At 42.8% G+C, this 68,570-nt stretch overlaps 3 protein-coding genes across 3 annotated transcripts in view; all 3 read right to left on the minus strand.

Annotated features, from left to right (window-relative positions):
• Nucleotides 1-2,081, minus strand: part of LOC133141699 (glutamine synthetase-like) — an 8,534-nt gene extending 6,453 nt beyond the window's left edge. The window contains exons 1-3 of the mRNA XM_061262331.1: nt 1,913-2,081; nt 1,568-1,726; nt 10-156 (exon numbers count right to left, since the gene is read on the minus strand). Of these exons, the coding sequence (XP_061118315.1) occupies nt 10-156; nt 1,568-1,726; nt 1,913-2,081 (475 nt within the window). The remainder of the gene's footprint in view (nt 1-9; nt 157-1,567; nt 1,727-1,912) is intronic.
• A 12,023-nt stretch (nt 2,082-14,104) lies between these two features.
• LOC133141959 (glutamine synthetase-like) lies at nt 14,105-36,726 on the minus strand. The gene is made up of 4 exons (XM_061262808.1): nt 36,648-36,726; nt 17,085-17,212; nt 16,296-16,495; nt 14,105-14,433 (listed from the first exon to the last, which is right to left on the minus strand). Exons 1-4 carry the CDS (start codon nt 36,697-36,699, stop codon nt 14,133-14,135), a joined length of 681 nt encoding a protein of 226 aa, XP_061118792.1. The 5' UTR covers nt 36,700-36,726; the 3' UTR covers nt 14,105-14,132.
• A 5,094-nt stretch (nt 36,727-41,820) lies between these two features.
• Nucleotides 41,821-54,118, minus strand: LOC133141797 (glutamine synthetase-like). The gene is made up of 7 exons (XM_061262545.1): nt 53,992-54,118; nt 48,855-49,025; nt 48,494-48,652; nt 47,117-47,263; nt 46,171-46,298; nt 45,377-45,576; nt 41,821-42,547 (listed from the first exon to the last, which is right to left on the minus strand). Exons 2-7 carry the CDS (start codon nt 49,021-49,023, stop codon nt 42,247-42,249), a joined length of 1,104 nt encoding a protein of 367 aa, XP_061118529.1. The 5' UTR covers nt 49,024-49,025; nt 53,992-54,118; the 3' UTR covers nt 41,821-42,246.
• Nucleotides 54,119-68,570: the final 14,452 nt, after the last annotated feature.

Here is a 68,570-nt window from a genome sequence, read left to right on the forward strand (position 1 = left end):
ACTACTCACCCTGCGGTCCTGGGAACCCCCCCTGGGGCCAGCTGTAGGGGTGTCCATCCATGCCTTGCAGGACGTACTCTTGCTCCATCCCAAACCAATGCCGAAAATGCTGTGCTGCCTCCATCACTTTATTGCAGGTGAATCGTGTGTTTTGCTCTGGACAACACAACACAGGCATAAGGACGGGTAAGGGTTTCTGAATAATTGAACTGCTTCATGGTGGAGCAAGGAAAGGATGCAAGGAAGGAGGTAAAAAATAAGCGATTGGAAAGAGTTGTGTTCTTGCTGACACCCAGTGGCGATCGTGCCTTTCGTGAGACCCAGAACCCAGGGATCCAAGGGAGCAGGAACTGTTGAGGAAGCAGTTAAATTATCCAGAAACCCTTACCCGTCCTTATGCCTGTGTTGTGTTGTCCAGAGCCTAAAGGGTAGGTCAGGTGTAAAACCCAATGCAAGAGGAGAAGGGGCCTCCCTCCTGGTTATAACAGCAATAAACAGCAGATCAGGTAGCAAGTGACTCTGGGCCAGATCTGCACCTGTTCTGGCTTACTTCGGGCCAGTGCTACTTTGAATATTGTGAGGTGACCTGATGCTATATTTGTGTTTGTGTTAGGAACTATAAACACATTGTACAGATAGAGGGGTATGTGGCAAATTCTAAATGTGCTGTAGGGTGGAATGGAGCGGTGAAGGCTAGAGATTCTGATCACAAGGTGATCTAATCAGTACACCCAACGGGCACTTTTGTTGTCTCAGAGCAGGGGGCATATACTTCAGCACTACCTGTTGGACAGTGAGTGAGTGAGCGTTTCTGGGCAGAGCGTGTGTTTGTGTACGCTCTCTTTTACTGATGAGAGGGGGTTGCTGCAGTACTGAGCTCAATCGCAAACAGAATGAACAGCGACTGTAAGCGGGAGCCCAAAGACTAAGATGCAACGGACTTGCGGTTGCAGTTTGTTGCAGTTGCACGAGGACCAGGGTTCGATTCCTGGTCCTGCCAAAAGCCAAGTTTGGCCAGCTCTCGTGGAGCATCATAATTGGCTCGCTGCCCCAGAGGGAGGGACTTGGTAGGGTTAACAGATCGCCATGCACCCCGGGCGCCTCAGAATCACAGTCACGAGCATGAGACATTACATTTACATTATTGGCATTTGGCAGACGCTCTTATCCAGAGCAACGTACAGTTGATTAGACTAGGCAGGAGACAATCCTCTCCTGGAGCAATGCAGGGTTAAGGGCCTTGCTCAAGGGCCCAGCGGCTGTGCAGATCTTATTGTGGCTACACCGGGAATCGAACCGCTGACCTTGCGGGTCCCAGTCATGTACCTTAACTATGCTACAGGCCGCCCTTTTAAGACAAGACGAGATGGCTTGAAGAAGGCGTGTTGTTCTCGGATCCCTTCGGGCAGCCGAGGGACAGGGTGTGGGCGGTGTATCCCCCAGCTAACACTAATTGGATTAGATAGGGTACAATTGGCTACCAAATTGGGAGAAAAATGGAAAAATCTGAAATAAATGTATATTAAAAAAAAAAGAACAGCGACTGCAGACATGGGGAGGACTGTACCTGCAGGCTCACGGTAGCAGTTGAGCACCTCACAGAGGACCAGCTTGTTGGGGTCATGGGTGAAGGGGTCCCGGAACATCCGCACAGGGATCAGGTACATGTCACCTAGATAGCCCTCTGGTTGGTATGTGGGGGAGCCAACATTCCACTCTGGGATATCTGCCAAAGAGAGGGCAAAGTAAATATTATTGTAATTATTCATCATTATTATTATGGCTTTTAATGAGTAAAAATTCAATTGAGGGTAAAAGGATGGTAAAATAACAATTAAAAAGTACAAATAATGGGAGCGACGTGTCTGCGTACGTGTATACACATGATCACGTGCGCATGAGAACCCATTACCCTCAATGCTGCTGGGCTCACAATCCAGTGTTCGATTCTTGCAGCGCAGACGTTCTTTGGTGTAATCAATCCAGACGTAGGTCACCTGACACAGGCCACCCTGGGGCAGGGCGAGGTAGTGCTGCAGCTGAACCTTGTTCAGCTGAGAGCTGAGTGACACTGAGGACATGACTGAGGGAGAGGAGACCAGTCAGAATGTATCTGTCCAAATTGTATCAGTGGGACACAGCAGTACATGGACGACACTGCATCTACACTGCATAAATCATGCAGTATTCAACAAATAGTAGAGTATTCATTGAAGTCTGATTCTAAAATCAACAGTGATTGAGCATGTTTAAATATATATATATATACAAATATATACAGTGGTGTATTTTTTTGCATGTTTGTCACACTTAAATGTTTCAGATCATCAAACAAATTTAAATATTAGTCAAAGTGTCACAGTGTTGTACTTTGTGTTGCTAGCCACTAGGTGTCACTAAATTGTGTTTTGTCTCACTGCTTAATTGTCTTGTTGTATGCACCTGTTGTTAGTCTTGTGATTAGTGTTGCCCATTGTCTCCTGTATATAGCCCGGTCCTTTTCACGTAGTCTTTGTTGAGTCTTTACCTTAACCCTCTGTGAGTAACCCTGTCTGATTCTGTCTACCTATACCTTGTTTGGATATTCTGTGTTTGACCCTGGAGTGTTTATACACTACGAGACTGGATTGCCCTTTGTGTTTTTGGCTTCCTTTTGGAGTTTTTTAGTTCACCCTTTTTGGAAGTTCTTTGTTGTTTTTTGACCTTATGGAATTTTGGAAAATCCTCTGTTTTGTTTTTGTTTCCTAAATCTTCTGTGCTTTTGGAACTTTAAATAAATATTTGGACTATACCTGCAGTACTCCGCAATTGGGTCATCTTCAGTGCTTGGTGGTCTAGGGGATTGGCATCTGACTAGCACGTCAGAGACCGGGGTTCTATACCCGGCCGTGACACAAAGACAACACAAGTAAACACAAAATGAAGGTTTTTATTATTAAGGGAGAAAAAAATTCAAACCTACATGGCCCTGTGTGAAAAAGTGATTGCCCCCCTGTTAAAACATAACTTAACTGTGGTTTATCAAACCTGAGTTCAATTTCTCTAGCCACACCCAGGCCTGATTACTGCCATACCTGTTCTCAATCAAGAAATCACTTAAATAGGACCTGTCTGACAAAGTGAAGTAGACCAAATGATCCTCAAAAGCTAGACATCATGCCGAGATCTAAAGAAATTCAGGAACAAATGAGAAAGAAACTAATTGAGATCTATCAGTCTGGAAAAGGTTATAAATCCATTTCTAAAGCTTTGGGACTCCAGAGAACCACAGTGAGAGCCATTATCCACAAATGGCGAAAACATGGAACAGTGGTGAACCTTCCCAAGAGTGGCCGGCCGACCAAAATTACCCCAAGAGCGCAGCGACGACTCATCCAAGAGGTCACAAAAGACCCCACAACAACATCCAAAGAACTGCAGGCTTCACTTGCCTCAGTTAAGGTCAGTGTTCATGACTCCACCATAAGAAAGAGGCTGGGCAAAAATCGCCTGCATGGCAGAGTTCCAAGACGAAAACCACTGCTGAGCAAAAAGAACATTAAGGCTCGTCTCAATTTTGCCAGAAAACATCGTGATGATCCCCAAGACTTTTGGGAAAATACTCTGTGGTCTGACGAGACAAAAGTTGAACTTTTTGGAAGGTGTGTGTCCCATTACATCTGGCGTAAAAGTAACACCGCATTTCAGAAAAAGAACATCATTCCAACAGTAAAATATTGTGGTGGTATGGTCTGGGGCTGTTTTGCTGCTTCAGGACCTGGAAGACTTGCTGTGATAAATGGAACCATGAATTCTGCTGTCTACCAAAAAATCCCGAAGGAGAATGTCCGGCCATCTGTTCGTGACAAAATGAAGACTTTGGATTGTCCTAGTCAAAGTCCTGACCTGAATCCTATTGAGATGCTGTGGCATGACCTTAAAAAGGCGGTTCTTGCTCAAAAACCCTCCAATGTGGCTGAATTACAACAATTCTGCAAAGATGAGTGGGCCAAAATTCCTCCACAGCACTGTAAGAGACTCATTGCAAGTTATCGCAAACGCTTGATTGCAGTTGTTGCTGCTAAGGGTGGCCCAACCAGTTATTAGGTTTAGGGGCAATCACTTTTTCACACAGGGCCATGTAGGTTTGGATTTTTTTTTCTCCCTTAATAATAAAAACCTACACTGTACATATTGAGTTATATACACTCAGTGAACACTGTTAGGTAGACCAGCTTGTTAATGCAAACCTTTAATCAGCCAATGATGTGGCAGCAACTAAATCCATAAAAGCATCCATTTGTGATCAAGAGGTTCAGCTATTTCAGACCAAATGTCAGAATGGGGAAGAAATGTGATCTAAGGGACTTTGGAATGATTGCTGGTGCCAGACAGGGTGGTTTAAATATCTCAGAAACTGCTGATCTCCTGGGATTGTCACGCACAACAGTCTCTAGAGTTTGCAAAGAATGGTGCGTAAACCAAAATACATCCAGTGAGAAGCGGTTCTGTGGGCAGAAATGCCTTGTTAATGAGAGAGGTCAGAGGAGATGGGCCAGACTGGTCAACGCTGACAGGAATAACATAACAATAACACAAATATCCACACATTACAACAGTGGTATACACACTGAACACACAACATGTCAAACCTCTTAAGTGGATAGGCTACAGCAACAGAAGACCAAGTCTAAAAAAACGAGTCCAATAAATGCCTAATAAAGTGCTCACTAAGTGTACATATACACATTACTGTAAGTGGGCTCTCCAAGGAATCGCCACCTTAACGTGGTGGAGGGGTTTGTGTGTCCCAGTGATCCTGGGAGCTATGTTGTCGGGGGCACTAGCTAGCCCCCAGTAGGGTCTCCCAAGGCAAATTGGTCCCGGGGGAGGGGCCAGACTAAGAGCGATTCAAAGACTCCATGATACGGCCACACGAGAACCCAGTTACCTCGCCCGGAAAAGGGAAACCGGGGCCCCCTTCTGGAGCCAGACCCGGGAGGGGAGCTCGTAGGCGAGCGTCTGGTGGCCGGGCCTTATCCCATGGGGCCCGGCAGGGCACAGCCCGAATTGGTCACGTGGGGCCGCCGCCCTGTGGGCTCACCACCTGCAGGGGTCGGCATCGGAGTCAGGTGCTTTGCCCAACGGGCAGCAGGCAAAGGCAGGGATCCGGGCGTGCTGATCCTCAGCGTCACAGACTAGTTGTGGGGACGTGGAACGTAACCTCTTTGGTGGGGAAAGAACCGGAGCTAGTGCGTGAGGCGGAGCGGTACCAACTAGATATAGTTGGGCTCACCTCCACACACAGCATTGGTTCCGGAACCAAACTCCTGGAGAGGGGCTGGACTCTGTTCTTTTCTGGAGTTGCTCAGGGTGAGAGGTGCTGGGTGGGTGTGGGGATACTCACAAGCCACCGGCTGAGCGCCACTGTGTTGGAGTTCCACCCAGGGAACGAGAAGGTCGCCTCTCTGCAACTACGTGTTGCTGGGGGGAAAGCTCTGACTGTTGTTTGTGCTTATGCACCAAACAGCAGTTCAGAGTATCCGGCATTCTTGGAGTCACTGGGCGGCATCCTGGAAAGGGTGCCACCTGGAGACTCCATAGTTCTGCTGGGCGACTTCAACGCTCACGTGGGCAATGACGAAGAAACCTGGAAGGGGGTGATTGGGAGGAATGGCCTGCCCGATCTTAACCCGAGTGGTGTTTTGTTATTGGACTTCTGTGCTGGTCATGGATTGTCAATAACAAACACCATGTTCGAGCATAGGGTAGCTCATAAGTGTACATGGTACCAGAGCACCTTAGGCCAAAGATCGATGATCGACTTTGTGGTCGTATCATCAGATCTGCGGCCGTATGTCTTGGACACTCGGGTGAAGAGAGGAGCAGAGCTGTCAACTGATCACCACCTGGTGGTGAGTTGGATCAAGTGGCTGGGGAGGCTGCCGGACAGACCCGGTAAACCCAAATGTGTAGCGAGGGTGAACTGGGAATGTCTGGCGGAGGCCCCCGTCCGTGAGGTCTTCAACTCCCACCTCCGGAGGAACTTCTCACACATCCCGGGAGAGGCTGGGGACATGGAGTCAGAGTGGGCCATGTTCAAAGCCTCCATTGCAGAGGCGGCAAGCAGGAGCTGTGGCCAGAAGGTCATCGGTGCCTGTCGGGGTGGCAACCCAAGAACCCGCTGGTGGACACCAGTGGTGAGGGACGCTGTCAAACTGAAGAAGGAGGCCTTTCGGGCTTGGCTGGCCTGGGGGTCCCCTGAAGCAGCAGACAGGTACCAGGTGGCCAGAAGGGCCAGGGCCGCGGCTTCGGCAGTCGCTGAAGCAAAAACCTGGGTATGGGAGGAGTTCGGGGAGGCTATGGAGCAGGACTTTCGGTTGGCCTCGAGCAAGTTCTGGCAAACCATCCGACGACCCAGAAAGGGAAAGCAGGGCTTGTCTCAGGCTGTTTTCAGCAGGGAAGGAGAACTGCTGACCCGGACTGGGGATGTTGTCAGGCGGTGGAAAGAGCACTTTGAGGAGCTCCTGAACCCGAACAACACGTCCTCTGTGGAAGAGGCAGAGCCTGAAGACTCGGGGTAGTCTGCACCTATATCCCTGGCGGAAGTTGCTGATGTAGTCAAAAAGCTCCTCAGCGGCGAGTCGCCGGGTGTGGATGAGATTCACCCTGAGATGCTGAAGGCTCTGGACATTGTTGGGCTGTCTTGGCTGACACGCCTCTTCAGTGTCGCGTGGAGGTCAGGGACAGTACCTGCAGAGTGGCAGACCCGGGTGGTGGTCCCCATTTTCAAGAAGGGGGACCGGAGGGTGTGCTCCAATTATTGGGGTATCAGACTCCTCAGCCTCCCCGGGAAAGCTTACTCTAGGGTGCTGGAAAGGAGGCTCCGACCGATGGTCGAACCTCGGATTCAGGAGGAGCAATGTGGCACAGTGGACCAGCTCTTTACCTTGGCGGGGTTGCTCACGGGGTCATGGGAGTTTGCCCATCCAGTCTACATGTGCTTTGTGGACTTGGAGAAGGCTTTCGACTGTGTCTCCTGGGGAACCCTGTGGGGCGTACTGCGGGAGCTTATTTCACTCACCTGTTTGCAGATGGTCTGTGGCATATGCCAAGAGTAACTTAAAAGTAATGTAGACAGCCAGGCTTAACCAGTTTCTCCCTCAATCTTATTTACATTAAAAAAAAATTTTTTTTGAGCACAGGCTATAATGTAGACTCCCCAAGCACTTTATTTTACTTTATTACACCTACATATTAATGCGATTATCTAATCAAACAATTGTGTGGTAGCAGTGTAGTGCATACAATCATGTAGATATGGGTCAGGAGCTTCAGTTAATGTTCACATCAACCATCAGAATGACTCATTACAACAGTAGTAACAGTAGAAGTCTAAAAAATAAGTTTAGTAAATACAGTGGGAGCAATAATTATTTGATCCCTTGCTGATTTTGTAGGTTTGCCAACTTACAAAGAATAGAACTGTGTTGAATTTTAATCATAGGTACATTTTAACATTGAGAGACAAAATAATCCACAATAACAACATCATATACATTTTATACATTTATTATCGTATTTTTGCATATATATTTTCCTACGATGGGGCATACAGAGCGTAATCACTGTTACGCCTTTCCCCCTCCTTCTGTTGTTACTTCTCTACTGCTTGTATTCTCCTCCCCTTTCAGGACATGGCAGCCGTGTGGAGGTCGTTAGCAAGAGGAGGCTCACCTGGGTGGTGGGATTGAAGCTCCTATTTCACAAGCTGGCTCAGTCTCTTTCTCTCAAAACAGAACAAAACTGAATATAAACAGGCATACAACAGGCTAGAACGGAACAGTGCACAACTTAACACAAGGGAAACAGAACTGACAAACTAGCAGCCAAAGTACATTGACAATGAAAATGTATGGGGCTGTTCAAGCCAACCTGAAGAAGTTTGTTTTATCGTTACTGCACCTTACCCTCGTGGCTCTCTAGCAGTGGAGGCTCCTCCATAGAGGTGGAGGAGGCCTGGCCTCCCCAATAATTTGAGAGAAGAGAGAGATTAAAAAAAAACAATAAATATATTTATTTTATTTATTTATTTTAACAAAAAACATATTTTTTATTTTTTATATTCATATTATTTTAGTTTTGTTCATGAATCTAAATTTTCCCATGGCTAAAACCCAATATTGCAATTGTAAAGCAACAGGCCAGATTTCCCTATCAGTTTGTATTAAGGGAGGCCAGGCCTCCCCTAGGAAATTAGCTTTTCATAGAAGTCAATGTAATGCATTTTTTTTCATGCCAATATGTGATTGGCCAGATCACTGAAAATGGGTGGGCAACGGAGGCCTGGCCTCACCATGCATTGTGTCCAGGGCTGAAAGATTGACATTTTGTTCGTCCAATCACATGCTACTGGTTCATTTGGAATCAACTATCCTTTCCTTTCCTATTCAACACAGAAGCCATTTTGAGAATTCGCTAGTCACTTCAGTCAAACAAACACTCGCCATAGTGGCTACGAGTGTCCTATCAACTTGTGCTTTTCAGGAAATTTAGAGAACACCCCTGGCTATCCTCCCTGGAGTTTATAGCTCATTTGCTTAACACTTTTGCTTAAAACTACCTCGGAAGTCGGCGAGATTCTAGCGCAATTTGAGATCTTGGGCTGGAGATATGCAGATTCCAGATACTAGGGAGTGAGAATGACATTCAATAGGTCATGTTAGACACCATTTGGGATTTATTGAACAGTTTTATTTTTAATGTAGTCCATTTCGTTTTATTACAAGTCAATTTAATAATCTTCCATATCAAATTACTGAATTGTTGCTCTGTGAGGAAATTCACTCTAAATACGAATAGAGTGCTGCCCTCTAGTGGATAACGTTAACGTTAGATAAAGCCAACTGGAACCATATTTTTACATATTTTATATTAAATATATTGAATAAAACTACATATGATAAAAAAAAGTGTTATCTTATCTTTTTTATATGCTAAACTTGATTAAATTGGTGATTACATGTTGAAGCTGTAGAAGAATGAAAAATGTAAGCTATTGTAAACAAAATTGTTTTTAACTACATAATTAAAATTCCTGCCTTTTACACATGTTCACTTGGCATTTATATTACATCCAAATGTCATTTCTCAGCTTAATTATCAGGCAGGCTCATAGACTTACAGCAATGTCATTTCTTCAGGAAGGCACAAGGCTAAGCTCTGCACAATGAATTTCATCAGCCAGAACTTTCTGACTGTAGCTTACACTCCAAATAGTATGCCTTTGGCCAGCACAAAGACAGATAAGAGAACAGGGAACATTCCATCGCGAGTGAAGTGAGCAAGCGGAAAAAAATGGCAGCCTCCACTGCTCTCTAGCTTGCATAACTTTTCAAGATCAACCATTTGAAATGTAAGCCAACATCGCTACAACTTTGCAGTCAACAAAATAAGAAAATATGTGCTTTTGTTATGCTGATTAAACAGACATTAGCTATACTGAAACACGAGTCACGTTTCATGTTTGTCATGTCATGTTTTATGTTTAGTTATTGTCTTGGTTATGTTATTGTCATGTCACGTATTATGTTAGTCTAGTATCGCCACGTTTTTATGTTTCATGTCATGTTATGTTTCATGTTAGTTGTTGTTACAGTTTAATTGTTAGTCTCGCCATGTCATGTTATTTAGTTAATTGTCATATTTCGCAAACTTGTTATGTCACAATTTATGTTTCATTTTACGTTGTACTGGTCATTGATTAGCATACACTTTTTCATGTCTTTCTGCAAATCTTGCATTTCTGTTTTCTCTCTCTCCCTTTCTGTCACTCACACCATAATTGTTTCAATTTCCCTTGTCTACTTACTAATCTACAAATGCTAGATCAGGATTGGGTAATACTAACATTCTAATCATATGTTCATGTTACCTTACGTTTCTTGTGAATGTCATTTACTAATTTACTAATGCTAGGGCAGGATAGGTTTATTACTCACGAATACTAATTACATTACATTACATTACATTATTGGCATTTGGCAGACGCTCTTATCCAGAGCGATGTACAACAAAGTGCATACCCATAACCAGGGATAAGTGCGCTGAAAGACCCTAGAGGGAAGTAGCGTAGTGGTTAAGGTAAAGGACCCTAGAGGGCGGCCTGTAGCGTAGTGGTTAAGGTAAAGGACTGGGACACAAGGTTGGTGGTTCTAATCCCGGAGTAGCCACAATATGATCCGCACAGCCGTTGAGCCCTTGAGCAAGGTCCTTAACCCTGCATTGCTCCAGGGGAGGATTGTCTCCTGCTTAGTCTAATCAACTGTACGTCGCTCTGGATAAGAGCGTCTGCCAAATGCCAATAATGTAATGTAATGTAAGTACTATTTCAACTGCTACCTGTACAACAAAGATAAGGACGAGGGCCAATTTTTTTTTTTTCTTTTTTTTTTTGGAACAAAGAAACAAACAAACAGAGCAAAAGTGACCTAAGTTAATTAGGAGAGATTCTACAGTTCTGACCTTAATGGGGAGTACGTTCCACCACCGTGGAGCCAGAACAGACAGTAGTCGTGAGCGTGAGGTGGAGGTTCGGAGAGGGGGAGGTGCTAAGCGGCCTGTGGAGGCTGAACGAAGAGGTCTGGCAGGGGTGTAGGGTCCATCCATCCATCCATCCATCCATTATCTTAACCCGCTTATCCTGAACAGAGTCGCAGGGGGGCTGGAGCCTATCCCAGCATACATTGGGCGAAAGGCTGGAATACACCCTGGACAGGTCGCCAGTCCATCGCAGGGCACACACACCATTCACTCACACACTCATACACTCATACCTACGGGCAATTTAGACTCTCCAATCAGCCTAACCTGCATGTCTTTGGACTGTGGGAGGAAACCGGAGTACCCGGAGGAAACCCACGCAGACACGGGGAGAACATGCAAACTCCGCACAGAGAGGCCCCCGGCCGACGGGGATTCAAACCCAGGACCTCCTTGCTGTGAGGCGGCAGTGCTAACCACTGCACCATCCGTGCCGCCACCGGGGTGTAGGGTCTGATGATTTTTTGTAGATAAGCTGGGGAAGACCCCTTAACTGCTTGGAAGGCTAGCACCAATGTTTTGAATTTGATGCGAGCCATGACAGGCAGCCAGTGGAGGGAAGTAAGCAGGGGGTTGATGTGTGAGTATTTGGGAAGGTTAAAGACCAGACGAGCTGCTGCATTCTGGATGAGTTGGAGGGGTCTGATGGCGGACGCTGGGAGGCCAGCCAAGAGGGAATTGCAGTAGTCCAGACGGGAAAGAACCATTGCTTGGACCAGGAGCTGGGTCGAGTAGGGGGTGAGAAAGGGGCGGATTCTCCGTATGTCCTATAGGAAGAACCTGCAAGACCGGGTCACCGCCGGAATGTTCTCGGAAAGGGACAGTCTGCTGTCCATCACCACGCCGAGGTTCCGTGCACTGGGTGACGGCGTGAGTGTGGTATCCCAGAGGGAAATGGCGAGATCCAGATGGGGAGAGGTATTAGCAGGGATGAATATCATTTCAGTCTTGCCTGGGTTGAGCTTTAGATGGTGGTTGTCCATCCAGCTCTGGATGTCCCTCAGGCAAGCAGAGATACGGGCTGAAACCTGCGTATCAGACGGCGGGAAGGAGACGAAGAGTTGGATATCGTCCACGTAGCAGTGGTAGGATAGCCTATGTGCAGTGATCACAGGGCCAAGGGAGCGAGTGTAAAGAGAAAAAAGAAGCGGGCCAAGGACTGAGCCCTGGGGAACTCCTGTGGCGAGGGGCCGAGGTGTCGATACCGAAAACAGCCCAGGGAACCTGGAAGGAGCGACCAGAGAGGTAGGACTCAATCCAGTCCAGGGCTGTGCCACAGATGCCCGTTGCTGACAGGGCAGACAGGAGGATGGAGTGATCCACAGTGTCGAAGGCAGCAGAGAGATCTAGAAGAATGAGGACAGAGGAGAGGGAGGCTGCTAGTGCGGCATGGAGCGACTCACTGACGGAGAGGAGCGCAGTCTCTGTCAAGTGGCCCGATCTGAAGCCAGACTGATAGGGGTCTAGCAGGTTGTTGTTACAAAAGAAAGAAGAAAGTTTTTGCCTCCTATTTGTCAGTGTGTCTTTTGTCAAGCCATTGTCTACCCGTTACGATCCAAGCCTGGTTACCGACCAAAGATTATTGATTTCTGTTTTGTTGACCATTGCCTGCCTGTACCATGTCTTTGCCTGCTGTCTTTGCACTTTTGCCCCGCGGAGCAGGCTTCGGCCTTGACTCTTGCGCCGTCATCGACCCTGAGCCTGCCTACCGTCCGCCTGTACTTCTGCCCACTGACAGCTTTCCTGGCTACCGGACTTCTTGCATGTGTACCGATTACGAGACTGCCTTCTCCCTCGGTACTGCGCTTTGGTTTTTTGCCTGGATATTACGTGTACGAACATTGCTTGTTTTTTGACTACGCTCTCTGGATTTCCCCGAATAAAGCCCTGACGGGACTTAACTACATCATTGTTTCTGAGTCGTGCATTTTGGGTCCAAACCCCCCATGCACCCGTCTCATTATGTTAACGCAACAGTGAACAGGGGTGGGATCAGCTCCGATGCTGGTAAACTGACTTTCCTTTCAAGTCTGAGTCGCTGACTTGAGTCCCCACCTCTATGGCAAACACACAAAGCAAACTGATTGCATAGCATAGCATTGTATAGGACTATACTGTTAAATTGAAGATTCATTTCCAGATGTCATTCAGTGTCACTAGTCTCATATAGTATGTTAGCACATGCTCTTATCTAAAGTGACTTACAGTATAGGACAAACAGAAGTACATTTACATGTTTAAAATGAGAGAGTGCCAGACCTGTCTAATAACATTCCCAGACTAGCAAGTAAAGATGCAACATCACTAACAAGTTAACTATGCTAAACAGGAATCAAAGTACAAAACATACAGACAAAAAACAGAACAAGCCCAAATAAGATAAATATAAATCCATAATCAATATAACCTAAAACCATGAAATATAACCAAAATTACTAGGTGCTATATGAGAGGTGGTTCTTCAGTCCTTGACAGACAATAGTTATGCTGTTTGACCTCTTTGGGAAGTTTGTTCTACCAGTGGAACCATGACACAGAAAAATGTCCAGTGTTATTTCAACTCTAAAAGAGTACATGAGTCCAACTGGGGCCATGAGAAATCAGTAAATTCTGATTTAACACTTACCTGTCTGTACATAGTAAAATGTTATTATGACAGAGAGCATGCATGGAGACAGCTGGTCGCTTCAAGACTGAACAGAAAGATTCGATTGGGGTGTAAGATTTGAAGATTGACAGAGTGCTGGAGCTGTTGCATTCACTGCCCTGTAAGCGAGCGCCATGGTTTGAAAGTGGATGCTCGCTGCAGCAGGTCACCAGTGAAGTGAGATGAGGGGGATGTGACAGTGATTGTTTTTGTTTTTATGGAGAAAAATGCTCTATTGACTGTTGCTTTGAGCCAATTGTCTTTCTGTGTCTGACCCTGGTGTTGTTATTTATCATAATATTTACAGGGGGGATGTGACATGACAGCGATCAAGTTTTTGTTTTTATGGAGAAAAATGCAGGGGGAAAAAATACACAGCGTTCTATGAACAGCAGGCGATGACCCAGACATTAACAATAACTCTATTAACTGTTGCTTTGAGCCAATCGTGTCTGACACTTGTGTTGTTATTTATCATAATATTTACACAGGCATTGGTAGCATTGCAAGAGAAAGCTTTATTTGAATGAAAGGTCCAAAACAAGCTGTCATGGTCTAGCTAGCTTGCTCAACAAGAGTACATTAAAACAAAAACATGTAGGAAATAATTATTTTGTAGCTTATTTCGTCACACTAATCCTGCTACTTCATCCACTTCTGTGAAAAATGTCATAATAGGGCAGCCTGTAGGCTTGTGTCTCCGGAACATAACTTGGATCTGGAAGGTTGGTGGTTAAAGCCCAGATGTAGCCAGAATAATATATATGTCCAGCTAATGGCCACCAGCAAGGCAACACCAAAACAAACAGCCTTATAGTGCCTCCTAAACATAATCGGTGAGTCTAAAGAATCTGTGGCACTGTCACACTGTCACTGGCCACAGTCCCCCCACCCCCGCAGAGCCTCAGTCACTGTCAGTCTCCCCCAGCAGACAGGTACGGACAATGGCCTCTGTCACCATGTAGGGGTCGCAGTTGGCAGCTGGGCGGCGGTCCTCAAAATAACCCTGGCCATCCTTGCCCACGCGACGTGGGATACGGATGCAGGCAGCCCGGTCGGCGGTGCCTGCGGAGAATTGGTCGATGCTGGGGGTCTCGTGGACGCCTGTCAGCCTGCGCTTGTTGTCCTCGCCGTCGTGCATGTCATAGCAGTGGATGTGGTGGGCGTGGCGCTTTTTCAGCTTCTCAATGGCGTCTTCTATGTGTCTGATGGCAGGAGGAGGAGCAGAGGGCAATCAAGCAATGAATTTATTGTCACACTTAAGTTAACATATGTCAAGTAAAAATACATCACTGTAAAGAGTTATTTCATTTGCTGTGTGTATATTTATCGTGTACCCCCCCCCCCCCCCCCAACCTCACACCCAACATTCCACATGCTGAAAGGAACAAAGACCTTTTGATTTGAAGTGAGGATCTAACTGACGTCATTGATTGAAAATGTCAAAGTTGATCTGCAGATAATGGTTGTTGAATCCTGACAGTTGAAATCTGCATTTTTAGAAGTTAGCTTAGAGCGGAAACCAACACGGTGCAATTTGGCTTTGTTACATGGAACACATGTTTCTTTAAGGTACAAGTTGCAACTGACAGTATTTAGCAATTATTTGTCTGCAAGTATCACCTGTGATTTTAGAAGCAGAAGGAAACTCCTACAGAAGGTATACAATAACTGAGCTTGAGTACCTCTTAGAATGTTCATGTTCATGTCTACTTTGAAAGAGACTAAAATAACGAATGGATCATAATGGAACTTTAATAAGTAGATTGCCAGTTCAGCTAAGTCAGTTCTGCTTCTCCCAGTTTCCAGCTTCCAGTGTGCCGCAATGAGGGCAAGGTTCGCCCCCCATTAAGCACATAAAATGCGGACCTTCCATGACCTAGATGGCTAATTCACACCGACACTTACAGGGAGTCAAGATAGAGGAGTTTGGGGGGTTGGTGCTGCTGATTCTTGGATTCTGCCTTACAGCTGCTCTGCCAATTTTCACATTTTTCCATCAATGATTTCAGGAAGATGCATCTGCCTTCTGGTCTTTGGAACTTTCATTTCAGTTTCTTGGGATTGTTTTGGGAGACACGCTGGGGTTTGGCACTTTCTTTCATTGTTTTCATTTGTCTTTGTCTGTTACTTCTTTGTTTAAGGTAGTTTAACCCGTCTATAGATTTGACATGGATCTGTGTTGTTTTAGTACATTTAAAATTTTTAATCAGCTTGTGAGTTGTACATTTTGATGAAGGTTGATCTGCCTATCAAAGAAAAAATTTGGGTGGTAAAATAGCTGGATTTGGAAATTGACCATATTTCACTGTCACTTCCCCGACAGGCTACAGCAGCAGAAGACCAATACCTCTGAAGAATAAGTCTAGTGAATACCCAATAATGTGCTCACTGAGTGTATATACAATCACTGAGCACTTTATTAGGAACATATACTTCCCTACATAGTCATGCAATTATCTAATCAGCCAATTGTCTAGCAGCTGTGCAGTGCATAAAATCATTTAGATATGGGTGAGGAGTTCAGTTAATGTTCACATGAACTATCAGAATGGGGAATACATGTGATCGAAGTGAATTTGACTGTGGAATGATTGTTGGTGCCAGACAGGGTGGTTTGAGTATCTCAGAAACTGCTGATCTCCTGGTAATTTCATGCAGAACAGTCTCTAGAGCTTGCAAAAATGGTGCGACAAATAAAATAAAAAACAATTAACAGTAGTTCTGCGGGAAAGAAATTACTTGTTAATGAGGTCTGAGGATAATGGCCAGACTGCTCAAAGCTGACAGGAAGGTGACAGTGAAGCAAATAACCACACACTTCAACAATGGTATGCAGAAGAGCATCTCCGAATATACAATGCGTCAAACCTCTAAGTGGACAGGCTACCACAGCAGAAGACCAATAAGTCTAAAAAATTAAGTGTGTCACCATGTGTATATAAATGTGTGTAGTGCCTATTCTCCATGCGTAATACAGTTCTGTGCGTGTTTGTGTATTTCTCTATGTGTGGTATAGTTTGTGTGTGTGTACATTTCTCCACACGTAGCAGAGTTGGACACTCACTTCATCCCTCCCTCTTCTCTCATGGCCTCTGTACTGAAGTTGGTAAGGCAACCAGACCCACTCCAGTCTCCCTGCACGGGTTTGGGGTCCAGATTTGCGATCACCCCAAAGTCTTCACACACGCGGTGCAGCAGGAAGCGAGCCATCCACAAGTGGTCCGGCATCTCTATACCTTCACACGTGCCCACCTGGAACTCCCACTGCCAGTGACAGGGAGAGGAAGAAGACAGGAAATAAAAGAGGGAGCAAAAGAAAAAGTGAGTGGGAGGTATAGAGATTGATATCAATACAGGATATTGAGATGTCATCTGCCAGATTGTAACAGATTTGCTACCAATAATGCCACATAACAGTGGCACTTGACTATGAGACTGATGACTGTAACTAAGCTGCACTGAATGAGTGTCAATATGTAACTAAGGCGTACTTGTACAATACAATTTGATCAAAGTGAATCATGTGATGGCAAATTGGCAATTATACAATATGATCGCAGGATTTAAGACGTATTAGTCTCCACCATTCACCAGAACAGTTCCCCATTTTACAGTTTTATAGCTTAACTAATATCTTTGCCAGGAGTGCCAAGATTTGGGAAGACCTCTTAAAACAAAACAATTTGTGATCTACTTGTGGTTAATGCTGTACGCACTAATTCACTTGCATTCTCGTAAAAACCTGCGTTTTTAACACTAGTGGTACACCTCAGATACATCAGCAGTTGAAACACTTGTTGATGCCAGGGTTGGAAAGAGGGTTGGAATCGATCGAGTTGTCTGCTCTGCATACCTGAGAGGGCATAGATTCTGCGTTGGTACCGAAGATCTTCACTCCAGCGTATACGCAGGCCTTGTAGTGACTGTCCACGATGTCTCGGCCAAACGACCTGCCCGCGCCCACTCCGCAGAAGTATGGGCCTAGGAGAGCCAACAAGTGAGTCCTACAACTATAATGCTCCTTAATTCATTTATTCTGTTTAATTTCAGTTCATTTTGTGAACTCCATCCATCCATCCATCCATTATCTGAACCCGCTTATCCTGATCAGGGTCGCAGGGGGGCTGGAGCCTATCTCAGCATACATTGGGCGAAAGGCAGGAATACACCCTGGACAGGTCGCCAGTCTATCGCAGGGCACACACACCATTCACTCACACACTCATACCTACGGGCAATTTAGAGTCTCCAATCAGCCTAACGTGCATGTCTTTGGACTGTGGGAGGAAACCGGAGTACCCGGAGGAAACCCACGCAGACACGGGGAGAACATGCAAACTCCACACAGAGAGGCCCCGGCCGACGGGGATTCGAACCCAGGACCTTCTTGCTGTGAGGCGGCGGTGCTACCCACTGCACCATCCGTGCCGCCATTTTGTGAACTCACTGAAACAAAAAAGGAATTTACCCCAAACTGATCATGATTTTATGGTAGCAGTGTAAAAAAACAAAACAAAGTGAGTCTACAGCTGTCATACTCTTCATATACCTATCTGATTGCCTGTCTGTATTAGGAATCGCTGCAGTCTGGTTCTACTGGTTAAGTATATTGGTACAATTGGCTTGCGTTATCTGATCAGCCCAGGGCTTAAAACTTAGCTTCCTTTTGCAGTAGGTGGCTGAGACTCAACACCCAATGCTCGAAAAATGCATTCTCCTTTCCTCCACTTGTCTCCTAATCAACCAAATCAGCGGAGGAAACGAGTGAAGGAAAAGAGGATTTATAATTTTGACACACCTTTTTACCAGAACCCATGAAGGTGAAAGGGAAGGATTTGCATTTATTTGTTTGTTTAATGAGCAAGCTCTCTCCCTCTCGGCAAATAAAACACACCTGAAAACAGGACTTACTGCATATCCTTGTGTCTAGCTAGTCTCGTCGGCACATGACACTGTCATTTTATGTTCCACCATTAGGTCATTAGTGGTTAAACATAAAGCTTCTTCATATAATAATAATGATAATAATAATAATAATTAGTATCGCTATTATTATTATTATTATATTATTATTATTATTCAAATTCATATAATAATAACATTAAATGAACTGTGATGATTTCAGGACTACTCAAAAAATAACAACTACAACTAAAGCGGGCGATGTGCATATACACATGATCACGTGAGCATAAGAACCCATTATCCTCAATGCTGCTGGACTCACTATCCAGTGTTCGAGTCTTGCAGCGCAGACCTTCTCCGGTGCCATCAATCCAGACATAGGTCACCAGACACAGGCCACACTGGGGCAGGGAGAGGTAGTGCTGCAGCTGAACCTTGTTCAGCTGAGAGCTGGGTGACACTGAGGACATGACTGAGGGAGAGGAGACCAGTCAGAATGTATCTGTCCAAACTGTATCAGTGGGACACAGCAGTACACAGACTACACTGCATCTACACTGCATGAATCATGCAGTATTCAACAAATAGTAGAGTATTCACTGATTGATAATTTGCAGCAGTTCTGTGGGCAAAAATGCCTTGTTAATGAGAGAGGTCAGTGGAGAAGGGCCAGACTGGTCAAAGCTGACAGGAAGGCAACAATAACGCAAATATCCACACATTAGAACAGTGGTAGACAGAAGAGTATCTCTGAACATGAAACGTGTCAAACCTAGTAAATGGATAGGCTACAGCAGCAGAAGACAAAGTCAAATAGTCTAAAGTAGTCTAAAGTCTAAAATAAGTCTAATAAATAACCTAATAAAGTGCTCACAGTGTATATAAACAAATTACTGTAAGTGGGTTCTGTCAAGAAAGATGACCACTGGAATTAACGAGAACAAGGGAAATAGCCTACCACGTAGTCGACACCTGGGTAGACTGCAGTTCATTTGTTTTGGCAAAACAAAAAAATCAGGCAGTTGCTTAATCTTGACTCAGTATAATGCAGCTGCTTAATTTGATGCAACACCTAGTTTGACAGATTTATGAGCCAGGTGAGTTGTGCTTCAAAGGATTTAATTTGCATACATGACATACCACTATACAATGTGCCAAGTACAAGCAATTTAAGAAAACAGGTTTTTGTATGGATGGCTTTTGCATGAGGCCCAATATCTTTACACATGCACTCACTGAGCACTTTATTAATACGGGGGCCTCGCTTGGCTCTCAAAACAGCCTCAATTCTTCGTGCCATGGATTCCACAAACATTCCTTTGAGATTCGGTTCCACGTTGACATAAATGGTAAATGGTTGGCATTTATATAGCGCCTTTATCCAAAGCACTGTACAACTGATGCTTCTCATTCACCCATTCATACACAAACTCACACACCAATGGCGATTGGCTGCCATGCAAGGCACCGACCAGCTTGTCAGGAGCATTTGGGGGTTAGGTGTCTTGCTCAGGGACACTTCGACACAGCCCGGGCGGGGGATCGAACCGGCAACCCTCCAACTGCCAGACAACTGCTCTTACTGCCTGAGCCATGTGACCCCTGTCACATGATTGCATCATGCAATTTCTGCAGATTTGTAAGCTGCACATTCATGATGCAAATCCTATTCTACCACATCAGAACAGCCAATAATCTTGGGGTGACTCTTGATAACCACCTCACCCTCGCTCCACATGTATCCTCCACTGCCAGAACCTACAGGTTCTTCCTTTACAATATACACCGTATCCGTCATCTCCTGATGGAGAAAGCCACCCAGCTCCTAGTACAGGCGCTTGATATTTCCCATCTGGATTACTGCAACTCCCTCCTAGCCGGTTTCCCAGCTTGTGCCATCAAGCCCCTCCAGCTGGTCCAGAATGCTGCAGCCCGCCTGATCACCAGTCAGCCCAGGTTGGCTCATGACCACCACAGAGTTTTAACGTGACTGTTGTTACAAAGCAGGTTTTTACCGTGTCCATTACCTAGCCGGTCTTTCACAACCTTCACACAGGATTATGACATGTCCTTTACACAACAGGATATCAACATGTACTGTGCTCCAACACCGGCCCTACGCTATGGGAAGATACTGCATGAATCACAAAAGAGAACAAAGCAGTCTTCCAGTTAAGATATTCAGTGGTCATTGTTGCTATAGTGAAAGACAAAATGATGACAGAAATAGACAAAAGACATTAAGCCTCTAATTCGGCTGACGAAGCAGGAGTACTTAAACTGAGACGAGCAAGGTACACAAACAGTAATAAGGCAATACAGGACATGAAAGAGATGTAGGGACTAGGGCTGCAACGATAGTCGACCATGTAATTTCGTCGATTCGGATATTCATAACTGACGCGTCATATTGTTTTGAACAATACAAATACGGCACACCCTGTTGAGAGTGCCGGAGAGAGTTCATCCAAAAAAAAACCCTAGCATCCGAAGTGTGGGAATTCTTTAAGCAAAACCCCAATAATATGATACTTTGCACGCTGTGCAAAGACTTAACAGCAAATCAGAGCAGCACGACGGCCATACACGAACACTTTAAAAGAAAGGATCCAGGAGCTGTGTTGCTAGTTTATCTAGCTTGCTATTGTTATGTATCTCGTATTCATGTGAATACAGCCATGATAATTGTTGGAATTGGACTGGACTGTTGGAATTTCACTATAGGAAATTATGTTATTTAAAGCTCTAAGATTACTTATACATTTTCGAAATGTAATAGATAGTTTATTAGTTTTAAGTAAAAGCTGTTACAGACTTTCAAACCTTTTACCACCAAACACCAAAGTTACAAAGCCCTATTTCGACTGCCGAGTTCTGACAGCTCCAGCCACTACGTTATGTACACCGGTAAGCAATATTAGGTTACTGTAACTTTGTAAAACTTTGACCACGGTTTTTACATTCCATTAATGCCATCAGCGATCGAGCGTTTTGTAAAAAACAAAAGGCAACATCAGCAGCTGTTATAATTATCGATGTAAATATGGATATCCCGTTCCAAAAGTAGTCTTAAAAAATCTAGTCTAAATGAACCAGTTGTAAGGTTAGTTTAATAATGTGTCTAATTTTACGTAGGCTATGTGCCGTCTTTGCAGTGGAAATGGCAGACGGTCAAAGTCATAACATGCGCAACATGTGTAATCTAACTAGAGCGCAATTAATGGGTCACATTCGAAATATAAGTAACTAAATAAATGTTTATTCAACAAATTTGAATCTCAATGTTTCCAAGTCCAACGTTTGCCATTACCCTAATAAACACTTAGCCTAATGAACAAGTAGCCATGTGCACACTGCGTAGTGCACAGGCGAACACAAATACAAGCATCAGCAAGTAATCTGTGATCGGAGTGAGCCCCTCCATCGGATAATCTCGTTTTTATTTTCAGCATGCAGCTACAGGCATAGATAAATTGTATATAATGAAAAACAATGTCATTGTAACTGGTGGGTTATATTATTTCAAGAGAATAAAGTAGCTATAATGAGTCAGTAAGACTTCATAATAAAACGTGTCAATACATTTTGAAATGTTCAATTGCAGATTGAATTGATAAAAGAATCGAGAGATTAATCGATAACAAAATTATCGTTAGTTGCAGCCCTAGCAGGGAGTACATGCTATAGTTAGCCAAGGAGATCAAGAAGAGGCTTCCAGGTAACATGAAACAACTAGACTCTGTCAAATTCCTGTCACCCAGCCATGTTATGTGTGCAAATAAACCAAAGCTAGATTATATTCCCTTCTTCCTCTCTCTCTTAAAATGAGAAATAGTTCTTGATCAAAACTGAAATCAAAAGGATCTGCACAGTAAGATAATAGTTTGGAAAGGAAAGGTTCTGAAAAGTAATGGCATAAAAGAGGACAGAACTGAAACATGCAAGCAGTTAAGCATGTAACAGGTGTGTGATATGGCAACAGAGAGCAAATAGGAAGCCAAGCTCGTGAAAAGTTTCATAAGTAAGCTGAAAATCTAAATAGATCTTGGGATAAGAAAATGAAGGAGAAATTGTTAGAAGACATGAAGGCGAGAAGACCACAAGAGGACAAAGTGAACAGTCAAGTGCATCTTGTAAGCACATTGTTTTAAGATTATAATTCAGGCAATTAGTGTGATCTGTATTCCAGTCTAGGCCTATTGTATGAATGCTGGTGCTTGTGTATGTAGACAGAAAACAACAATGAAAACAGAGAGGAGTGGAAAGGAGAGAACAGAAAAGTACAAGTCAATGCATTCATGGATAACATTTAATAGTCTTTACTGGCATCTGAACATTAGAACCTGATCTGATTAATTTCTTTATTGTGTGGGTTTAAAGATTTAAATAAATGCAATGTCTTATGTAATGTTTGTGGTGATAACAGGTGTGTGTTGTGATGTGTGTGTGATCATAGCAAAGTAGGCTATACCAATAATGCTTCGCAATGTAGTTTTGGCAAACAACGTTTCAGGACACTTTACATTTTGGGATTGTTCAAGCTTCCATTGGGCGGATTTTAAGCGGACCTTTGGCTATTGAACTGTTCAATGCTTTGGGCTGGATATTTTTCCTGGACCTGGCAACCCTGATACGGACAGTGACAAAAGAGCAGCTTACCCATTGAACATGCGTTAGTGGGCCAACGTTGGCTAATAGTCGTTATGGTTAGCAGCCGTTACTGTCTCCTGCCAACGTTGGCACATTATTGTTGGAATGAGTCTGTCAGGGTTGGAAGGCAGTACCGGCTGTGGCCACCAGGGGGGGGTGCTTTATTACCTTCACCTGGTAGTCATTAGTGCCAGCCAGGTACCTACCTCTGGAGAGTATTTAAAGCTCTCATTTTCCATCGGCCTTTGCTTCGGTGTACACTTAGGCTCTGTCACCCAAGCTGGTATAGCACACGGTAGACTCTGGTAGTTGAGTCGGGTATTGTGCTGGGTATCGGTTCTTTCTGAGCCTTTTTCGAATCACAAAACTATCAATATAGGTAAGGAAGGGGTTCTGCTGGCTGGCAGTGTGCCTTATGCGAACACCTTCCTTGGGGTTGAGTTTCCTTGTTTACTTTTATTTTTCGGCTCGTGTGAGTCCGTGGGTAAGGGACTGTGTCCCGGGTATGTACTTTTATTTCTAAGTTTTCCGGAGCTGCGACTCCTGGTGTTTTATTTTCGGTGCCTAGTATTTTACACTAGGTTGTACGTTTATTTTGGGTTTCCCCCCGGTTTGGGGTTTGAGTGCTCACGTTTATGCACTCTGTTTTTTGTTGTTATTTCTTCGCCCTGGTTTTGATAGGTAGCTTTATTTTTTGAGCTGTTATTTGGGGCTCTTATTTGTTCGGAGCCGTCTCCTATTGTACCACGGTCTCTGCTATTCCCCCGGGGTCTTGGTGGCGGACACTTCTGTGCATGAAGTGTGCGACACGTGCATGTCTTGGACTGTGGGAGGAAACCGGAGTACCCGGAGGAAACCCACGCAGACACGGGGAGAACATGCAAACTCCACACAGAGAGGCCCCGGCCGACGGGGATTCGAACCCAGGACCTTCTTGCTGTGAGGCGGCGGTGCTACCCACTGCACCATCCGTGCCGCCATTTTGTGAACTCACTGAAACAAAAAAGGAATTTACCCCAAACTGACCATGATTTTATGGTAGCAGTGTAAAAAAACAAAACAAAGTGAGTCTACAGCTGTCATACTCTTCATATACCTATCTGATTGCCTGTCTGTATTAGGAATCGCTGCAGTCTGGTTCTACTGGTTAAGTATATTGGCACAATTGGCTTGCGTTATCTGATCAGCCCAGGGCTTAAAACTTAGCTTCCTTTTGCAGTAGGTGGCTGAGACTCAACACCCAATGCTCGAAAAATGCATTCTCCTTTCCTCCACTTGTCTCCTAATCAACCAAATCAGCGGAGGAAACGAGTGAAGGAAAAGAGGATTTATAATTTTGACACACCTTTTTACCAGATCCCATGAAGGTGAAAGGGAAGGATTTGCATTTATTTGTTTGTTTAATGAGCAAGCTCTCTCCCTCTCGGCAAATAAAACACACCTGAAAACAGGACTTACTGCATATCCTTGTGTCTAGCTAGTCTCGTCGGCACATGACACTGTCATTTTATGTTCCACCATTAGGTCATTAGTGGTTAAACATAAAGCTTCTTCATATAATAATAATGATAATAATAATAATAATTAGTATCGCTATTATTATTATTATTATATTATTATTATTATTCAAATTCATATAATAATAACATTAAATGAACTGTGATGATTTCAGGACTACTCAAAAAATAACAACTACAACTAAAGCGGGCGATGTGCATATACACATGATCACGTGAGCATAAGAACCCATTATCCTCAATGCTGCTGGACTCACTATCCAGTGTTCGAGTCTTGCAGCGCAGACCTTCTCCGGTGCCATCAATCCAGACATAGGTCACCAGACACAGGCCACACTGGGGCAGGGAGAGGTAGTGCTGCAGCTGAACCTTGTTCAGTTGAGAGCTGGGTGACACTGAGGACATGACTGAGGGAGAGGAGACCAGTCAGAATGTATCTGTCCAAACTGTATCAGTGGGACACAGCAGTACACAGACTACACTGCATCTACACTGCATGAATCATGCAGTATTCAACAAATAGTAGAGTATTCACTGATTGATAATTTGCAGCAGTTCTGTGGGCAAAAATGCCTTGTTAATGAGAGAGGTCAGTGGAGAAGGGCCAGACTGGTCAAAGCTGACAGGAAGGCAACAATAACGCAAATATCCACACATTAGAACAGTGGTAGACAGAAGAGTATCTCTGAACATGAAACGTGTCAAACCTAGTAAATGGATAGGCTACAGCAGCAGAAGACAAAGTCAAATAGTCTAAAGTAGTCTAAAGTCTAAAATAAGTCTAATAAATAACCTAATAAAGTGCTCACAGTGTATATAAACAAATTACTGTAAGTGGGTTCTGTCAAGAAAGATGACCACTGGAATTAACGAGAACAAGGGAAATAGCCTACCACGTAGTCGACACCTGGGTAGACTGCAGTTCATTTGTTTTGGCAAAACAAAAAAATCAGGCAGTTGCTTAATCTTGACTCAGTATAATGCAGCTGCTTAATTTGATGCAACACCTAGTTTGACAGATTTATGAGCCAGGTGAGTTGTGCTTCAAAGGATTTAATTTGCATACATGACATACCACTATACAATGTGCCAAGTACAAGCAATTTAAGAAAACAGGTTTTTGTATGGATGGCTTTTGCATGAGGCCCAATATCTTTACACATGCACTCACTGAGCACTTTATTAATACGGGGGCCTCGCTTGGCTCTCAAAACAGCCTCAATTCTTCGTGCCATGGATTCCACAAACATTCCTTTGAGATTCGGTTCCACGTTGACATAAATGGTAAATGGTTGGCATTTATATAGCGCCTTTATCCAAAGCACTGTACAACTGATGCTTCTCATTCACCCATTCATACACAAACTCACACACCAATGGCGATTGGCTGCCATGCAAGGCACCGACCAGCTTGTCAGGAGCATTTGGGGGTTAGGTGTCTTGCTCAGGGACACTTCGACACAGCCCGGGCGGGGGATCGAACCGGCAACCCTCCAACTGCCAGACAACTGCTCTTACTGCCTGAGCCATGTGACCCCTGTCACATGATTGCATCATGCAATTTCTGCAGATTTGTAAGCTGCACATTCATGATGCAAATCCTATTCTACCACATCAGAACAGCCAATAATCTTGGGGTGACTCTTGATAACCACCTCACCCTCGCTCCACATGTATCCTCCACTGCCAGAACCTACAGGTTCTTCCTTTACAATATACACCGTATCCGTCATCTCCTGATGGAGAAAGCCACCCAGCTCCTAGTACAGGCGCTTGATATTTCCCATCTGGATTACTGCAACTCCCTCCTAGCCGGTTTCCCAGCTTGTGCCATCAAGCCCCTCCAGCTGGTCCAGAATGCTGCAGCCCGCCTGATCACCAGTCAGCCCAGGTTGGCTCATGACCACCACAGAGTTTTAACGTGACTGTTGTTACAAAGCAGGTTTTTACCGTGTCCATTACCTAGCCGGTCTTTCACAACCTTCACACAGGATTATGACATGTCCTTTACACAACAGGATATCAACATGTACTGTGCTCCAACACCGGCCCTACGCTATGGGAAGATACTGCATGAATCACAAAAGAGAACAAAGCAGTCTTCCAGTTAAGATATTCAGTGGTCATTGTTGCTATAGTGAAAGACAAAATGATGACAGAAATAGACAAAAGACATTAAGCCTCTAATTCGGCTGACGAAGCAGGAGTACTTAAACTGAGACGAGCAAGGTACACAAACAGTAATAAGGCAATACAGGACATGAAAGAGATGTAGGGACTAGGGCTGCAACGATAGTCGACCATGTAATTTCGTCGATTCGGATATTCATAACTGACGCGTCATATTGTTTTGAACAATACAAATACGGCACACCCTGTTGAGAGTGCCGGAGAGAGTTCATCCAAAAAAAAACCCTAGCATCCGAAGTGTGGGAATTCTTTAAGCAAAACCCCAATAATATGATACTTTGCACGCTGTGCAAAGACTTAACAGCAAATCAGAGCAGCACGACGGCCATACACGAACACTTTAAAAGAAAGGATCCAGGAGCTGTGTTGCTAGTTTATCTAGCTTGCTATTGTTATGTATCTCGTATTCATGTGAATACAGCCATGATAATTGTTGGAATTGGACTGGACTGTTGGAATTTCACTATAGGAAATTATGTTATTTAAAGCTCTAAGATTACTTATACATTTTCGAAATGTAATAGATAGTTTATTAGTTTTAAGTAAAAGCTGTTACAGACTTTCAAACCTTTTACCACCAAACACCAAAGTTACAAAGCCCTATTTCGACTGCCGAGTTCTGACAGCTCCAGCCACTACGTTATGTACACCGGTAAGCAATATTAGGTTACTGTAACTTTGTAAAACTTTGACCACGGTTTTTACATTCCATTAATGCCATCAGCGATCGAGCGTTTTGTAAAAAACAAAAGGCAACATCAGCAGCTGTTATAATTATCGATGTAAATATGGATAAACCGTTCCAAAAGTAGTCTTAAAAAATCTAGTCTAAATGAACCAGTTGTAAGGTTAGTTTAATAATGTGTCTAATTTTAGGTAGGCTATGTGCCGTCTTTGCAGTGGAAATGGCAGACGGTCAAAGTCATAACATGCGCAACATGTGTAATCTAACTAGAGCGCAATTAATGGGTCACATTCGAAATATAAGTAACTAAATAAATGTTTATTCAACAAATTTGAATCTCAATGTTTCCAAGTCCAACGTTTGCCATTACCCTAATAAACACTTAGCCTAATGAACAAGTAGCCATGTGCACACTGCGTAGTGCACAGGCGAACACAAATACAAGCATCAGCAAGTAATCTGTGATCGGAGTGAGCCCCTCCATCGGATAATCTCGTTTTTATTTTCAGCATGCAGCTACAGGCATAGATAAATTGTATATAATGAAAAACAATGTCATTGTAACTGGTGGGTTATATTATTTCAAGAGAATAAAGTAGCTATAATGAGTCAGTAAGACTTCATAATAAAACGTGTCAATACATTTTGAAATGTTCAATTGCAGATTGAATTGATAAAAGAATCGAGAGATTAATCGATAACAAAATTATCGTTAGTTGCAGCCCTAGCAGGGAGTACATGCTATAGTTAGCCAAGGAGATCAAGAAGAGGCTTCCAGGTAACATGAAACAACTAGACTCTGTCAAATTCCTGTCACCCAGCCATGTTATGTGTGCAAATAAACCAAAGCTAGATTATATTCCCTTCTTCCTCTCTCTCTTAAAATGAGAAATAGTTCTTGATCAAAACTGAAATCAAAAGGATCTGCACAGTAAGATAATAGTTTGGAAAGGAAAGGTTCTGAAAAGTAATGGCATAAAAGAGGACAGAACTGAAACATGCAAGCAGTTAAGCATGTAACAGGTGTGTGATATGGCAACAGAGAGCAAATAGGAAGCCAAGCTCGTGAAAAGTTTCATAAGTAAGCTGAAAATCTAAATAGATCTTGGGATAAGAAAATGAAGGAGAAATTGTTAGAAGACATGAAGGCGAGAAGACCACAAGAGGACAAAGTGAACAGTCAAGTGCATCTTGTAAGCACATTGTTTTAAGATTATAATTCAGGCAATTAGTGTGATCTGTATTCCAGTCTAGGCCTATTGTATGAATGCTGGTGCTTGTGTATGTAGACAGAAAACAACAATGAAAACAGAGAGGAGTGGAAAGGAGAGAACAGAAAAGTACAAGTCAATGCATTCATGGATAACATTTAATAGTCTTTACTGGCATCTGAACATTAGAACCTGATCTGATTAATTTCTTTATTGTGTGGGTTTAAAGATTTAAATAAATGCAATGTCTTATGTAATGTTTGTGGTGATAACAGGTGTGTGTTGTGATGTGTGTGTGATCATAGCAAAGTAGGCTATACCAATAATGCTTCGCAATGTAGTTTTGGCAAACAACGTTTCAGGACACTTTACATTTTGGGATTGTTCAAGCTTCCATTGGGCGGATTTTAAGCAGACCTTTGGCTATTGAACTGTTCAATGCTTTGGGCTGGATATTTTTCCTGGACCTGGCAACCCTGATACGGACAGTGACAAAAGAGCAGCTTACCCATTGAACATGCGTTAGTGGGCCAACGTTGGCTAATAGTCGTTATGGTTAGCAGCCGTTACTGTCTCCTGCCAACGTTGGCACATTATTGTTGGAATGAGTCTGTCAGGGTTGGAAGGCAGTACCGGCTGTGGCCACCAGGGGGGGGTGCTTTATTACCTTCACCTGGTAGTCATTAGTGCCAGCCAGGTACCTACCTCTGGAGAGTATTTAAAGCTCTCATTTTCCATCGGCCTTTGCTTCGGTGTACACTTAGGCTCTGTCACCCAAGCTGGTATAGCACACGGTAGACTCTGGTAGTTGAGTCGGGTATTGTGCTGGGTATCGGTTCTTTCTGAGCCTTTTTCGAATCACAAAACTATCAATATAGGTAAGGAAGGGGTTCTGCTGGCTGGCAGTGTGCCTTATGCGAACACCTTCCTTGGGGTTGAGTTTCCTTGTTTACTTTTATTTTTCGGCTCGTGTGAGTCCGTGGGTAAGGGACTGTGTCCCGGGTATGTACTTTTATTTCTAAGTTTTCCGGAGCTGCGACTCCTGGTGTTTTATTTTCGGTGCCTAGTATTTTACACTAGGTTGTACGTTTATTTTGGGTTTCCCCCCGGTTTGGGGTTTGAGTGCTCACGTTTATGCACTCTGTTTTTTGTTGTTATTTCTTCGCCCTGGTTTTGATAGGTAGCTTTATTTTTTGAGCTGTTATTTGGGGCTCTTATTTGTTCGGAGCCGTCTCCTATTGTACCACGGTCTCTGCTATTCCCCCGGGGTCTTGGTGGCGGACACTTCTGTGTGTTCGCTTACTTAGGATCACCCTTAGTTGCGCTTGGCTCTCCGCACCTCCTCCTCGTCACAGAGTCTTTATCCCAAAGGTTGCATATTCATCGTAAGCCAACGTTGGCACGGGTGGCATTGTGAATTTTACACAACGGCCGCATTTCCTCGATATAACACTGATAAGATACAGCAGCCATTGGATGATCGCAAGAACATTTTTGAAATTCAACTGAAAATATTCAAGACACTCGGATCCTGTTATTCTCTAAAGAGAAAACTATACGGTTCATTTACAAATAGTGTATGTGCTTGTGTGAAGTCTTCCCTAGTTGTCAAACCGTTTATTTTCAGGTATGTTGTTAATGACTGTAACTTGCCAGTACGGAACGACAAGAGTGAGAGTGGCTGCTGTTTGTGTCTAATGTTAACTATCAGCATTGGAACGTTACTTTTAAGGACTAGTCCCGGTATCCAGATACTTGCTAATGTAACTTAAGAGAAAGATTAATGTTGACTAACTTAAGTAATTAAATATAGTTACCGTTGCATGTACTGGAAGACAACTGCTGCTGCAGACATTCCAGGGCTGGCATGACCTCTTGATGCTTTGCCTGTCTGATGAGCATCTTCTCCCCTTAGATGCTATAGACTTAGAGGTGCAGTTCTGTCTTCAAGAGGAATCAAGAGGAATAAGTGATCAGGCAATATAAGATATGTAAAAGAGATGCAGGGACTACATTCTAGAGTTAGCCAAGGATATCAAGAGGTACTGGTCTTGCCACCGGTATCCTGGACGGCTCAGCGCCTGGTCCCCCAACAGGCTTGTTGCCGGTGTAGCTGTCCATCCAACCGATCCCCGAGGAGGACCCCCAGCCCTGGCTTGGAGCTAAACTGAACCAGGCCTGTTCCACTCCCGCTGCCTCTGAAATATCGTCCAGGGTGCCAAGAAGAAGCCAGGTAGGAATGCCTCCCGCATTTATCATCCTCTTACTCAGCTGGGAAATAGCTTTGAGCTGCTGGGGAACATCAGTCCACACCCAAGGCAAAGAGGTCCAGGAATATGGGTTGTTCCATTCTCCCGTCATCTGCCAAGCCTGAAGAGTCTGGACCCTCGCCCTCACATAGTGAGGCTACTTCAAACTGTAACCGAGCGGCCCCGTCTTTACGACCTGGCCTAATGCAGTTCACCCCCCCGTCCCTCTCGGTCTCCTCCTCGAGGCATGATTCAGCCCCCTATCCAGCCCGGAGCTCCGCAGGACTGTCATGGGAGCCATTACCAAGGCTCAACTCTGCCCTGCTACAACACCCGCCTGCCCGGATGGATTTATGGCCTTCCGTGTCCCCTTTTCTCCCCGACCACTTTAATAATAGGGGATTCTATAACCAGGGACCTCAGTTTTTGCAACATAGCCACACACAGTTTCTCCGGTGCCACAGTCCCTATCATTTTGGGTAAGCTATCGGACTTGATGGCATTACTCCCGTCCTCTATCACTCAGGTGATAGTTCATGTGGGAACTAATGATACAGCTCACCAGCAGTCTGAGCTGATAAAAAAAGATTTTAACGACCTTTTAAACTTTTTCAATAGCTTTGGAAAGTCTGTTTTTATTTCCGGTCCCATACCCACGCTGGGGAGAGTGGCGCGCTTTAGCCGGATCCTCAGTTTAAATACCTGGCTTCAGTCGGCTTGTAGAGTCAACAACCAATGTTTTATCGATAATTTTACTTTGTTCTGGAACCGCTCCTCCTTTTTTAGACCTCATGGAGTCCACCCCAACAGACTGGGTAGCCATATGCTAGCCGTTAATTTACAGCATGCCGTTCACTCTGCTCCACAGGACTGACTGTTGTTTACATCTTACACCCCCTTACCAGAAGCTGCCCCTGTTCCGGTTGTGGTGCATCAGTCTGCTGTCCCTCCTGCCAGTGATGGTTCCGGCTCCCCTTTGACTCTTTTTACCCCCTTTAGCCCATTTAACATTTTAAGTATTGGCTCTTTTTGGTCCACCAAGCCCCGCTCCCCTCGTGCTGTCACCCGTTCTGTTAATGACAGTGTACTATCCTCCCAGCCTAAGGCAGCCTCCTATGCCTCACTGAGACCTGGCAACAGCCGAATGACTTCTCCCAGCTTAATGAAGCTGCTCCACCGTGCTGCCGGCAAGGGGGGTGGTCCCGCTGCGCTCCATCATGAGAACATTAAAGTCACTACTGTCACTGTTCCCCATCCTAAACCAATAATTATTGTCACACAGACCCCCTAAGCCCTCTGCTGTTTTCCTCACTGAATTCTCATCGTTTTTAACATCTTTGTGTAATGACCCAGACTGTTATCCTTAAGGGTGACTTTAACATTCACATGAATGACCCATCCAGTGTTTTTACCAATGATTTAACTTCACTCCTTGACTGTCTTGGTTTCACACAATATGTTAACTTCCTAACCCACAACGAAGGTCATACACTCAATTTAATCTGCTGCACTGGTATCACTCTCTGCAACATCGCTGATGCAGTTCCCCATCTCCGACCATGAAGTCATGCTCTTTGAGGTTCATGCCCCTCTATCAAATTCAAAAGAGCAACGTTCCATCGCCTTCAGAAACATTAAACACATTGACTCCACAGATCTCTAATCTCTCATCAACTCCTACCCTAGCCCTCCCCTTCCCTGCTGACTTAGTAAGCCACTACAACGGCTGCCTCTCCTCTTCCCTTGACGACCTTGCTCCCCTGAAAACCCGCAGTCTCCTTTTCCCACACCGCTCCTTGGTTTACCACTGACTCCTGCCAGCTAAACACCACTGGTCACCGACTTGAGCGGTTGTGCAAAAAGACCGGACTTTCAGTGCACACCCAAATTTACGCTGAACATCTGCGCCATTAAAAGGCTGCCCTCTCCACTGCCAAATCCGCCTATTATTCCAAGCTCATCACTGCTGGTCAAGGCAACACAAGAGCTCTTTTTTCAACAGTCAGTCACCTACTTCAGCCTCCCAGAACCCTCCAAAACCACACCGAAATCATCACCATCCACCTACACCTGGCCGCGTCACACACCTCCCCAGGGGACCCACCCTGGATGAACACCATGGGCCAACCACCCATCAGCTCCCTCTCCAACTTCACCCCAGCAATGGACTCCACCATCTCTGAGCTCATGCGCGAAGCCAAATCTACTGCCTGCCAGCTTGATCCCCTCTCCACTACCCTGGTCAAAGCCTGTCTTCCATCCATTTCCTCCACGATCACTAAAATAATTAACTCTTCCCTCACCTCTGGAACTGTACCCCTTACCCTCAAATTGGCTGCAATTACACTCATACTCAAAAAACTAGGTGTCGACCCAGCTGACCTGAACCACTACAGGCTAATCTCCAATCTGCCCTTCATTTCAAAATTCAAAATTCTTGAGAGGGTGGTTGCCCCCCAACTTCAGTTGACTGAATGCAAATAACCTCCACGAACCCTTCAAATCTGGTTTCCGCCCCCACCACAGTACTGAAACCGCCCTGGTTAAAATCATGAATGACCTCCGTACAGCTGACTCTGGACTGCTCACCATCCTCATCCTCCTTGACCTCAGCACTGCATTCAACACCATTTCTCACCCACTACTACTGGAGCGCCTGGCTGGCATTGGGATCACTGGTGTTGCACTCTCCTGGTTCTCATCCTATCTCTCTGACGGACAACAGTTTGTCCAACTGAAGAACCACAGGCCAAGGTGTTCTGCTGTTTCACTGGGTGTCCCCCAGGGGTCAGTGCTGGGTCCCCTTTTATTTATCTCCTTCTCCTTGGCACAATATTTTGTCACCATGGTGTTCACTTTCATTGCTATGCTGATGACACACAGGTCTACTTTTCCTCTACACCCACAACTGCAATTTTCCCCAACATCTCCAGACGTCACCTATCCCTGTCTCAATCCAGCACTGAAGTCTTGGTCCATGCATTCGTCACATCCCAGATTGATTCCTGCAATGCTCTCCTTACTGGCCTCCCCACCAAACTACTCAACAGGCTCCAAATTATTCAGAACTGGGCTGCCCGGATCATTACACGCACTAAATCATCTGAACAAATCACCCCTATTCTCATCCAACTACACTGGATCCCACTTACCACTCTGACCTCCTTCACAAGTACACCCCCTCTCACTCCCTGCGCTCATCCTCTGCTCATTTCCTGTCAATCCCCACTTTATGCCTGAGCACCATGGGTGCGAGGGCTTTCAGTTGCACCAATGCTAGGCTCTGGAACTCCTTGCCCCCACACCTTCACCACTTTGACTCAATGGACTCAATCACTACATTCAAAACACACCTGTTCAAACTGGCCTACTATCTGTCACTCTCACTGCATTGTGTGTACCCCCTTTTTACTCTTAGGGTCACTGTTCTACTTCCCCTTGCACACCTTCTTGTCGTCTTGTTTATATCGTGTACACATTACACTGTTAGTAAATTGTGTCTTTGTTTGGTTGTTTTTATTGTATTCTTTTATCCATTGTAAGGCAACCTTGGGTGTCTTGAAAGGCATCTCATATAAAATGTATTATTATTATAACCTCCACCAGGTTTCAAAGAAAAGGTGATATTCTTTGGATCATGAGCAGTTCCTTGCTTTCTCCATGACTTTAGTACAGGCTTATTGATTTTGCTCTGTACTCCACAATTTTAGATTTTCAAATTAACAATTAATGTGTAGTATAGTGCATATTATCAGCTTTCATTAAAGAATATTTGACACATTTGGTTGCACCATGGAGAAGCGACAGTACTTTTTATACATGGATACATAGAATAAGTTGGACAAATGGCTTTACAGGTGTTCCTTTAGAGTACGTGTTGATTTTATTGTACTGTGTTCATTCACATGAGGACCAGAGTTATACTAAGGCAAGTCAAGGAAGCCATTACTGAGGCTGAAATAAAATAGATTGAGACAACTGAGGCTAAGCTTACCAAAATCAACTTTCCAGAACATCTTTAAGATACAGGACACGTGAGTTCAGTAATCGTGAAGACCTCTACCATTGATATCCAAGGAATTCTCACCATACTGAAGAAAGATACCACTGATACCAAGGCTAACATACCATAACTTTAGTACAGGTCAAAATGTGTTTCATCTATCCATAAGGGTTTATCCAGAAAATGATTATTCTTATTATGTTCCTATAAATAGGCCATTTTGTTCTTGAGACATACCAATGGTTTGCATCTTGCAGTGAACAGAACAAGGTTATGCTGGTGTAGTCTTCTCTTTGTGGTAGATGATGAGACATATCTGCTTACATCCTGGAGAGTGTTCCTGATCTGTTTAGCAGTTGAAAAGGGCTTTTTCTACACAATTGAAAGTATCCTTTGGTTTGGTTATTTGCTAATGCTGAGCCCACCAATGGGTTCTTGCCACTGATTATCACTTTATTCTGATTTTTGGCATTGACACTTCTTTGGCCAGTCCAGATAGCAAAATACAAGTCACAAAATATGAATCATTTGCCCACTATTTTTCAGTGTACTATAGGGAAAAAAGGACACGTGTGTGCAGTAATTAAAATGAAGGTATTCACAACTATAAGGTATAAGGTATCAGCTCACCAACACATAGCTAAATTGGTAGTTGCTAGTTCTGTGAACATGAGATAGTGGATATTGAATAATTCACAATTGTTTAAAAGCACCTACGATGATATGGCTTTGGTGTACAATTAAATAAACATTGCCAATTAAACTGTCATGCAGGTTAGCTACCTATGGCACAGCAACATATAATTGACACAGGGGCTACCAAAGTCACCAAAACTCCTCATAGTGGCTTTTAGTGCATCTGTCATATTTGAGGGGATGTATGATGAATTCTTAGCTTCTGTGAACACCAGAGTCACCTACCCACAAAAAATGTGACCTTGCTCAAAACAAGAATTCAGATGTAAGAGCGGCTGTCACGGCTGGTCTCCGTTATTGCCCAGTCTGGAAGCTTCCCAGAGGCACAGAGCAAAGCCAAGTATACCGACTGGCCAGGCCAGCTATTCCAACTGGCCACGATCGTGCACGCAGGCATAGGTAGCCAACTAGTTTGTGAATTTATTTGGAAATGTGTATTTCATTAGCCTGTTATCCAAGGTAATATTAAGCTCACTCCAACCTGAAGATGAGCAGTAATGTGCAGTATAGTGGCTTGTAGCGTAGTGGTTAAGGTGCATGACTGGGAGCCACAACGTCAGTGGTTTGAATCCCGGTCGAGCCACAATAAATGATCAGCACAGCCGTTGGGTCCTTGAGCAAGGCCCTTAACCCCAGATTGCTCCCCGGGCGCTGCACTGTGGCTGCCCTCTGCTCCTAAGTAACTAGGATGGGTCAAATGCAGAGGACAAATTAACCCACAGGGTTCAATAAAGTATATCTTATCTTATCTTATTAGAACTTATGGACCAATAATAAAAAAAAGAAGAGTCTGCACACTGTATATGCTCCTGTGTAGTATGAATATTTTAACATAGAAAGTAATGCAATAACATCTGATGAAGACCCATTAGGCTGGATATTGTTGCTTCCTGGTGTTAATTCACCAAATGCAGGAGAATATAGGCTTTAGTGTGTGGACTCCGAGATACTGAAACCACTCCAGCACCAACAATCATTCCATGGTCAATGTCACCTAGATCACATTTCCTCCCCCTTCTGACATTTGGCCTGAAAAACTGCTGAACCTCTTGACCATTCAGTTGCTGATTCATGATTAGCTGATTCAATATTTCCTTCCATTGCTCCAGGGGAGGATTGTCTCCTGCTTAGTCTAATCAACTGTACGTCGCTCTGGATAAGAGCGTCTGCCAAATGCCAATAATGTAATGTAATGTAATCACATAATCCCTCATAACTGCCTTTCATTTTGGGCTGAAGATAATATACTATATTTGTAAACAAACCTTTCTTGCTTCTTAAAAATGTAGAAACAGTTTCTTTTAACTCACCCAATGTTTTTGCTTCGTCTCTGATGAATTTATTCTGATTTGCTAGCCTCATGATGGCCTGCCTTATTGGTATTGCAAATTAAACTCCCCACCTGGAATCGAATCAAGACCTTTTGTCAGCTTTCTGGAGCATGAAGTAATGATGCAAAACACAGCTGGCCAAGAAACAGCTGAGCAGCCAATTTCTGGTTACTTCTGCTCAGTTTAGAGGAGTCTTCTCTTTAAGCTCACATTCATAGTTTGAAATCTAATCCAATTTGCTTCAATAACTAAACCTGTACTTTGTATTCCTCAGATATCTAAATGCAATTAATTTACAAGTAACAGAAAAAAACTATAATTTTCATGGGCTCAACTGCCATCTGTAGGACAGATTGTCCCTTCATCTTAATGGCAATAGGCAGCTTGCTTTATCAGTTATTTTGTTATATTGCATTGTACCATCCATTTGATTTTGTAAGTTTTTACAGTGACTGTAAAAACTGTTCACCTAGAGAAATAGATTTTTATATAGTTGTATCAAACCAACATCATTCATAAGCTTTCTTGGGACTGAAAAGCTCTCACATTTTAATAAATATACAGTATATGCAAATTGTCATGTTTGATGTGACCAAAACCACATTGGCCATCAGCAATGTAACACCGAAACAAACAGCTATATAGTGTCTCCTAGTGGTTTCTTTTGTGTGCATTTTGTTCACGCCTGTCGAAAGTATTTACCAGTAGTCAGATTGGGGCTTGGCCTTTCGACATTCTCTTTTAAGCCCTACAACGTACAACCATTGCAATAAAATATACGTATCCGGAGGTCATTGATACAGCCTTTTGTTTTCGTGCACCAAAACGGATTATACAGTTCAAACAATATGACCATCTAAAGGCTCCTGGACAATAACCAGTTTATTATTATTTGGTTTAAAATCAACAATGATAAAGTCAGGCCTTCTCAGTGTAAAAAACACATTGCATCTTTAATTTACCGTGGCCTACTTTCTATCAGATCAATTAACACATTTTATTGTGTTTGTCTGATGGGAGTGTATGGCAGGAAAAATGCAGGGAGACTTGTTATATGGCAAACCAGAGATGTTCACAACTCAAATGCAAGTGCAAGTCAAGTCTCAAGTCTCCAGAATGGTGCAGCCTAAACAGTATGGCTATAGAAATTCATTACGATTCCTAGCCTAATTGAAGATATAGAAACCAGAAGTGTAGAAGACATATTTTGTATACGACATCAAGTGGGTGACACCTGAAGAAGCAGTATTATCAGGGGCACACTAAAAGATTTATTCATATATCAACAAACTACCACGTTTGTGAACGTTTTGGCAAAGCCTTCCTCTGGATGGCTGGAGAAAGGCTTGCCAAAACCTCAGGTCTGGTGTGGTAGGTAATTGATATATCAATAAATAATACCAAATAAATAACCATTCTATTGAAGAGCTCTGTGTGACTAATGTGACTCATTGTAAGCATTACCATGGGCTGTAATATAAGATGATCAATAAATAAATAAAAAATAGCGGCCAGTTAATCTTGGACTAAAAATAGAGTTCATATTTGTATGACACTGGAACACCAAACAATGTCCACGCAACTAGTACCTAACGTCACCCAACAAGACATCCAAAATCACTCGCTGTCTTGCTTGCATATCAATCTTAAAGATCATACTGAAAGGTTTTTAAAATAGTGCAAAGCTTGATCATTACATGGTAGTTTTACTGAAAACGCAGCTGCTTGCTGTATGGGGCTTTTCAAGCCAACATCGCTTGTTAACTTGGCAGTCAACAAAAAAAGAATATGCGCTTCTGTTATGCTATGGAGTCTGAAATGCAAGATATGTGAACAGCAGTGGGATCAGCTCCGGTGCTGGTAAACTGACTTACCTTTCCTTTCAAGTCCGAGTCGCTGACTCGAGTCCCCATCTCTGTGGCAAACACAAAGCAAGCTGATTGCATAGCATAGCATTGTATAGGACTATACGGTTAAACTGAAAATTAATTTCCAGACATGTCATTCAGTGTCCCTAGTCACATATAGTATGTTAGCACATGCTCCTATCTAGAGTGACTTACAATGAGGAGAAACAGAAGTCCATTCACATGTTTTAAAATGAGCAATAGTGCCAGACCTGTCCAATAACATTCCCAGACTAGCAAGTAAAGACTAGCAATGCAACATCACTAATGCATGAGGGCAAGTTAACTATGCTAAGCAGGAATCAAAGTACAAATTCTAATAACATACAGACTGAACAGAACAAGCCCAAATAAGATGCACATGAAACCTAACATGACAACCAAACACCCTAACATATAATAAGCTAAATTAGATTGTTCTACCAGTGGAACCACTACACAGTAAAATCCATCCATCCATCCATTATCTTAACCTGCTTATCCTGAACAGGGTCGCAGGGGGGCTGGAGCCAATCCCAGCATACATTGGGCGAAAGGCAGGAATACACCCTGGACAGGTCGCCAGTCCATCGCAGGGCACACACACCATTCACTCACACACTCAAACCTATAGGCAATTTAGACTCTCCAATCAGCCTAACCTGCATGTCTTTGGACTGTGGGAGGAATCCGGAGAACATAAAACCGCCTTAGCGCGTCCATACACGTCTTCCCGCTTGGCTTATCAAGTGCACACAAGTCCATGAGAACTCCGCGGGTTTTCCGTCCACAAAAGTCAGAAAAACCGACTTCTCTTTGACGTCTTCCATCAGACCATTTGCCTGAAAAAAACTGTTCCAGCCTGCCATCATAAGCTTCAAATGTTTCTTCACCTTCCTCAAAGTGAAAATCGTCTGTCCGAAAGATGCCATTTTTTTTTAAATCACTCAGCTAGCCAGGTATCTTGTTCTCGCATTAATTAGGAATTCACATCCTGGTCGTCAATTCTGTTTACCCAACAGAGAAAGTAAACAACGGAGAACGGGGACTTCGCTCAAGTTCAAAAACTCAGATTTAACATGAAATACAAGTTAAATAGGCACTTCTCTGGATTCCCAGTTATTCGATATGCATGCCCTCTTTATAATCACTCACCTGATATTTGATCAGGGAACATAAAGGTCATGGAGGAAACCGATGACATTGTAAGATAAGGGTTAAAACCGAATGTTTAATTTAATATAGCACATAGCCTACCACGACAAGGCACGCAGAACGGGGGACCCGAATGCGAGACCAAGACGGAGGATTCTTTATAATAAGAGTCTTTATCATAAAGTCGAAGGGTCGAAAACAAACGCTCTAAGAAATAAAATCCAGAAACAAAATTCGAGGTGCAGAAGTGGGTCTAAAAGCTACGGTTCAGAATCAGACCGGCGGAATAAACAAAACACAGAAGTTGGGGGCGAAACCGGTCGTAACAGGTACCAATCCGAAACCGCTGGAAGGTATGGTAGAAACACATTACAATCTAGCGACGAGACATGGGGGGTTTAAATAAGAGAGGTAACGAGAGGGAATGGCAATCAGGTGTGGGAAACAATCAGAACGTAAAACAGGTTAAACGAATGAGTGACTACGGTGTGCACAGAGGTAATAAAAACACGGAAACACTAAAAACAGAATACAATACCTAAAAACACGAATCCTAACAACCACGTAGTCGACACCCGGGTAGACTGTAGTTAATTTGTTTTTGAAAAACATAAAAATATGGCGCTGATAAATTTGTCTTAGTCCTCAAAAACAATCCACTAAAATACATTTCTGAAAACATTTGAGGTGAGAGATAAGTATAATGCAGTCCTATTTGATGCAACACCAACGCCTATTTGATGCAACGCCAAGTTTGAAAGCTAGGTGAGATGCGCTCGAAAGCATTTCATTTGCATACATGACATACCACAATACAATGCGCCAAGTACGAGCAATTTAAGAAAACAGGTTTTCGTATGGAAGGCTTTTGCATGAGGCGCAATATCTTTACACATGCACTCACTGAGCACTTCATTAATACTGCGCAGGGCCTCCCCTTGCCCTCAAAAAACCTCAATTCTTTGTGCCATGGATTCTACAAGATTTTGAAAACATTCCTTTGAGATTCTGTTCCATGTTCACATGATTGCATCCCGCAATTTCTGCAGATTTGTAAGCTGCACAATCATGCTGCGAATCTCCCGTTCTACCACATCCAAAAGATTGTATAGATATTGTTACGTATTGTTGTTTTTTATTGGCTGTTGTATTGTTTTATTCTAGCTGCCAACTGTGGTATGCTAGTTTTAAAGTTGATTGTACTCTTCAAGGGTTCTGATTATCTGCATGGTTACACTAGGATTCGGAACTGCACTGTCCTCTCAGGTCCTCTTTGCACTTGTTCTTGTGTTTGATTTGCACTTTGTTGTACGTTGCTCTGGATAAGAGCGTCTGCTAAATGCCATGTAATGTAATGTAATGAAAGGTGTTCAATTGGACTGAGATCCCGGTGACTGGAAAGGCCACTGAAAAACTTTGAACTCATTGTCATTTTCATGAAACCAGTTTGAGACTAATTTTGTTTTGAGACATGGTGCATTATTATGCTGGAAGTAGCCAGCAAAATTACTAGGTGCTATATGATAGGTGGGTCTTCAGTCCTTTACAGGCAATAGTTATGTTGTTTGACCTCTTTGGGAAGTTTGTTCTACCAGTGGAACCACAACACAGTAAAATGCCCAGTGTTAATTCAACTCTAAAAGAGTACCAACTGTGTCCAACTGGTCCCATGTGAAATCAGTAAGAGCTGATGTAACACTGAACATTTTACGATGTACAGACAGACAGGTTTTACGACCAAGAGAAGCAACCAGCAAGACTGTCGCTTAAAGACTGTGAACAGAACGATTTGATTGGGGTGTAAGATAAGAAAATTGATAGAAAGAGTGCTGGAGGTGTTGCATTCACTGCCCTGTAAGCGAGCGCCATGGTTTGAAAGTGGATGCTCGCTGCAGCTGGTCACCAGTGAAGTGAGATGAGGGGGATGTGACATGACAGTGATCAAGTTTTTGTTTTTATGGAGAAAAATGCAGAGGGAAAAAAATACACAGCGTTCTATAAACAGCGGCCGATGACCCAGAGATTAACAATAACTTGTTGCTTTGAGCCAATCATTTTTCTGTGTCTGACCCTTGTGTTGTTATTTATCATAATATTTACACAGGCATTGGTAGCATTGCAAGAGAAAGCTTTATTTGAGTGAAAAGTCCAAAACAAGATGTCATGGTCGAGCTAGCTTGCTCAACCTGGGTACATTAAAACAAAAACCTGGAGGGCAAGAATTTATTTTGATCAGAACATTATTTTGTAGCATATTTCATCACAATAATCCTGCTACTTCATCCGCTTCTGTGAAAAATGTCATAATAGGGCAGCCTGTTGCCTTGTGTCTCAGGAACATAACTTCGATCTGGAAGGTTGGTAGCTAAAGACCAGATGTAGCCAGAATAACATATATGCCAAGCTAATGGCCACCAGCAATGCAACACCAAAACAAACAGCCTCATAGTGCCTCCTATGACATAATCTGTGAGTCTAAAGAATCTGTGGCACTGTCACACTGTCACTGGCCACAGTCCCACCACCCCCGCAGAGCCTCAGTCACTGTCAGTCTCCCCCAGCAGACAGGTACGGACAATGGCCTCTGTCACCATGTAGGGGTCGCAGTTGGCAGCTGGGCGGCGGTCCTCAAAATAACCCTGGCCATCCATGCCCACGCGACGTGGGATACGGATGCAGGCAGCCCGGTCGGCGGTGCCTGCGGAGAATTGGTCGATGCTGGGGGTCTCGTGGACGCCTGTCAGCCTGCGCTTGTTGTCCTTGCCGCCGTGCATGTCATAGCAGCGGATGTGGTGGGCGTGGCGCCTTTTCAGCTTCTCAATGGCGTCTTCTATGTGTCTGATGGAAGGAGGAGGAGCAGAGGGCAATCAAGCAATTCATTTATTATCACACCTCAGTCAACAAATGTGAAGTAAAAATACGTTGTCACTGTAAAGAGTTATTTCATTTGCTGTGTGTATATTTATCCATACAATCACTGAGCACTTGGTAGACCTTGGTAGACACCAGCTTGCTAATGTAAATGTAATGTAAATCAGTCAATCATGTGGCAGCAACTAAATCTATAAAAGCATGCAGATTTTTTCAAAAGGTTCAGCTTTTGTCAAATTTTAGAATGTGTAAGAAATGTAAAAGTAACTTTGACCATGGAATTGTTCATGTCAGACTGGGTGGTTTGAATATCTCAGAAACTGTTGATCTCCTGGGATTTACATACACAACAGTCTCTAGAATTTGAGAATGGTGCTAAAAACAAAAAACATCCAGTGTGCAGGAGTCCTGTGGGCAGAAACGGCTTGTTAATAAGAGAGGTCTGAATGGCCAGACTGGTCAAAACTGAAAGGAAGGTGACAGTAACGCAAATAACTACACATTACAACAGTGGTATGCAGAAGAGCATCTCTGAACACACAAAGCATCAAACCTCTAAGTGGATAGGCTTGTCGGATAACTAGTCCATATATAGCCTTTGAGAGACTTGATTATTATTAATTTAGTGAACTCTCTAAAGGCCTATGTGTTTAAGTACCCTGCTCTGTTAAACCATTTTTGTGGAATGTTATCTGGTTACCCTCTATCCTGCCCCCCTACGCTGACGTTATTACTTCGTGGCTTGGGTTGAAGAACAGCACATATCATCGTGTACCCCCCCCCCCCCCCCAACCCCACGCTCAACATTCCACATGCTGAAAGGAACAAAGACCTTTTGATTTTAAGTGAGGATCTAACTGAAGTCATTGATTGAAAATGTCAAAGTTGATCCGCAGATAATGGTTGTTGAATCCTGAAGGTTGAAATCTGCATTTTTAGAAGTTAGAGCGGAAACCAACACAGTGCACATGTTTCTTGAAGGTTGCAACAAGTTGCAACTGACAGTATTTGTCTACAAGTATCACCTGTGATGTTAGAAGCAGAAGGACACTCCTACAGAAGGTATACAATAACTAAGCTTGAGTACCTCTTAGAATGTTCATGTTCATGTCTACTTTGAAAGAGACTAAAATAACGAATGGATCATAATGGATCTAACTGAAGTCATTGATTGAAAATGTCAAAGTTGATCCGCAGATAATGGTTGTTGAATCCTGACAGTTGAAATCTGCATTTTTAGAAGTTAGCTTAGAGCGGAAACCAACACGGTGCAATTTGGTTTTGTTACATGGAACACATGTTTCTTGAAGGTACAAGTTGCAACTGACAGTATTGAGCAATTATTTGTCTACAAGTATTACCTGTGATGTTAGAAGCAGAAGGACACTCCTACAGAAGGTATACAATAACTGAGCTTGAGTACCTCTTAGAATGTTCATGTTCATGTCTACTTTGAAAGAGACTAAAATAACGAATGGATCATAATGGAACTTTAATAAGTAGATTGCCAGTTCAGCTAAGTCAGTTCTGCTTCTCCCAGTTTCCAGCTTCCAGCTGTGCCGCAATGAGGGCAAGGTTCGCCCCCCATTAAGCACATAAAATGCGGACCTTCCATGACCTAGATGGCTAATTCACACCGACACTTACAGGGAGTCAAGACAGAGGAGTTTGGGGGATTGGTGCTGCTGATTCTTGGATTCTGCCTTACAGCTGCTCTGGCAATTTTCACATTCTTCCATCAATGATTTCAGGAAGATGCATCTGCCTTCTGGTCTTTGGAACTTTCATTTCAGTTTCTTTGGATTGTTTTGGGAGACACGCTGGGGTTTGGCACTTTCTTTCATTGTTTTCTTTTTGACTGGTATTTGTCTTTGTCTGTTACTTCTTTGTTTAAGGTAGTTGAACCCGTCTATAGATTTGACATGGATCTGTGTTGTTTTAGTACATTTAAAAATTGAGTTGTACATTTTGATGAAGGTTAATCTGCCTATCAAAGAATGTGGGTGTTAAAACAGCTGGATTTGGAAATTGACCATATTTCACCTTAAACTTCACTTCCCCGACAGGCTACAGCAGCAGAAGACCAATACCTCTGAAGAATAAGTCTAGTGAATACCCAATAATGTGCTCACTGAGTGTATATACAATCACTGAGCACTTTATTAGGAACATATACTTCTCTACATAGTCATGCAATTCTCTAATCAACCAATTGTCTAGCAGCTGTGCAGTGCATAAAATCATATAGATATGGGTGAGGAGTTCAGTTAATGTTCACATGAACCATCAGAATGGGAATACATGTGATCAAAGTGACTTTGGCTGTGGAATGATTGTTGGTGCCAGACAGGGTGGTTTGAGTATCTCAGAAACTGTTGATCTCCTGGGAATTTCATGCAGAACAGTCTCTAGAGTTTGCAAAAATGGTGTAACAAATAAAATAAAAACCAGTTAACAGTAGTTCTGCGAGAAATAAATGACTTGTTAATGAGAGAGGTCTGAGGATAATGGACAGACTGCTCAAAGCTGAGAGAAAGGTAACAGTAAAGCAAATAACCACACACTTCAACAATGGTATGCAGAAGAGCATCTCCGAACATACAACGCGTCAAACCTCAAAGTGGACAAAGTGGACCAATAAGTCTAAAAAATTAAGTGTGTCACCATGTGTATATAAATGTGTGTAGTGCAATGCCTATTCTCCATGCGTAATACAGTTCTGTGCGTGTATGTCTATGTGTAGTATAGTTTGTGTGTGTGTACATTTCTCCACACGTAGGAGAGTTGTACACTCACTTCATCCCTCCCTCTTGTCTCATGGCCTCTGTACTGAAGTTGGTATGGCAACCAGACCCACTCCAGTCTCCCTGCACGGGTTTGGGGTCCAGGTTTGCGATCACCCCAAAGTCTTCACACACGCGGTGCAGCAGGAAGCGAGCCATCCACAAGTGGTCCGGCATCTCTATACCTTCACACGTGCCCACCTGGAACTCCCACTGTCAGGGACAAGGATAGGAAGAAGACAAGAAATAAAGGAGGGAGCAAAAGAAAGTGAGTGGGAGGTATAGAGACTGATATCAATACAAGATATTGAGATGGCAGGTATGTCATCTGCCAGATTGTAACAGATTTGCTACCAATAATGCCACATACCAGTGGCACTTGACTGTGAGACTGATGACTGTAACTAAGCTGCACTGAATGAGTGTCAATATGTAACTAAGGCGTACTTGTACAATACAATTTGATCAAAGTGAATCATGTGATGGCAAATTGGCAATTATGAAATACGATCGCAGGATTTAAGACGTATTAGTCTCCACCATTCACCAGATCAGTTCTCCATTTTACAGTTTTATAGCTTTATTAATATCTTTGCCAGGAGTGCCAAAATTTGGGAAGACCCCTGGAGACAAAACAATTAGTGATCTACTTGTGGTTAATGCTACATGCACTAATTCACTTGCATTCTCATAAAAACCTGAATTTTTAACAATAGTGGCAAACCTCAGATACATCACCAGTTGAAACACTTTGATACCAGGGGTGGAAAGAGGGTTGGAATCGATTGAGTTGTCTGCTCTGTATACCTGAGAGGGCATGCATTCTGCGTTGGTACCAAAGATCTTCACTCCAGCGTATACGCAGGCCTTGTAGTGACTGTCCACGATGTCTCGGCCAAACGACCTGCCCGCGCCCACTCCGCAGAAGTATGGGCCTAGGAGAGCCAACAACTATAATGCTCCTTAATTCATTAATTCTGTTTAATTTCAGTTCATTTTGTGAACTCACTGAAGCAAAAAAGGAATTTAGCCCAAACTGACCCTGATTTTATGGTAGCAGTGTAAAAAACAAAAACAAAGTGAGTCTACAGCAGTCATACTCTTCATATACCTATCTGATTGCCTGTCTGTATCAGGAATCGCTGCAGTCTGGTTCTACTGGTTAAGTATATTGGCACAATTGGTTTGCGTTATCTGATCAGGCCAGGGCTTAAAACTTAGCTTCCTTTCATAGTAGGTGGCTGAGACTCAGAATCTGCAACACCCAATGCTCGAAAAATGCATTCTCCTTTCCTCCACTCGTCTCCTAATCAACCAAATCAGAGGAGGGAATGAGTGAAGGAAAAGAGGATATATGATTTAGACACACCTTTTTACCAGATCCCATGAAGGTGAAAGGGAAGGATTTGCATTCATTTGTTTGTTAATGAGCAAGCTCTCTCTCCCTCTCGGCAAATAAAACACACCTGAAAACAGGACTAACTGCATATCCTTGTGTCTCGCTAGTCTAGTCACTGTGCCACTGTCATTTTATGTTCCACCATTTAGGTCCTTTTAGTTGCTCAACATAAAGCTTCTTCATATAATAATAATGATAATAATAATAATTAGTATCGCTATTATTATTACTATATTATTATTATTATTATTATTATTATTATTATTAATATTATTATTATTATTATTATTATTATTATTCAAATTCATATAATAATAACATTAAATTAACTGTGATGATTTCAGGACTACTCACCCTGGGGTCCTGGGAACCCCCCCTGGGGCCAGCTGTAGGGGTGTCCATCCATGCCTTGCAGGACGTACTCTTGTTCCATCCCAAACCAAGGCTGAAAATGCTGTGCTGCCTCCATCGCTTTATTGCAGGTGAATCGTGTGTTTTGCTCTGGACAACACAACACAGGCATAAGGTCAGGTAAGGGTTTCTGGATAATTTAACTGCTTCCCCAACTGTTCCTGTTCCCTTGGATCCCTGGGTTCTGGGTCTCACGAAAGGCACAATCGCCACTGGATGTCAGCAAGAACACAACTCTTTCCAATTGCTTATTTTTTACCTCCTTCCTTGCATCCTTTCCTTGCTCCACCCATTGGGAGGGCAAGGAAAGGAAGTGAGAAAAGGACACAAAGACAGGGACTGAAGCAAATGGAATGTTCCTCAGTTACAGACGTGGTAGATGTGCTGCAGATGGGGAGAGGTGGATCCACAAGTCCATCGTTTATATGCCACACATTCCTAGAAATTACCTCCTTGCTCATGAAATCTTCAGGAGCCTCTTAACTCCTGGCTCCTAGGTCATTCAAGGAACTTTGAACAGATTGGAATGTCCTTAACGATTGCGTACCTCAATCTATTTCAGGGTCAGATGAGGAACAAGGAGACAAGGCAGGGTAAAATAAGTAATTGGAATGAGGCCAAGGATTCCAAATACTTTGATTTCATTATAAGTGCAAGTCCAGGGAATGCATACAGGTGGAGGTGGGGTACTGATGTGGGGTGATGAGGTGTGATGAGGTATAGTCCAAAGGAAGGGGGGAAGCCTAAAGGGTAGGTCAGGTATAAAACCCAATGCAAGAGGAGAGGTGGCCTCCCTCCTGGTTACAACAGCAATAAACACCAGATCAGGCAGCAAGTGACTCCGGGCCGGATCTGCCCCTGTTCTGACTTATTTCGGGCCAGTAGTACTTTCAACATAGTGAGGTGACCTAATGCTATATTTGTGTCTGAGTTCTTAGGAACTATAAACACTGGGCATGTGCACATTGTACAGATAGAGGGGTATGTGGCAAATTCTAAATGTGCTGTAGGGTGGAATGGAGTGGTGAAGGCTAGAGATTCTGATAACAAGGTGCAGTTGGGCTTCAAAAAAATAATCAGTACACCCAACGGGCACTTTTGTTGTCTCAGAGCAGGGGGCATATACTTCAGCACTACCTGTTGGACAGTGAGTGAGTGAGCGTTTCTGGGCAGAGCGTGTGTTTGTGTCCGCTTTCTTTTACTGATGAGAGGGGGACACTGCAGTACTGAGCTGAAACACAAACAAACTGGAGATTCCGAATCAGGAGGAAAAAGGACTAAATGTAAAAACAGCGACTGCATACATGGGGAGGACTGTACCTGCAGGTTCGCGATAGCAGTTGAGCACCTCACAGAGGACCAGCTTGTTGGGGTCATGGGTGAAGGGGTCCCGGAACATCCGCACAGGGATCAGGTACATGTCACCTTTGTAGCCCTCTGGTTGGTATGTGGTGGAGCCGAAATTCCACTCTGGGATATCTGCCAAAGAGAGGACAAAGTAAATATTCTCATAATTATTCATCATTATTACAATGGCTGATAATAAAAAGTGATTTCAATTAGTAAAAATACAATTGATGGTAAAAGGATGTTAAAATAACAATTAAAAAATACAATTAACGGGGGCGACGTGCATGCATATGTGTATACACATGATCACGTGTGCATGAGAACCCATTACCCTCAATGCTGCTGGGCTCACGATCCAGTGTTCGATTCTTGCAGCACAGACGCTCTCCGGTGTGATCAATCCAGACATAGGTCACCAGACACAGGCCACCCTGGGGCAGGGCGAGGTAGCGCTGCAGCTGAACCTTGTCCAGCTGAGAGCTGAGTGACACTGAGGACATGACTGAGGGAGAGGAGACCAGTCAGAATGTATCTGTCCAAACTGTATCAGTGGGACACAGCAGAAAATGGACCACACTACTATACTGCAATCTTGCAATCTGATTGGTTCATAGGGATACATTTTCTATATACCACTGCTTTGCATTCAAATGCTTGTTTACAGTTCTGGTTCAAGCATCACTGATGATAAAAAACCATTAGATTCTTCACGATGCATGTCAATCCCCTTGCAGCAATGTTGCCCAGAATTTGCAAATAAGCATGGATGCAGAGCTACACACTGCCTCTGCTTTCAAATGATTCAGAGACTATCCGATGCGGGTCTTGATTTGCGAGAGAGATTTGTGTCTGTAAGCAGTGAACCGGAGAAAGAAGAGCAAATAATATCCAAATAATAAAACAAATAGACCTACTATTTCCCTTTAATTTTGGACAGTTTTTCAGTCCTTGCACAATGGTACAAATCACCAAAAAGACATAAACTCTTTGCTCACTCACAGCAGCTTGCAAGCTAACTAGCTATCCAGTTCTCCATTAAGTTTTACAATTACGCTTCTTCCTTGTAAACTATTCTTGTAATGTGGATGGATTGTGTCTATAATATGTCCCGGTTCAAGGCTTCTGTTTTGATGAATTTCCAGGGGGGCCCACTTGCCGTAATTTTGCCAATTTGGTGATTAGTTTCACTTTGGCTATCAGTTAATCAATACCCTCGTGCTGACAACTGATTCCAATTGTGTGCCGCGTGTGGTCTGATTACCGATGAAGGTCAGCTGCATGTCTGGTGAAGATGACTCGCATGTTATTTGTCCAATTCCCATTGGACGTTTTGTTTTTGTTTCTCATTTGTGCAGTATGTGAGGTATGTGACTGATTCTCATTTACCTGTTGTGGTGGAGTTTATGGGAGCTGAACACGCAGCAACTTGGGGTAGTGAGGACAGTCTGTCACACATTCACTTTCACTTTTTTTTTGTGCACAAATGTTAGACACACGGCACTTGGAAGACAGGATTCCTCTGGGAATTGAGACCCTGTTAGCAGCTTCCTTCTGTCTCGGCCAAGTGTTTGAGTTTTGAGTTTATTGCATCCCTTTTCTGTATGCTTGCTCTCATTGGCTGTTCATCCACATAGGTTATGTCCGCCTTGTTTAAACGCAACCTTTAGGAAGGAAGGAGCTTTAGGCTGGGTTAAAGTGGACCCAAGAGTACTGAGGCTCTGGTAATTAAGGCTGGCTCAGACCTCCTACAGCTTTGATCAATTGTAAGGAATAAGTCAATATTCCCCCTATCCATATGTGGAAACTATTCTTGTTGTGGCTGTGTCTCTGTTTCCTGTAGTGTGCTGTTTCCCAGTTTGACAGCCATCTTACGTTTACTTTAGTATAGCGAGGTGTTTCTTTTTGCCTCTTTCAAAAGTAATTGTTTTTGTTCTTGTCACGTTTCATGCTTGTCACGTCATGTTTCATGTTTAGTTATTGTCTTAGTTATATTATTGTCATGTCACGGTTTATGTTTGTCTAGTCTCACCGCGTTTTTATGTTGTATTTCTTGTTACGTTTCATTTTCATGTCCTGTTATATTTCATGTTTAGTTCTTGTTCCGATTTATTTCTTAGTCTTGCCATGTCACATTATATAATTTATTCATGTCACAGTTTGCAAACGTATGTCACGATTTATGTTGTTTCGTGTTATGTTGTTCTGTTCATTGTTTAGCATACACTTTTTCGTGCCTTTCTGCAAACCTTACATTCATGCTTTCTCTCTCTCCCTTTCTGTCACTCACACTTCCCTAAATGTTTCAATTTCCCTTGTCTTCTTACTAATCGACTAACGCTGGATCAGGATTGGGTAATACTAACATTCTAACCTATGTTACCTTATGTTTCTTGTGCATGTCATTTACTAATTTACTAACGCTAGGGCAGGATAGGTTTATTACTAACAATTACTAATTATCTCGTTAACTTGTCAATCCTCCACACCTGATTTCCATTCTCATGCTGCTCTCAAGCTAATTGTCTGCACCTGTCTACACCTGCATATAAGCTCAGCTCCATGTCATGTCTTTGCAAAATTGTTGCCTCCTGTTCGTCAGTGCATGTTTAAGTGGTTTGTCAATCTATTGTCTGCTCGTTAAGATCCAAGCCTGTTTATTGACCATTGTTATTGACTTCTGTTTTGTTGACCATTGCCTGCCTGTACCACAAACTTTGCCTGCTGTCTTTGTGCTTCTTCCCCGTGGAGCGGACTTTGGTCTTGGCTCTTGCGCCGTCATCGACCCTGAGCCTGCCTACTGTCCATCTGCACTACTACCCCGCTAACAGCTTTCCTGGTTACTGGATTTTTGCATGGTATACTGATTTTGAGACTGCCTTCTCCCTCGGTACTCTACTTTGGTTTTGGCTGGATTTCACGTGTATGAATTTCTTGTTTTTCGACTATACTCACTGGACATTCCCTGAATATAGCCCAACCTCCCAACCTCCGATAGCCCGGAGTGTCAGTATTAATGTATATTTGCTCTTAGTGTGTGGAGTTCACAGAGATGAAATGCATGGTCCTGGGAGACTGCCCCTCTCATGGGAGAGCCTCGCAGGACTCGCCGTCCGCCCAGGGTGCTGAGTTTGATAAGCCTTGGAGCAGTAGGTGCATTCAGTTGGTGTATTTGTAAGTCTCCTGCACAGTCAGTTGAGCCTAGGTGAACGCCTATTGAATATCTGTGGTTTCTGACTTTCCTAAAAGTCAAGTGGTGTACATCATCATTGGAGTGTTGCCTCTCTCAGAGGAGAACCTTGCAAACTCGCTGATAAGCTTGGGGTTCTGTGACTGAGACCTCCGTCACTGCTTGTGCACACTTCCTACCCCGTTATTAGGATTCCTGCTTCGCCAGTGGAACTAGGGGTTTAATGTGTTTCATGTTTTCCTGTCTCTTTTTTAAAGCAATCCTGCTTCCTCAGTTGAATTAGATTGTTAATGTTTTCCGTGTATGCTAGTGTTAGGGTCAGTATTCCTGCTTTGTCAGTGGATTTAGAGACTGGATGTCTCGTGTGTCTTTTGTTATCACTTTGCCGTTCCCGGTCCTAGGTAGGCTATACCGCAGTTTTCTCCCTGGCAATGTTTGCATACCGGTCTCATACTCGTCTCGTCTTACGACCACCATAATCAGTAGGACGTGAGGTTGAGTTTCCCTGCCATTTGTTATTTCCTCGCTCAAGTCAGATTAGACCTCTCGACCGTTTCGATATGTCGTTTTATTGGTTGGCTAATAGCTGGGGAGTTATTTATTCCCTTTCTCGGGGTGTATCCCTTGTCTCTCGGGATGCCCCCAGAAAATATTTGTGGTTATCTCATGTCTTGTGGGTAACTTTTAGAACCCAAATCGGTCGTGTTTGGTCCTCTGACCCCGCTCCCTTACGTAATATCTATATTATTATGTTTTGTAACCGTTTTATAAAAGCAATAATTTTTTATTATTTTGAATCAAACAATTCACTTGTGGTTAAAGGACAGATTTCCAACTGTTACAAAAGAGTATTCTAATACGTTTTGCTTTCACTGTGTAGAAATTACAGTGCAGTGTCTCCCGATTTCAGAGCACCATAATATTTGGGACAACTGGCTTCACAGGTGTTCCTAATTAGTCAAGTCAGGTGTGTTCAATCGCTTCCTCAGCACAGGTATAAGAGCTTTCAGTATCTAGTCTTGATTCTAAGCTTTTCACTGCCTTTGGAGTCAACAAGAGGACCAGAGTTTTGCCAATGAAAGTTAAGGAAGCCATTACGAGGATAAAAAATCCAAATAAATTTGTCAGAGACGCCAATCAAGGCCTACCAAAATAAAATGTTTGGAACATCATTAGGCAGAAAAATATCAAGTTGAACCTGCATTAAGGGACAATCATTAATGACAATAATTAATGACTCTTTCCTTTAGAGAGAAAAAAAAATCCTTTACGTGTGTAATACGTCAAATTTCTGGCATAGCAACAGCCTGAGGAATCCTTTGAAGAACTGAAACGATTCAATCCAGTGACAGGAAGGCATGTACTCACCAAAATATGTTTGTTGTATTATCCAACTGCTATTGAATTATTTAATACTGGTCTCAGTTCCATCATTATATCCTGGGAAAAGTCATGTCAGTTGATTTTCTTCTAAATTCCAGCATCAATGCTTCTTAAAATACAGTAGCTTGGTTTGATTTTCTGGATTAGCCATTTTTTTTTGTTTTGATTCCTCTTCTGGGATATTATTTTTGTTTTGTTTAATCTTTGCATAATAAAGAAATTAAATATACCAAAAATATATTCAAATATTATCCCCATGGACAGTAAGAAAGATGGTGAGGGAGGCCATACTGTAAGTAACCCAAGGATTGAAGTTTTGGTTGTGTATTGGTTTTTTGCTGCCAATCCCATTAAATACCTGTAGTCTGAACTGAAGAGGTATCCCATGGATATCAATGATTCTGAAAAGATCTGCATGGAGGAATGGTAAAAAATCTCTCCAAATGTGTTCCCTAACCTTTTCACTTATTAGAAGTAATCTTCACCAGGAGTTTTTGCACAAACCAGGGGTGCCAATAATGAATAATGGAATGGAACCTGTTTTCTGGGGAAATACATTTTTATTGGAAAATTCTTGGTTGATTCCATTGAATCATTAATAAAGCACACTGCTTTATACATGTTGGAAAATAAATGTTATGACAATAATTATATGTTTAGTTTACAGCATTTGTGTGCATATTTATCACAGGTGCCAGCAATTCTGGAGCCCATTGTATTCTAGCACATCAATTCAATTTCTGTAAAGCATGCTGCAATTGTTTACCTGGGCACGCTCCCCCATGTATAACCACACATAAAATAATTTTAAAAAAAAATTTTTTAACAATATAAAAACCCACTTCGATAAAATATACTATACTATGTAATACTGTGATAAAAATGGAAGCCAACTTACTTGGGTGCAGCAGAACAGTCAATGAGAGAAGCTGTGCTGTGTAGATATTCTCTCCCTCTGCTGTGGTGTTGTAATTTGATTTTAGTTTTTAAAGGGTGCTTTATGGGAGCTCTTAGTGACGTCTAGTCATTTGTAAGATGGAATGCTACTATCCCTGTACGAGCAAAGTGTTTTTTTTTTCATACAGCTAACGAAAAAAAATTAATTAATTCATTGGGTGTTGGTTAATTTCATAAGAAACCACAATCATAAATCTCGCTGCTAGCAGCTATGGGCGGGTCCATGCTCCAAGGGTGCAGCAGAGTTGGTGGCATAGTTGTGCCATTGACACGAGGAACAATATTTTAACACTGGCATTATATAACACTTCCCCTTTGATTAATGAAGACGTCCTGTTATCAGTTGGTGGCGCTATGATAATGAACCTATATTGGCATGTGGATGTCATTATGACTCAGCACTGAGCATACATGTGACCTCTCAACCACTTCAAACAGTACACAGCGAAATTAACGTCACACCTCCTGTTTCCTGAGAATTTGACCTACAGTACATGACATGACAAGTGTGCATGATTATTTGTGCAATATAGTGGCATAAATCTACTTAAACATCATGCTGAATGAATTTGGCATGAACGATTGTATAACCCGATATAAACTATTATATAACCCTCACTGTTGCCAACTGGTTGCACTATGACAGAAAGCCTCTCTTGCTATGTGCATGCGATTACACTCCAACAACAAAAATATGAATAACATGTACACATGAAACAATGTACAGTGATATGCTGTCCTCTTCCTTCTTGTGCAAGCTGTCATAAATTCAAGGCCGTGGCATGAACACACCGTTCAAGATATATAAAAACTTCCTTGCAACTTACCATCATGAATATTTGACATCATGCTGTCCAAATTTGGTATGAATTTCATGCACCCTCTTGGAGGAGAACGGATACGACTCTATATAAGACTACTATATAAGCTGGTGGCACTATGACAGTGAGCCTTTCTTTGTATATGGATGTGATTTCACTCCAACATCTGTCAGGTTCTGTGTTTTCTGTTACCTGTTTTGTCTAAGTCTTTAGAGTATTTGTTTATTTTTACTCTCTGTGCACACCATAGTCTGTCTGTCAATTAATTCATTCCCTGTTATTTGTTTCACCTGTCTCCCACTTCCTGATTGTTTCCCATAACTGATTGTCCCTCTCATTATCTGTGTATAAAAACCCCTGTTTGTGTAGTTTGTTGTCAGATTGTCATATGCATTTGCCATACTATCCTGCATGTATTTCTATCTGATCTCCTGTGTGACCTGTTTTTTTTTTTTTACTACTGCTTTTTGGATTTCCCATCTGTTCTATTTTGACCCGTAGCTTTTGGATTCGATTTCAGATTTTGATTTTGGATTTTGTTTCTGTTTGGACTGCCTTTGTGTTTTCAACTCTTCACCTGTGACCACGACCACTCTCTGGATTATCTGTTTCCCCGAAGACCCGACCATTGCCTGAAATTTTGTTTACGAACTGCCTGATCTGCATTATATCTGTTTGCTGGTTCTCGACCCCTGCCTGTCTGTTCTTCTCTGAAGTTAATAAAGACTTTGACATTAACTTCTGTGGTCATGCTCTTGGGTTCAGTGTTCTGGTGCCTGACAACATCAAACATATCTGTAATTTTCAACCACATTGTGGTCATGATGTAGAATGAAATTTAGTATCAGGACTATCTTGAGATCTTTCTCACCACATTTGGTGTGAATGTGATGAACCCCCTTGGAGGAGTATTTAAAAGTCTAAAATGGCTGACTTCCTGTTTGTCTGTCTTGAGTAGATGCCCACCAAATTTGGTGCATGTAGGTGAAAATGTATGCCCACAATATAAGATAAACGCTTATTTAATGTATATTTCAATATACATTCAATATTCAATATACATTCTCTTGTGTCTTGTTTCTCCTAGACTGAGTGTTGGACCAGCCACATAGACCTTTCTCCAGAGTGCACTTTTGGGTCTGAAACACACACCCACAGACAAACAAACACAAAGACACACAGACACACACCATTAGCGTAATAGTCTTTCCCTGACATCACCATAGGGATGGAATTGTTCCACGGACAAACAGTGCAGGTTACCACTTGTACGGGTACAATCAGAATCATTAGACTCTCCTTTCATATCCTTTATTTCAGATATGCATATTACACTACATTACAATACATTACAGGTGCGTTGAGGACCCTAGAGGAAAGTACAATTCCAAGTGCTAGCATGATCACATAGATGCAACTTGAACTAGTTCTCTCAATCTCAATTTCTGTTTTAATTTCGTAAAGGTTTGCGTTTTGCTTTGTTCAGTCCTTTTGTCCGTTTTCTTTGTCTTGTTTTTTTTTTTTCATTTTTGTTTGGCATTTTCTGTACAAAAAGGTTTGTTAAAACTCAATTCTCTTACTCTCATACACACTCACTCCCTCTCCCACGCATCCAAAGTGTGGGAATTCTTTAAGCAAACCCCAATAATATGTGCAAAGACTGTGCAAAGACTTAGCGGCAAATCAGAGCAGCACAACGGCCATACACGAACACTTTAAAAGAAAGGATCCAGGAGCTGTGATGCTAGTTTATCTAGATTGCTATTGTTATGTATATCGTATTCTTGTAAATACAGCGATGATAATTGTTGGAATTGGACTGGACTGTTGGAATTTTTATAACACCAAAGTTACACTAATGTTACAAAGCCCTATTTCTACTGTCGAGTTCTGACAGCTCCAGCCACTTAACGTTATGCACACCGGTAAGCAATATTAGGCTACTGTGTAACTTTGTAAAACTTTGACCACGGTTTTACATTCCATTAAGGGCATCAGCGATCGAGCGTTTTGTAAGAAACAAAAGGCAACATCAGCAGCTGTTATAATTATCAATGTAAATATGGATATCCCGTTCCAAAAGTAGTCTTAAAATCTAGTCTAAATGAACCAGTTGTAAGGTTAGTTTAATAATGTGTCTAATTTTACATAGGCTATGTGCCGTCTTTGCAGTGGAAATGGCAGACGGACAAATTCATAACATGCGCAACATGTGTAATCTAACTAGAGCGCAATTAATGGGTCACATTCGAAATATAAGTAACTAAATAAATGTTTTTTCATCTCAATGTTTCCAAGTCCAACTTTTTCCATTACCCTAATAAACACTTAGCCTAATGAACAAGTAGCCATGTGCACACTGCGTAGTGCACAGGCGAACACAAATACAAGCATCAGCAAGTAATCTGTGATCGTACTGCAACCCCTCCATCGGATAATCTCGTTTTTATTTTCAGCATGTAGCTACAGGCATAGATAAACTGTATAAAATGAAAAACAATGTCATTGTAACTGGTGGGTTATATTATTTCAAGAGAATAAAGTAGCTATAATGAGTCAGTAAGACTTCATAATAAAACGTGTCAATACATTTTGAAATGTTCAATTGCAGATTGAATTGATAAAAGAATCGAGAGATTAATCGATAACAAAATTATCGTTAGTTGCAGCCCTAGCAGGGAGTACATGCTATAGTTAGCCAAGGAGATCAAGAAGAGGCTTCCAGGTAACATGAAACAACTAGACTCTGTCAAATTCCTGTCACCCAGCCATGTTATGTGTGCAAATAAACCAAAGCTAGATTATATTCCCTTCTTCCTCTCTCTCTTAAAATGAGAAATCAAAAGGATCTGCACAGTAAGATAATAGTTTGGAAAGGAAAGGTTCTGAAAAGTAATGGCATAAAAGAGGACAGAACTGAAACATGCAAGCAGTTAAGCATGTAACAGGTGTGTGATATGACAACATAGAGCAAATAGGAAGCCAAGCTCGTGAAAAGTTTCATAAGTAAACTGAAAATCTAAATAGATCTTGGGATAAGAAAATTAAGACATGAAGGCGAGAAGACCACAAGAGAACAAAGTGAACAGTCAAGTGTATCTTGTAATCATATTGTTTTAAGATTATAATTTTGGCAATTACAGTGATCTGTACTATTTGACACTAGTTGGCTTGCCGTCAGTGAGTGCGTGAACCCTATCATTTCACAGTACGAGGATCTGAAATTGCATTTCCAGTTGACAAAAGACAGTGAGAGAACCTATGCTGCAGACCTGCTTTATTAAATGTACAATGACAATATTAATCAGCTCTACCTCAAATTCCTCAAACCAGTTGGGTCAGAGATAAACAGTATTAATAAAATCTTGCATCTGGACACACCCAATCCTGCAAAACCTCTAGCAGAGCTTGTATCATTCTACCAGTCTCTACTTGAGCGTATAGCGTTGCCACAGACATTCCAGAGCTGGCTTGACATCATGATGTATACCCTGTCTGATAAGCATCTTCAGGGTAATATAGGGGTAACCAGGCAATATAGGAGAGATGCAGGGACTACATGCTACTTGAGCGAATAGCACTGCGGCAGACATTCCAGGGCTGGCATGACATCTTGATGCTTTGCCTGTCTGATGAGCATCTTCTCCCCTTAGATGCTATAGACTTAGAGGTGCAGTTCTGTCTTAATAAATCAAGAGGAATAAGTGATTAGGCAATATAAGATATGTAAAAGAGATGCAGGGACTACATGCTAGAGTTAGCCAAGGATATCAAGAAGAGGCTTCCAGATAACATGAAACAACTAGAGGCTGTCAAATTCCTGTCACCCAGCCATGTTATGTGTGCAACTAAGCCAAAGCTAGATGATATTCCCTTCTTCCTCTCTCCTAAAAGGAGATAAAGGAACAGCAGAGGACAGCAAAGTTGAAGACTTTTGGATTGAAGTTGCAGTGCACACAGATGCAGCAGATGAGAGATTTTTAAGAACTGGGTAACTTTGCCCTGTCTCTTCTATCTTTTCTGCTGTTGAAAGGGCTTTTTGCCAAATGACTCGCATAAAGAACAAGCTGTGAAACAGGTTGGAGCAAAAGTGTCTGTTAAATATAATGAGGATTCAAGCTTATATGCAGAGAAACAAAATGTGCTGCCTCAAATTCAACAATGCTCTCTCTTCACTGCAGATATCCAGTTCTTGCTTCCGCTTCCCTGTGCTTTGTCTCAGTTCATTCTGACTGGTTTGCTCTGTTTTTTGTATTTTCCGGGTTTTTGATTCTCTGCCTGGTTTTTGGACTTGTACCTTTGCTTGTTTGGACTCCCTGGTTACTGAACTCTCCCTGTTTCCCGATTACGCTCTGTCTACCCCATATGTCTGTTTTTGGATTGCGTTATCAGATCTTCCCTTTGGTAATAAAGCCTGCCTTTTACTATATCCCTGAGTCTGCTATTGGTTCCCTCTGTCCCGCATACCTGACAATTTGAAATGAAACAAGAAATATAAGGGTAAATTGCAGACTGTCAATTTTAATTTCAGGGCATTTACACCCATCATGGATCCAATGATCCATGTTAGGGGACCAAAAGTAATTGGACAAATGAATCTTAAATAAATCTTTAATATTCTTATTCAATATGTTGCATTCAATGTCTGGTGATCCATAAACATCTCCAGACACTGGATCTTCCTTGGTGATGCTCTCCAAACCTGTACCCAACTTCCTGATTGTTTTGTGGTCTTTTTTCTCTTCACTCTTATCTTCAGCAAGTGAAACACATGTTCAATTAGATTCAGGTTGTGTGATTGACTTGGCCAGTCAAAAACATTGTACTTTTTTGCCAAGAAAAACTTGTTGCTTATGTCCGTTACCTGCCTCCATGAAGAATTTCTGTGGAAATTATATCACACTACAATGACTCACCTCTCCCCCGGACTGTTCTCACTACATTGCCTCCGTCTGAGCAAAAAGATCGTGGAGCTGGAGGGCCGGGTATCTACCCTGCACCAAATCCAAGAGGATGAGTGGCTTCTGGACTCTGCTGCTGCTGCTGCTAGTACTGGTCTTGCCACCGGTATCCTGGACGGCTCAGCGCCTGGTCCCCCAACAGGCTTGTTGCCGGTGTAGCTGTCCATCCAATCGATCCCCGAGGAGGACCCCCGGCCCTGGCTTGGAGCTAAACTGAACCGGGCCTCCCGCTGCCTCGGAAATATCGTCCAGGGTGCCAAGAAGAAGCCAGGTAGGAACGCCTCCCGCATTTATCATCCTCCTACTCAGCTGGGAAATAGCTTTGAGCTGCTGGGGAACACCAGTCCACACCCAAAGCAAAGAGGTCCAGGAATATAGGTTGTTCCATTCTCCCGTCATCTGCCAAGCCTGAAGAGTCTGGACCCTCGCTCTCACATAGTGAGGCTACTTCAAACTCTAACCTGGCCTAATGCAGTTCACCCCCCGTCCCTCTCGGTCTCCTCCTCGAGGCATGATTCAGCCCCCTATCCAGTCTGATCAGCCCGGAGCTCCGCAGGACTATCGTGGGAGCCATTACCAAGCCTCAACTCTGCCCTGCTACAACACTCGCCTGCCCGGACGGATTTATCTTCCGTATCCCTTCCGTGTCCCCTTTTCTCCCTGACCACTTTAATAATAGGGGATTCTATAACCAGGGACCTCCGTTTTTGCAACGTAGCCACACACGGTTTCCCCGGTGCCACAGTCCCTATAATTTTGGGTAAGCTCCCGTGCTCTATCACTCAGGTGATAGTTCATGTGGGAACTAATGATACAGCAGTCTGAGCTGATAAAAAAATGATTTTAATGACCTTTTAAACTTTTTCAATAGCTTTGGAAAGTCTGTTTTTATTTCCGGTCCCATACCCACGCTGGGGAGAGTAGCGCACTTTAGCTGGATCCTCAGTTTAAATACCTGGCTTCAGTCGGCTTGCAGAGTCAACAACCAATGTTTTATCAATAATTTTAATTTGTTCTGGAACCGCTCCTCCTTTTTTAGACCTGATGGAGTCCACCCCAACAGACTGGGTAGCCATATGCTAGCCGCTAATTTACAGCATGCCGTTCACTCTGCTCCACAGGATTGACTGTTGTTTACATCTTACACCCCCTTACCGGAAGCTGCCCCTGTTCCGGTTGTGGTGCATCAGTCTGCTGTCCCTCCTGCCAGTGATGGTTTTAGATCCGACAGTTCCGGCTCCCCTTTTACCCTTTTTACCACTTTTAGCCCATTTAACATTTTAAGTATTGGCTCTTTTTGGTCCACCAAGCCCCGCTCCCCTCGTGCTGTCACCCGTTCTGTCAATTACAGTGTACTATCCTCCCAGCCTAAGGCAGCCTCCTATGTGAATGGACTCTTTTTAATATAAGATCGCTCACTAATAAGGTCCTGCTGGTCTCTGAGCTTATCCTTGACAGAAACCTTGACTTTTTATGCCTCACTGAGAATTGGCAACAGCCGAATGACTTCTCCCAGCTTAATGAAGCTGCTCCACCGGGTTTTTCCTATATACATAAACACCGTGCTGTCGGCAGGGGGGGTGGTCTCGCTGCGCTCCATCATGAGAACATTAAAGTCACTACTGTCACTGTTCCCCATCACTCCCCTTTGAATGTTTAGTGGTAAAACTCACTGGTCCTAAACCAATAATTATTGTCACTATCTACAGACCCCCGAAGCCCTCTGCTGTTTTCCTCACTGAATTCTCATCTGTTTGTGTAATGACCCCGAATGTTATCCTTATGGGTGACTTTAACATTCACATGAATGACCCATCCAGTGTTTTTACCAATGATTTAACTTCACTCCTTGACTGTCTTGGTATCACACAATATGTTAACTTCCTAACCCATAACGAAGGTCATACACTCAATTTAATCTGCTGCACTGGTATCACTCCCTGCAACATCACTGATGCAGAGTTCCCCATCTCCGACCATGAAGTCATGCTCTTTGAGGTTCACGCCCCTCTATCAAATTCAAAAGAGCAACGGTCCATTACTTTCAGAAACATTAAACACATTGACTCCACAGACCTCTAATCTCTCATCAACTCCTACCCTAGCCCTCCCCTTCCCTGCTGACTTAGTAAGCCACTACAACGGCTGCCTCTCCTCCTCCCTTGACGACCTTGCTCCCCTGAAAACCCGCAGTCTCCTTTTCCCACACCGCTCCTTGGTTTACCACTGACTCCTGCCAGCTAAAAACCACTGGTCGCCGACTTGAGCGGTTGTGCAAAAAGACCGGACTTTCAGTGCCCACCCTGGATGAACACCATGGCCCAACCACTCATCAGCTCCCTCTCCAACTTCACCCCAGCAACGGACTCCACCATCTCTGAGCTCATTCGCAAAGCCAAATCCACTGCCTGCCAGCTTGATCCCCTCCCCACTACCCTGGTCAAAGCCTGTCTTGCATCCATTTTCCCCACGATCACTAAAATAATTAACTCTTCCCTCACCTCTGGAACTGTACCCCTTACCCTCAAATTGGCTGCAATTACACCCATACTCAAAAAACCAGGTGTCGACCCAGCTGACCTGAACCACTACAGGCTAATCTCCAATCTGCCCTTCATTTCAAAATTCAAAATTCTTGAGGGTGGTTGCCGCTCAACTTCAGTTGACTGAATGCAAATAACCTCCACGAACCCTTCAAATCTGGTTTCCGCCCCCACCACAGTACTGAAACCGCCGTGGTTAAAATCAGGAATGACCTCCGTACAGCTGACTCTGGACTGCTCACCATCCTCATCCTCCTTGACCTCAGCACTGCATTCAACACCATTTCTCACCCACTACTACTGGAGCGCCTGGCTGGCATTGAGATCACTGGTGTTGCACTCTCCTGGTTCTCATCCTATCTCTCTGACAGACAACAGTTTGTCCAACTGAAGAACCACAGGTCAAGGTGTTCTGCTGTTTCACTGGGTGTCCCCCAGGGGTCAGTGCTGGGTCCCCTTTTATTTATCTCCTTCTCCTTGCCATAATATTTTGTCACCATGGTGTTCACTTTCATTGCTATGCTGATGACACACAGGTCTACTTTTCCTCTACGCCCACAACTGCAATTTTCCCCTACATCTCCAGATGTCACCTATCCCTGTCTCAATCCAGCACTGAAGTCTTGGTCCATGCATTCGTCACATCCCAGATTGATTACTGCAATGCTCTCCTTACCAGCCTCCCTACCAAACTACTCAACAGGCTCCAAATTATTCAGAACTTGGCTGCCCGGATGATTACACACACTAAATCATCTGAACAAATCACCCCTATTCTCATCCAACTACACTGGATCCCACTTACCACTCTGACCTCCTTCACAAGTACACCCCCCCTCGCTCCCTGCGCTCATCCTCTGCTGGTTTCCTGTCAATACCCACTTCACGCCTTAGCACCATGGCTTTCAATTGCACCAAAGCTAGGCTCTGGAACTCCTTGCCCCCACACCTTCACCACTTTGACTCAATGGACTCAATCACTACATTCAAAACACACCTGTTCAAACTGGCCTACTATCTGTCACTCTCACTGCATTGTGTGTACCCCCTTTTTACTCTTAGGGTCACTGTTCTACTTCCCCTTGCACACCTTCTTGGCATCTTGTTGAAATCGTGTACACATTACACTGTTAGTAAATTGCATCTTTGTTCGGTTGTTTTTATTGTATTCTTTTATCCATTGTAAGGCAACCTTGGGTGTCTTGGAAGGCATCTCATATAAAATGTATTATTATTATTATTATTATTATTATTATTATTATTATAACCTCCACCAGGTTTGAAATAAAAGGTGATATTCTTTGTATCATGAGCAGTTCCTTGCTTTCTCCATGACTTTAGTACAGGCTTATTGATTTTGCTCTGTACTCCACAATTTTAGATTTTCAAATCAACAATTAATGTGTAGCATAGTGCATATTATCAGCTTTCATTAAAGAATATCTTACACATTTGGTTGCACCATGTGGAAGCGACAGTACTTTTTATACATAGATTTCAGGGCACCACAATAAGTTGGACAAATTTTCTTTACAGGTGTTTCTGATTAGTTTCAATATATGATTGCCTTTGGAGCATGTGTTGCTTTTATTGTACTGTGTTCATTCACATGAGGACCAGAGTTATACTAAGGCAATTCAAGGAAGCCATTACTGAGGCTGAAATAAAATAGTTTGGGACAACTGAGGCTAAGCTTACCTAAATCAACTGTCCAGAACATCTTTAAGAGACAGGACTGGTGAGTTCAGTAATCATGAAGACCTCTACCATTGATATCCAAGGAATTCTCACCATTATGAAGAAAAATACCACTGATACCGAGGCTAAAATACCATCACTTTAGTACAGGTTAAAATGAGTTTCATCTATCCATAAGAGTTTGTCCAGAAAATTATTATTATTCTTATGTTCCTATAAATAGGCCATTTTGTTCTTGAGACATACCAATGGTTTGCGTCTTGCAGTGAACAGAACAAGGTTATGCTGGTGTAGTCTTCTCTTTGTGGTAGTTGATGAGACATCTCTGCTTACATCCTGGAGAGTGTTCCTGATCTGTTTATCAGTTGAAAAGGGCTTTTTCTTCACAATTGAAAGTATTCTTTGGTTTGGTTATTTGCTAATGCTGAGCCCACCAATGAGTTCTTGCCACTGATTATCACTTTATTCTTATTTTTGGCATTGACACTTCTTTGGCCAGTCCAGATAGCAAAATACAAGTCACAAAATATGAATCATTTGCCCACTATTTTTCAGTGTACTATAAGGGAAAAAATGACATGTGTGCAGTAATTAAAATTAAGGTATTCCCAAATATAAGGTATTCTTCAGATCACCAACACATAGATAAATTGGTAGTTGCTAGTTCTGTGAACATGAAATAGTGGATATTGAACAATTCACATTTGTTTAAAAGCACCTACGATGATATGGCTTTGGTGTACAATTAAATAAACATAGCCAATTAAACTGGCATGCAGGTTAGCTACCTATGGCACAGCAACATATAATTGACACAGGGGCTACCAAAGTCAACAAAACTCATAGTGGCTTTTAGTGCATCTGTCATAGTCCAGGGGATGTGTGATGAATTCTTAGCTACTGTGAACACCAGAGTCACCTACCCACAAAAAATGTGAACATGCTCTAAACAAGAATTCAGATGTAAGAGTAGCGGTCACGGCTGGTCTCCGTTATTGCCCAGTCTGGAAGCTTCCCAGAGGCACAAAGCAAAGCTAAGTATGCCGACTGGCCAGGCCAGCTATTCCAACTGGCCACGATCGTGCACGCAGGCATAGGTAGCCAACGAGTGAATTTATTAGGAAATGTGTATTTCATTAGCCTGTTATCCAAGATAATATTAAGCTCACTCCAACCTGAAGATGAGCATTAGAATTTATGGACCAAGTAAAAAAAAAAAAGAAGAGTCTGCACACTGTATATGCTCCTGTGTAGTATGAATATGTTAACATAGAAAGTAATGCAATAACATCTGATGAAGACCCATTAGGCTGGATATTGTTGCTTCCTGGTGTTAATTCACCAAATGCAGGAGAATATAGGCTTTAGTGCGTGGACTCAGAGATACTGAAACCACTCCAGCACCAACAATCATTCCATGGTCAATGTCACCTAGATCACATTTGTTCCCCCTTCTGACATTTGGCCTGAAAAACAGCTGAACCTCTTGACCATTCAGTTGCTGACACATGATTAGCTGATTCAATATTTCCTTTAACAAGCTGGTGAACAGGTGTACCTAATAAAGTAAATCAGATTAAGATAATCCCTCATAACTGCCTTTCATTTTGGGCTGAAGATAATATACTTGGATTTGTAAACAAACCTTTCTTGCTTCTTAAAAATGTAGAAACAGTTTCTTTTAATGCACCCAATGTTTTTGCTTCGTCTCTGATGAATTTATTCTGATTTGCTAGCCTCATGATGGCCTGCTTTATTGGTATTGCAAATTAAACTCCCCACCTGGAATTGAATCAAGACCGTTTGTCAGCTTTCTGGAGCATGAAGTAATTATGCAAAACACAGCTGGCCAAGAAACAGCTGAGCAGCCAATTTCTGGTTACTTCTGCTCAGTTTAGAGGAGTCTTCCCTTTAAGTTCACATTCATAGTTTGAAATCTAATCCAATTTGCTTCAATAACTAAACCTGCACTTTGTATTCCTGAAATATCTAAATGCAATTAATTTACAAGTAACAGAAAAAAACCCTCTAATTTTCATGGGTTCAACTGCCATCTGTAGGACGGATTGCCCCTTCATCTTAATGGCAATAGGCAGCTTGCTTTATCAGTTATTTTGTTATTTTTTTATTATGTTGCATTGTACCATCCATTTGATTTTGTAAGTTTTTACAGTGATAGTCTGTAACTGTTCACCTAGAGAAATAGATTTTTATATAGTTATATCAAACCAACATCATTCAGAAGCTTTCTTGGGACTGAAAACCTTTCACATTTTAATAAATATACAGTATATGCAAATTGTCATGTTTGATGTGACCAAAACCACATTGGCCATCAGCAATGTAACACCGAAACAAACAGCTACAGTTGTGTTCAAAATAATAGCAGTCCAACATGACTTACCAGATCAATCACTGTTTTTGGTAGAAAATATATTACTACATGGCAAATAATTTACCAGTAGGTGTAGTAGTCATAGAAAAGCAACAGACCCAACATTCATGATACACATGCTCCTGAGTCTGTGTAATTGAATAATTAATTGAAAGAGGCGTGTTCAAAACAATAGCAGTGTGGAGTTCAATTTGTGAGGTTTTTTCACAGAATGAATGACAGGTGTGAATCAGGTGGCCCTTATTTAAGGATGAAGCCAGCACATGTTTGCATGCATTTCTCTCTGAAAACCTGAGAAAAATGGGTCGTTCCAGACATTGTTCAAAAGAAAAGCGTACTTTGATTAAAACGTTGATTGGAGAGGGAAAAACGTATAAAGAAGTGCAGGAAATAGGCTGCTCGGCTAAAATGATCTCCAATGCTTTAAAATGGAAAGCAAAACCAGAGAGACGTGGAAGAAAACGAAAGACTACCATTCGAATGGATGGAAGAATAGTCAGAATGGCAAAGACTCCAGGGTGATCAAAGACGGTCTGAAGTTACCGGTGAGTACTGTGACAATTGGAAGACGCCTGTGTGAAGCTAATCTATTGGCAAGAAGCCCCCGCAAAGTCCCACTGTTAAAAAAAAAAAGACACGTGCTGAAGAGGATACAATGCCAAAGAACACATCAACTGGCCTAAAGAGAAATGGAGAAACATTTTGTGGACTGATGAAAGTAAGATCGTTCTTTTTGGGTCCAAGGGACGCAGGCAGTTTGTCAGACGACCCCCAAACACTGAATTCAAGCCACAGTACACTCTGAAGACACTGAAGCATGGTGGTGCAAGCATCATGATATGGGGATGTTTCTCTTACTATGGTGTCGGGCCTATTTATCGCATACAAGGGATCATGGATCAGTTTGCCTATATCAAAATACTTGAAGAGGTCATGTTGCCTCATGCTGAAGAGGAAATGCCCTTGAAATGGGTGTTTCAACAAGACAACGACCCCAAATACACCAGTAAGCGAGCAGCATCTTGGTTCCAGACCAACAGAATTTAAGTTATGGAGTGGCCAGCCCAATCCCCGGACCTTAATCCGATTGAAAACTTGTGGGGTGACATCAAAAATGCTGTTTCTGAGGCAAAACCAAGAAATGCAGAGGAATTGTGGAATGTTGTCAAATCATCCTGGGCTGAAATACCTGTTCATAGGTGCCAGAAGTTGGTCGATTCCATGAAACACAGATGTGAAGCAGTTCTCAGAAACCGTGGTTATACAACTAAATATTAGTTTAGTGATTCACAGGAATGCTAAATCCTGAAGATTTCAGTTTAGACCGTAAATAGGAGTTTGTAAAGAAAAATGCAGACACTGCTATTTTTTTGAACAGCCCAATATTCATTTTTCTTCATTTTCTGTAAAGTAATTAATAAATTAACACATTTTTCTTCATGTTTTGATTTAGGATATAATGTGCAGTGTTCCCAATGCATTGAAATAAAAACTATTCAGGATTTCGAGCTTTACTCACGTTTTTAAACATACTGCTATTATTTTGAACAACTGTATATAGTGTCTCCTAGTGGTTTCTTTTGTGTGCATTTCGTTCGCACCTGTCGAAAGTATTTACCAGTAGTCAGAGATTGGGGCTTGGCCTTTCGACATTCTCTTTTAAGCCCTACAACGTACAACCATTGCAATAAAATATACGTATCCGGAGGTCATTGATAGTCTTGTTTTCGTGCACCAAAACGGACAATACAGTTAAAACAATATGACCTCCTAAAGGCTCCTGGACAACAACCAGTTTATTATTATTTGGTTTAAAATCAACAATGATAAAGTCAGGCCTTCCCAGTGTAAAAAACACATTGTATCTTTAATTTACCGTGGTAGCCTACTTTCAATCAGATAAATTAACACATTTTATTGTGTCTGATGGGAATGTATGGCAGGACAGATGCAGGGAGACTTGTTATATGGCAAACCAGAGATGTTCACAACTCAAATGCAACTGCAAGTCAAGTCTCAAGTCTCCAGAATGGTGCAGCCTAAACCGTATGGCTATAGAAATTCATTACGATTCCTAGCCTAATTGAAGATATAGAAACCAG

This window comes from Conger conger, chromosome 12 (assembly GCF_963514075.1).
Source record: "Conger conger chromosome 12, fConCon1.1, whole genome shotgun sequence".
Lineage (NCBI taxonomy): Eukaryota > Metazoa > Chordata > Actinopteri > Anguilliformes > Congridae > Conger > Conger conger.

Excerpts from the sequence above, each read along its gene's own strand:
- LOC133141959 (XM_061262808.1), bottom strand. The coding sequence starts at position 36,699 with ATGAGGCTAGCAAATCAGAATAAATTCATCAGAGACGAAGCAAAAACA. Across the intron at positions 16,496-17,084 it reads CAGAATCTATGCCCTCTCAG|TGGGAGTTCCAGGTGGGCAC; the intron begins GTATGCAGAGCA and ends TGTCACTGGCAG. Across the intron at positions 14,434-16,295 it reads AGAGAAGAGGGAGGGATGAA|ACACATAGAAGACGCCATTG; the intron begins GTGAGTGTCCAA and ends TCCTGCCATCAG.
- LOC133141797 (XM_061262545.1), bottom strand. The coding sequence starts at position 49,023 with ATGTCCTCAGTGTCACTCAGCTCTCAGCTGGACAAGGTTCAGCTGCAG. Across the intron at positions 45,577-46,170 it reads CAGAATGCATGCCCTCTCAG|TGGGAGTTCCAGGTGGGCAC; the intron begins GTATACAGAGCA and ends TGTCCCTGACAG. Across the intron at positions 42,548-45,376 it reads AGACAAGAGGGAGGGATGAA|ACACATAGAAGACGCCATTG; the intron begins GTGAGTGTACAA and ends TCCTTCCATCAG.